The 62,500-nt window shown below is 42.8% G+C and overlaps 1 protein-coding gene across 1 annotated transcript; it reads right to left on the bottom strand.

Moving 5' to 3' along the window:
• Positions 1–17,034: 17,034 nt before the first annotated feature.
• On the bottom strand, positions 17,035–41,695 carry LOC135097408 (GTP-binding protein 10-like). The gene is made up of 13 exons (XM_063999253.1): positions 41,687–41,695; positions 40,416–40,420; positions 39,943–40,117; positions 39,139–39,474; positions 39,014–39,086; positions 38,635–38,726; positions 38,144–38,270; positions 36,143–36,381; positions 34,605–34,728; positions 31,891–32,099; positions 31,050–31,147; positions 20,772–20,926; positions 17,035–17,872 (listed from the first exon to the last, which is right to left on the bottom strand). Exons 1-11 carry the CDS (start codon positions 41,693–41,695, stop codon positions 31,139–31,141), a joined length of 1,398 nt encoding a protein of 465 aa, XP_063855323.1. The 3' UTR covers positions 17,035–17,872; positions 20,772–20,926; positions 31,050–31,138.
• Between the last annotated feature and the right edge of the window lie 20,805 nt (positions 41,696–62,500).

Genomic DNA, 62,500 nt, shown 5'->3' with positions numbered 1-62,500 from the left:
CTTGACAGAGTCTCCCATAACTATCTAGAACTTTTTGGAAAAAAAAAATATTAAATTAGTCTCATAAACAGTTATGTACCTTAGAAAACATATATAACCTTATATTCCCTTATATACCAGTACACCCACGCTAACAACAATTTGCAAAGCTATAAATGCTAACAAAGAACGACTATAACAGTGAAATAATTAAGCCGAAGTCAAGGCCAGAGATGAGAGAGAGGAATAGAGGAGACCAGACTGAAGGCAGATACAGATTTCAACTGACGGCGCATGCGAGTAACGTAGCATCGCCTTTCTCGGGGCATCACAGCCTTTCTCAGCCTCTACTCCCCAGCAGGCACGTCGCTCTAGGTACGTGAGGGGTCTTGCTTTGATGTGTTGAGCTGCACGTGAGTTGTCAGGCCGTGTGTGGGGAAATGTGAGGAGTGGTAGGAGACTCGCCGCCACCACCATCACCGCCTAGCCATAAGGATTGTCTGTGATTGTTTGTTGCCTTGGTTTGCGTGTCATTGCAAAGAGGCTTATTGCCTTGGTCTGCTTCTTACCTTGATATTTGTGTCACTGCAAGGGAGTTTCTTTCCCTGCTTTGTTTTACCGTGATCAGCGTCACAGCAAGGGAACCATTACCACCTTGATTTCATTCTTACCTTGATCTGCGCGTCACTACACTACAACTTATTACCGTGATTTCGGAAAATCTTAAGAACAACGCACCCAAGATTATTTTCAGTAAGGTGTGCTTTCAAGAAGTGTAAGTAGTATAGCTACATGTCTGTAAAGGTTTTACTGATCGCTCCTTGATATTAAGGTTACAATACAATGTTAAAGTTTCTCCAGTATTCCCGAGATCCGTCCTGCTTACCTGTCCGTGCTGAAGTTACACTGCGTGCGTTCGTGCGTTGGTTTAGGTTAGTAACCTTAGGGGGGGGTCCAAGGGGGGCGCAGCTCCCTTGGATAGCAGGGGGGGGTCCAGGAGGGGGCGCAGCCCCCAGGTTATGTTAGGTTATGTTAGGTTAGGTTGAAAAGCATAGGTTAGGTTAGGTTAAAAGCATAGGTTAGGTTAGTGACCTTAGGGGGGGTCCAGGGGGGGCGCAGCTCCCCTGGATAACAGGGGGGGTCCAGGAGGGGGCGCAGCCCCCAGGTTAGGTTAGGTTATGTTAGGTTAGGTTAAAAGCATAGGTTAGGTTAGTAACCTTAGGGGAGGTCCAGGGGGGGTGCAGCCCCCTTAGTTAGGTTAGGTATATAATTATTCTGGCATATTGGTTAAAACTTAAATTTTACCCCAAATTTTTTTATTCTAGGGAAATTTCCCTAGATTTTCAAAGTCCATTTATCGGTCTTTTATGTCCCCCCCAAAACCCCCGATTCCCCACGTGCCCCCAAGCTTGTTGGGGGAGAGGGGAAAAGATTAATAAGATATGTGTGGAGGTGTATTTCTTAAGAATTACCGTGATTTCTTTCAGTTCTTAATCTCTGCGTCATTGCAAGGGAACTCTTCATCCTTGATCCACCTCAGCCCTGATTGCGTCATGGCAATTAAGGGAACTCTGTATCCTTGATTCACCTCTGCCTAGATCTCTTCATCATTGCAAAGGAACTCATCCTTGACTTGTCTTTTATCGAAGATAACTCTTCATAGACATAGATGATTCCTAGGATGAGGCCCTAGTGTTCTTCTTGGTTATTTTATTTCATTTTTTTCAAGTTGTACAATTGTATCTTTCGTAGGCATGTTAAACGTGTTGGTGACTGGGTAGAGTTGTGGGTTGGTGAGCTTGTGTACCAGTAGATACATCCAACCAACCAACTTCCACTCTTTCAAGTAGGGAACAAGAAAAGTTACCCTTTAGACCAAAAAAGTTGTGTGCTCTTGTAATGTTTAGGTAAGGAGCATCTTCCCAGAGGTGTGGCAGTATAATGTAACCGTAACAGCTGTCCTCCCCATCGGCAGGCAGCAGCAGCAGCAGCCATGGTGTCTTTCCTCATAGTGGGACGAGCAGCTCCCCAGGTGAGGGCGGCACCGACCCAGCCCGGCAGCAGGAGGGCCTTGGTGCTTCCCATGGTTCACCCGAGCCAGGTGAGGCTGATCCACCGTGGCCCCTTTTGGCGGAAGCCATTCTCCCAGATGGAGTAGTTCATGAGGGACATGGAGAGGAAGTTCAAGAGAGACATTGAGGATATCCTAGGAACCTTTGCCAAGAATGTGAGTACTAACACTGAGGGGGGAAGTATGTATGGCCATATGTTAAGAATAAATATCTATCTCTGCATCCATTTAGCAGGCCAGCAGTGACACGGGTTGGCACAGACAAAGCACCACACATTCACAAACACACATCATTCACACTCTTTGAGCTGTCTTCCCCTGGTGGAGAGGGACAGTCTCATGGACCCGCCTACTACACCAGGAGCTAAGTCATAGTACAGCTGGCCCCACACATTCACACCAAGACCCAACACTTGTCTTAACATACATCTAATACATCTGTCTATTTTTATCTATATACCAAACCAGCAATTCCACATGAGATGTCCCTGACAAAGCAACGCACATTCATAGACACATCATTCATTCTCTTAGTCCCGTCATCCCCTAGTGGACGTCTGCTTGTCAGAAAGATTGTTTATTTGTGCCAGAGGCCAGAGTCATGCCACCAGGAGTGAGATATGAGAGTGTGCCATGCTTACTTGGCCTCAACATGAACTTTCCCACCACTGGTCTCTGCTTTGCCCTGCTTAGTCATCACACTCAAGGATTGCCTTTATGATGCAGATTATTTTTTCCCTCATTTTTTTCTTTCATGTAAGAGGGGCACTGGCATAGGGCAGCAAAAGTTATAGAAAGGCTCACTCAAGGTGCTAGTCCTTATAGAGTACACTCAAAAAAGGATCATCCAAAATTTGAACCATCTTAAAACTTCCATTTTGAAATAATTCAAGTCAAAAGAGGAAATACAGAAGCAGGTAGGGAGTTCCAGAGTTTACCTGGCTTGATATTCTTGATATCCTTCATGTTGTCCACACTGTTGTCACTAGTTGAAAGTGAACAGTAGCTTGATCTTTTTGGTAATGGTAGGAAGTTATTCCTTCCTTCACTTACTTTTTTAATTGCATTATTACCGTGTAGGCTTTCAAAGTTGATTATGAAGTTGCAAATTTGTGTTGTATCATGAACAAAACTTTTCAGGGTGTACCCAGTAACATAGTGACAGGTGCTATGTTGGGAACACTTCCAATGTATTGACTGTCCCTTGTTAACATTCAGAGCACGAGAAAACTGCTTACTGGATGCACAGAAAGTAGACAAAGAATAGCACGTTATATTGTTTTTAAGCTACACAATTATTCAAGAAATTGTTTAAAAAGTTGTGTAGATGACCAGTGGAAAAGTTGTACAGCAGTGAACATGTCCTCTGCCTCACTTTGGACTCACACTGGCAAGCTTCACTGGTAAATTCTGGAACTCCCTGTTTCTTCTGTATTTACTCCTGTCTGTGACTTTAACTTCTTTGAGAGGGAGTGAAGCTTCAAGACATTTCTCCAGGTAATTTTGGACTGCTTTCACTGTCTCCTTCAGGATCTGACGCCTTTAGTTTCTGTTACCCTTGGCCAGACCCTCAACAACACACACACACACACACACACACACACACACACACACACACACACACACACACACACACACACACACACACACACACACACACACACACCTGGGGCTTGAGGCAAAGAATTGTGTACATTAATGCTGCTTTTAAACAGTGAGGAAGAAATAGGTTCTCAATAGAGTGGTGAACAGATGGAATAGAATCTGTGACCAGGTTGTTAGTGCTGAGTCATTAGGGAGCTATGAAACAAGATTAGACAAATGTATAGATGAGAATGATCAGTGAAAAGTGATAGGAAGAAATTGGTTATTAGATAGAGTAGTGGATGAATCAAATAGCAAGTTTTAAAAGATTAGACAAATTTTTTGATGAGAATGGTGGAAATAGGTAGGTATGTTTCGTACAGGGACTCCCACTTGTAGGCCTGATGGCTTCCTGCCGTTTCCCTTGTGTTCTTTTGTTCTTATGAGTGATGGCTGAGTTGGGTTTGATTGGTGGAAGTGTTATAAGATTAGTGTGTCTAGTTTCCAGGAACTCAGCTGCCCATGTTGAGTGTAATGTTGGGTGTAATCTGTAATGGCAGCTTTGTTATGTGCAGTGTGTGTCCTGTACTGGTGCCTCTGTCCTGCTAATATATTTCTCCTTCTTTCTTTTGTTTGTTTCTTATTTTACTCTTGTATTTTTTCTTTTCATTTCTCTTTATGGTTTGTGTTCCATTTGTTTCTCAGTCTTTCTCATCTCTTTTTTTTCCTCTCTAGTGTATTTCTGTTCCTGCATTCACTTAAAGTTAACTGCATCATAAGCGCATCCTGCAGGAGGGGCAGCCACGGCAGAAGAGTCTCCACCTCCCTCCACCCAGTCACTCCCTCAAGGCTGTTTGAAGGCTTCTGTCCTCACTGGCAACTGTCTCACTCACTCATACATACTTCTTTATGCTTTACTTTCACCTTCCTGTGGCTCTCCTCTGTCTGGATGTTTTATGATTTGAATTTTGTTGTTGAAACCTTGCCTACTGTAGAAAATGGTGAGTCTTGCTTAGTGTAGAAAGTTTTGAAGTGAGTCCTGATGCTGTACCTGGTATGAGTCAGCCTGTGGACTTGATGTATGGAAGCCTTGCTGTGGAGAGCTCTGTCTTGCTGGAGTGTGGGAGGGGAGATAAGGTGAGGATTAGAGCATTCAAGGACAGGAATCAATGGACACTGCCATTCTTGTCCTGTGGGGGAAGTTTTTAGGAGTGGGCATCACACACTTATAGACGGCTGGATTGCTGGACAAACTTTTTATTTCATATCTTTGTGTATGCCATAAGTAAGTTGGCTCACTGGGTGTATCAGACATGTTCATGCAACACTCCTGGGGCACCAAACCACTCTTTTTACCTATCCTCAGGCTGTCCTACAACACTCTGTATCACATCCATTGCTTCTTGTTATACCAGTACTAAGAGACTTGGATGAAAAAAAGCTGTTTGGCAATGATTTCCTGTGATATCTTATGCTTGGTCTTTGCACAGGTTTTATTGCAAGCTTAACTAGTATGTATATTAGTTTTTATTTGATTTATAGCCATGAAATGTACTATGCCTTGGTTGCTTTAGTGTGGAGGGACTGTGTGAGGTGGAAGAGAGTAAGTGCTCACTGTTTTTACTCCCACTCAAGTCTTGCCTACAAAGGTATTCACTCCCCTGTGTAAGGTTCGTGTCTGGCCAGGAGGTTCTGAACCCCTTTGGTGAAACGCTTCACTGATACATCTGATGAAATGCTTCAGTACACCTTACTGATAACATGAGTGAGATGCTTCAATACACAACAGTTGCTAATTTTTGTTTAGTGTCAAAAGCATTTCATCTTATCAACTACTCACCCCTAACTGACTGTCTTCAGCCTCTCTCTCATTGGCACATTATTGCATCTCTTGCTATCCTCTACCACATTTTTCACACTGACTGCTCTTCTGATCTTGCTAACTGTATGCCTCCCCTCCTCCCATGGCCTCGCAGCACTAGACTTTCTTCTTTCTCTCACCCCTATTCTGTCCACCTCTCTAATGTAAGAGTTAACTAGTATTCTAAATAATTAATCACTTTCTCTGGTAAAATCAGGAACTCCCTACTTCTGTATTTACTCTTTCCTATGACTTGAGCTCTTTCAAGAGGGAGGCTTCATGACACATCCTCCAATATTGGATGACATTTTTGACACTTCTTTTGGGACTGACACATCAATAGACTTTCTCCTTTGCTCTTTTTGTTGCCCTTGGCCAGTGCCCCTCTTGTATAGAAAAATAAATAAATAAAATGAAAGTAAAAATAAAAAATCATAATGATGGCATATGGTGCACAGACCTGGTGGTGGTGAGGGAGCGCCTGGCATCCGTCAAGAACAAGGTGCTGGTGCTGTCTGGCAAGGGAGGCTTGGGCAAGTCCACTGTGAGTGCCATGCTGGGCCTTACCTTGGCCCTCGATGACTCCAAGGAGGTGAGCTGCACTGCCACACTCCATGTCACCCTTCCACTCACTGTTGTTTGTGTCACACTGACGGTGTCTCATGTTTAGTGCTGATTAGTTGAGTGATCAGGATGTGAGCTGGTGTTAGTTTTGAAATTTATTTAGTGCAGAGTGGTTGCTATGATTTATTTATTTTATTGAATATAGATGAAAAGTTATTGAAGTAGGATTGAAACAGTAGAAATGAGTTACTGAAGGGATGCCTGTGGTGTGAGCAGAGTGGACAGCGAGAAGAATTAGTGTATCAAAGATTTGCTGTGCTTTGTAAGAGAGGAATTGAAATGTAGGATGGTGAAAGTGATGAAATGCAGTAACCCATGGATATACTGTAGTAACTGTTAATTGTAAACTCAAACTCCTGCTTGCTGCTGCATTCCCTCTTGCCTGTGACTTGAAATCTCTCAAGAGGGAGGCTTAAAGAGATCTCTCCAATTGATTTTGGATATTTTTGTTCCTTTTAGGGACTGGCACCTTTAGTCTCTCTCTCTCTCTCTCTCTCTCTCTCTCTCTCTCTCTCTCTCTCTCTCTCTCTCTCTCTCTCTCTCTCTCTCTCTCTCTCTCTCTCTCTCTCTCTCTCTCTCTCTCTCTCTCTCTCTCTCTCTCTCTCTCTCTCTCTCTCTCTCTCTCTCTCTCTCTCTCTCTCTCTCTCTCTCTCTCTCTCTCTCTCTCTCTCTCTCTCTCTCTCTTCTTCTTCTTCTCCTTTGGTCAGAGCCTCTTGTGGGACGGGACAGGTCTGAACGCAGCCCTCCTTTGCTTAGTGAGCAGTGCAGTGATGCTCTCTGGTGTCAGTGAGGTTAGCTGCCCACTGTACTGAGCATCATGACAGATTGAGAGAGAACTTTTTATTGAGTGTTGCATGGCTGTGCATCAAACACTGAACACATGTTTGTATGTAAATAAGAATACATCTGTATAAAATGTAGTTTAGACATTGTAAGTGACTGACATAAAAAGTAAAACTAGAAAACTACCCAAAAAAATAAATATTCATTGACTGTAAAAATAAAGCATTAAAATTTATTACAAGTGGTAAGTTAGTTAAAAAATAAATAAATAAATAAATAAATAAAAAAATACCAAAAAAAAAACTAAATGAAACAGTTAGTTAGCAGTGAAGTGAGTTGACCTTGACTCATGAACTATATTCTTAAATATTTGTGTGCCCCACTACTTTCCAAGAGCTCTGCTTGGAGCGATACAGGTTTTTAAGTGTGTCTTTATGGTTCAAGTGACAGATTAACAAATCTACTAATAGGAAAACCACTCTTGAGAACCCAGCTTATCATCTTTGTGGCCTTGGAAAGTAGTAGTGGTGAGACCAGGGTTCCTGAATATGGGCCAACACAGGGAGTCCTCAGTTCATGGCAATCTTCACTTCACCCATTTCATAATTACGTGCATTTTGCTTTGCTCATTTTTTAAATTTTATATATATATATATATATATATATATATATATATATATATATATATATATATATATATATATATATATATATATATATATATATATATATATATATATATATATATATATATATATATTTTTTTTTTTTTTTTTTTTTTTTTTTTTTTTTTTTTTTTTTTTCCAGTAGTACACTTACAGTGGGGGTAGCAGCATGCCCTCCAATATGCTCACTTACTTTTTATAGTACACCACACACACATACTGCACCAAACAGTCTTTTTCTAAATGAAATAAAAGTTAAAACCATACAAAGAATTAGTGAACTGGTGAGTGTAGTGAAGGGATGCTTCATCATGTGGCAATAGACTGAGGAAGGAAGTGTGTGTCAGGTTCACTGCTTACTTAGGATGGTTCTGACACGCCAAAATAATGTTTATGATGCAGCCCAGGAACAGAGCTCACCACTGTTGTAATGTCACCCACAAATGTCTTTTAACTGCAGTAACACTGGCAAAACTGCACTGAAGCACAGCCAGTGCTGCTGCTTGTCTCATTGCTTCTCATCTGATGAAACAGAAAACAGATCACCTTAACAAAAGTACAATAGAAAATGCAGCTACTTATGGCTCACTCACTTCCAATATAGCCATACCTTTGCCACATTGCATTATTATTCTTCCCAATGCATTAAATACAATGATCTTACTTGTCAACAGCTTCATACTAACAATACATCCTGCATGTCACTCAACAAGTGGACAAGTGTAACTCAAGGACACCCTGTATAAGGATCGTGTGAGTTGTTCAGTCTTCCCGGTCATCCTTCCTGTGGTAACATTGCCCCTCCATTGTCTCCCTGGCAGGTGGGGTTCCTTGACATTGACATCTGTGGGCCGTCTCAGCCGCGGGTGTTGGGGACAGCAGAGGAGAAGGTCCACTCTTCAGGTGCTGGCTGGTCCCCTGTGGTAGGTGGCAACTTCCAGGTTCCTATGTTAGGTTTTGTACTGTTGAGGAAAATCTGATAACCTGGGATAAGCTTCAATGGTATTAGTGTAAAAGTGTGTGTGTGTGTGTGTTTGTGTGTGTGTGTGTGTGTGTGTGTGTCAGTCAGTCCTTTTTATTTATTTATTTTTTTTATTTATTTATTTTGTTTTATTTTTTTTTACTTGAAGATTTAACACTTCCATCATGTCAAAATAGTTTCCCAGTTTTCCTTTTTCCTTTTTTTCCCTTCTTATAAATTTCTTAAACCAGGTTAGAGTTTTCCCAATAGTACACTGTGGTGTGAACAAATGCTCCTGTTATTTCCCTGTAGTTGTGAACCAGAAATGCTGTTTCCTTTTTTTTTCCCCCCTTTTTATAAATTTCTTAAACCAGGTTAGAGTTTTCCCAATAGTATTCTGTGGTGTGAACAAAATGCTCCCGTTATTTTTCCCTGTAGTTGTGCACCAGAAATGCTGTCTCATGCGTCGTAGACGAGGATCTGGGTACCCGCCACCCAACGTGATACAGTGCCTTAAGTCCCTAAAACTATTTCAAAACCGAGGATCGAGAGGAGGCAAAAGTGTGGTGCGTCCCATCAAGGTAGTGACCTCCAGTGCCAGAGACGACCGCAGGGTGGAGAAGAGGGAATACAAACACTTTGAGGTGCCGAGAACGTGGTATAGTCTTCCCTCACTCCTCTTATTTAATGCAACGTCTCTGGCCAACAAGATGGACGAAGTGATTGTGACGGTGAGATCTACTTGTGCGGACATTGTGGCGGTTACTGAGGCGTGGCAGATTGTTCCTGAGGTGTGCACGATGCAGGACTACCGGCTCTACCATCACCTCAGGTCAGGGCGCAGGGGGGGGGGAGTGGCCGTTTTCTGCCGCTCTGCCCTCAGCCCCTCACACCTCCCTGTCGATATTCCTGCCGGTGTGGAGGCCCTGTGGGTGAGAGTCACGCCCCCCTCCCATCCCAGCAACACGGCCTCCATCATAGTCTGCGTCGTCTACCACCCCCCTCGAGCCGCCACTGCACAGTTGCTCACCGCTCACATCATCAACACTGCTGATGCCCTGAGGGTGAGGTATCCTGCTGCCAAGCTGGTCATCTGTGGGGACTTTAACAGGTTAGATATCAACGATATCCTACACCAGCTCCACCTCACCCAGGTCGTGGACTTCCCCACCCACCAGCAAGCCATCCTCAACCTTATACTCACAGACCTGGGCCAGCAGTACTCGCCACCCAAGCCGCTGCCTCCCATGGGACGGAGCACCCACCTCTCCATACTGTGGTCACCCACACCCACCACCTCGACCCCCCGGTCAGCTGTCACCAGGACCCACCGCCCCATGCCTGACTCAGCCATGAGGGAGTTTGGGCAGTGGGTGACACAACACCCGTGGACCGAGGTGCTGGATGAGGAGGACGTCCACGTAAAATGGCAAAATTACGTCGCCACTACCACAGCAGCCTTCCACCACTACTTCCCAGCCAAGAGCGTCACAACGCACCCGTCTGATGCTCCCTGGATGACACCCCGCATTAAAAGACTCATGCGTCAGCGGACCTGGGCGTTCCACTCCTGCCCGGTCCTTTACAGGAAACTAAGAAACAGAGTAATCAGGGAGATTAAGAATGCAAAGGCAAGCTATTACCGAGACAAGATACACCACCTCAAGCTGACCAACAACAGACAGTGGTACGCTAAGATCAAAGCTTTGTGTGGCTTACAAAAGCACGCTTCATCTCTTCCTTGCACCTCACACCTTCCTGCTAATCTCGCGGCTCAGGAGATGAACAATCACTTTGCTGCTATCTGTCAAACCTTTCCTCCCCTCCACACCACTCCGCTTCCTGCCTATCTGCCCGCTCCCTCCCCTCCACACACTGTCCAGGCGATGGATGTTTTTAAGAGAATACTTAAATTTAAACCAAGATCCACCACACCCACTGACCTTCCTATAAAAATTTACAAGGAATTTGCTGTAGAGCTAGCAACACCGCTATGCTCCATAATAAACGCCTCACTCTCCCAACACTCTTGCCCCACGGACTGGAAGACATCTTACGTCACACCCATCCCCAAAACTTCCAGTCCTCAGTCACTCAATGACCTCAGGCCAGTCTCTATCACCCCCATCCCTAGCCTTATTTGTGAAGATTTTGTATATGACTGGGCATACACCAAAATTTGTAACACCGTGGATATCAGACAATTCGGAAATATTAAAGCCACCTCCACCTCACATTACCTGACCAGCTTCTTTGAATTCATCCACAGCCACCTGGACAAGCGAAACACCTCTCTAGCTGTTGCTTTTGTGGACTTCAAAAAAGCCTTTGATCTTGTTGATCACACTGTTGTCATCAGCAAGGCAGTAAGTCTGGGTCTCCCTCCTAATCTGATAGCGTGGCTAGCCGACTTCCTCACAGGGAGACATCAGGCCGTTCGCTATCAGGGCTCTGTCTCTAATTTCCAACAGCTGACATGTGGAGTCCCCCAGGGGACCAAGATGGGTCCTCTATGCTTCCTCCTCCTCATCAACGACGCCCTCACCGACACCCCCCATCGCTGGAAGTATGTGGACGACTGCACCGTGGGCGTCCCAGTTTCCACCAAGAACCCGGACTACTCACCACTGCAAGCAATTCTGGAGCGACTGCAGACGTGGACAGAGGAGAGCAGGATGACCATCAACCACAGCAAAACTGTGGTGATGCATTTCTGTACCTCCTCTGTACCAGTGCCCCCTCCCCGGCTCACAGTGGGCCCTCACCCCCTCCAGGTGGTCCAATGTGCCAAGCTTCTCGGAGTCACGGTGGACGACCAGCTGACCTGGAAGCAGCATGTCGCCAGCACCGTGAGATCAGCTACCTACAGGCTGTACATGCTGCGCAGACTCAGGTCGCTGGGGACGCCGACAGATGAGTTAAGGGGGGTGTACCTTACCTTCATCCTCCCCAAACTCATGTACGCCTCCCCAGCGTGGTCCTCCTCCCTCACACACACTCAAGAGCTACAGCTAGAGAGTGTGCAGAAAAGGGCGTGCAGGGTCATCCTTGGCCCTGCATACACCACCTATGAAGAAGCCCTGACCACCCTGAGTCTGTCCAGAATATCCACCAGGCACCGAGAGGCTCTGGAGAAGTTTGGGAGGGGACTAATGCATCATCCGCGTCTCAGAAACATGCTGCCGCCCGACGCGCCTCGCCCTGTCCGTGCCACCAGACACCACAACAAAATAACGCCCCTGAAGGCGCCGCGCACGGACCGGTACAGACTCAGTGCGATTCCCACCATGGTGCGAGCCATCAATCGATAGTATTTCCCTCCTAGATTAGACTTACCTTTAGGATTAATGTTAAGTTTTCCCCATCCCCTATGTACATTTTCAGTTTGTCAACTGCCCAAATAATAAACCGTTTATTATTATTATTATTATTATTATTATTATTATTATTTAAGCATTCTTGTACTTCAGCCCACAGAGTTACAGTAGTTAAAATTTTTTTTTTTTTTCTTCTTAATTATCCCTCACATTAAGTATTACCTACCTTGTTACTCTGGGAAGAAACTCTGCTTTCTATTTTAATTTATTTTTTATTTATTTGTATTTATTTTTTATTTGATTCAGATAATTATTTGTATATGATGGATAAATACTTCACATAAATAATTTGTTGGCACACACTCTTCAACTAAATCATTTGTATATAACAGGTACTCTTTAGATAGATCATTTGTATATGACAGACACTTCAGATAAATCCTTTATATATGACAAGACAGTGTACCCTTTCAGTATGTGTCTGACAATCTGGCTGTCATGTCCGTTGGGTTCCTGCTCAACAGTGCAGACGACGCTGTCATCTGGAAGGGACCCAAGAAAGATGGTAAGTAGTAGAAATAGGTCACCTCTAGTGTCTTTGGTTTTGTAAGAAGAGGAGACCAGAAGCCAATTAAAGGAGCCTGGAGAAAGCCACTGAGGGGAAGACAGAGTGAGATGGAGGGATGAGATTGTGGTAGAACAGCAAAGGATAGGAGGCACAGAGGAACATGAAAGGGACAGAAATGGTTAACTGGAGGAGACTTGTACATGACACCAACCCTGCACTCACTCCAGGGAAATGGTCAAAGGAGAAGCGTTGCTGATTTTGTCAGTCCGTTAAGTTTTATGTGGAATCAAGAATTATCATCGTGAGGTTTTTTTCATTTCTTTTATTTCATGTATCTTGTTTACTTTAAGAAATGTAAGTGTATAAAGATGTTGGGTGACAGGAGAGTAATGTAGTTTTTAATGTTGAAGTGATTGACGAGGTAGTGTTTAAGCATGTAGCTGTGGATGTAAGACTGAATATATTGATGTGAGGTTTGAAATGAGTACAGTGGAGAAAGTGTGAGGGAAGAATTAATAGTGTTTGATGTGGGATTGCTTAGAATATAACAACATGAGATGAGGGAAGCTACAAGAAGCCCACACATGGCAGTCCCTGTATGAAATATACCCTTCCATTTCTACCTATCCTCCTCATCCAGAAATTTGTCTTTACTTGTCCTTAATGACTCAGCACTAATAACCTTTTTACTAAGCCTGTTTCTTTCATCTATCACTACTTGATAACCAATTTCTTTGTATCTCTCTTTCAAATCTAACTTTATTGGGTTTGAGCCTGTTGTTTCTTGACCTGTCCTCATTACTGACTTTCAGGATTTTCTTTCACACTTGTGATTTTCCTTATACCACTTAAAGACCTCCATCATTATCATGTGGGAATTTTAAAAGTAAGCATAAATGTTAGTTGACTTTCATAAAAGCATGCAGTGTTCTCTCCACATGCTGGTCATCTGTGTTGGGGCTGAGCTCAAGCTTGACACAATTCCTTCATCTTTGAGCTTGATGCAGTTCCCCTTTCTGTCTACAATGATAGCAGTCCACATACTCAGTTCATATGCACAAAGTAGTGCTTGACTCTGACTCTGGCGTTAATGTCAGTTTCTTTGGTTAGGAAGGCGGAGTTGTACCTTCCCTTCATGTGACTTGTTTCCCTCACCAGGAAGTGGCTCTGCTGGATGTGAGGAAGGAAATCACATTCTGCAGGAAAGTGAACATTCCCATCATTGGCCTGGTGGAGAACATGACCACCTTTGTGTGCCCCAAGTGTAAGGTGAGTGAGATGTGTGGTGCCTCTCACCTGTTCATTTGTGTGTCAGCAGCAAAGAGTGGTGGTGATGTAGCTGGGATCCAGCAGCAATCATAGACTCCTTGCAACCAAGACCACCTCTTGGCTAGGTGGGAATTCATGTGTGTTATGTAAAGGGACAAGATTGATGGCGACAGACCACACCTTTCTTATCAATGGAAGATTTTTGGCAATACAAAAGTCAACCAGTTTAAATGAAATTAACAGAACAAAAAAAAAATTACACAATTTTTCTGCCAGGATGAAACAAAAATTTTTCAATAAGAAATCTTGCAAATCTTGTATTAGGTAAGCCATCTTAAGAGGAGTATGTCAGGCTTGTCTTATCTTGATGCACCATGAATTTCAGACCAAGACGGCCGTCTTCCCTGCCACTACTGGGATGTGACCCCCAGCTGGCAGAGGATACTGAGATGCCACTGCTTGGCCAGCTGCCGCTGGACCCCCGGGTGGCCCAGGCATGTGATGAAGGCACCAACATTCCGACACGAGCCAGATGCTGCTGTCACTCAGGCATACAAAGACATTGCAAACAGTAAGTGTTGTTTTAAATGGAAGATTCTTTATCTGGAATTCAATCTTTGTTCCAGGCCACCACCCCCACAAAGGAGGTAGTAAAGACTGTGTGTGTGTGTGTGTGTGTGTGTGTGTGTGTGTACACACACACACACACACACACACTGCACAAAAACATTGCCTAAGGTTAATTTCAAATTCACCTTGGTGCCTGAGTCTCTAATGGGAAGAGGATGGATCCCTCCTCCTACCCCAACATAAGGGACATTTGCAAAGGCTTACTCAAGTTTGTCAGCACAAGAGCCTGACACCACCGCCTCTTGTTTGCCCCTCACCACACCATGACGGCCCATCCCCTCCCCTGCCCCCTGTGCCTGAGACATTCAGCTGAGCAGATCAGGTGCAGACAAGCCACAGACAGAGTCCTACAGGCTCGTGTCCCATTTTCTATTTACATATGCTCTCCACTCAATCTAATCAGTGTTCCGTGTCAGTGGTCTCTCATTCATGCTGTGCCAATTGTTTGCACAATTGTGGAGAATATTATATGAATTTAGTTCATGCAAACATCTTGACTGGCTAATCTTGTAGCCAGCTTATCCCACATTAAGCATGTAGGGGTTGGCATCATATTAGTATGTGCAGCTAATCACACTAAAGGCAGTGTCACACAGGGCAAATTTCCCCCAGTATGCTGCCCATTTTTGCTGCCAGCTGGGCAAACTGAGCTGTCAGGAAGAATGGCATATGGCTGTGATACCAGACTTGCTGGGAGTATTTGAAATTAAATGACCACTGTACTACAAGCTGTACATGTTAAATAAAAATATATTGTGGTACTTTGAGTAAAACTGTCAACTATAAAACTTATAAAAATGAAGTATATGTGCCAGTGTGTGCTTGTGAAATTACTTACAGTGCTTATTTGACAACTGCAGCTGGGGAGATAAACAATGTGTTGTGAAGGAGACCCGCACTAAGTTTTGCTGGAGTGTGAAAGCTCGACACATTAATTGAGCTATAGTGGATCTAGGCACCATGTTGGCTGTAGGACCTACTTGCGCTGTTGCCACCTCAACCCTGGGGCCCAGAGTGACTGACCATGGCCAGCAGGGTGCAGCCACGGCTTGTAGAGGCAGTGCTGCACAGCCTATATGAGCTGCCAAATAGAGCAAAAGATTTATTACAAGATGTCAACATAACAGCCCAGTCCCTGTGTGATGCCAAACTTGCTGTGTTGCTGGTCTCACCAGCAAAACAGGCAGCATGCTTGCAGAAATTTGCCTTGTGTGATGCTGCCTTAAGTCCTCAGCCAGGCACTGCCTACAGTGGGACTTCCCAACACCCTACTGCTGGCTTGTTCACAGAGGAGATAGCAGGCACTTTTGAGGTGGTATTTATACCAGACAGAGTCCAGACTCCAGACTCAATGAAGTAGAATGGCTGCAGACTTGACCCTGATGGTAGGATTTCATATGATTTCACATGAGGCAGGTAGTCACAAGAATTATACACAATGTCAAGGAAAATGAGATAAAGTGTAAATAGAGGAGCAATGTAAAATAGAAGTGGTTTGAAATGTTGAAGAGATGATACATCTTTCTAAACATGTGGTTTTTTTTCCCTTCATTGTTGCACATCACCATCCTCCATTTTCCCTGCTCATGTAATCATATATTCTTTGTCCTCTTGGTTAATTTCTTGTGTGCTAATCTCTGGTCTCTTCCTGAATAATCAGCACAAGGCCATGTTTTATCACTAAGTCTCGCTGGTCTTCCCTCCCACTCACCTGTATTACTTTTTGTGCAGGTGAAGCAGTGAACTCTTGTTTGAAATCTGAGAGGTTTTGTGATTATGAATGTAGAATAGATATGTACGTTACCCTTTCCTTTTAACACTTTTCACTTTCATTACTTCTCCATTGCCAAGCTGATATTTATTTAGGAACAAGAAATGAACAAAAGATTTGAAGAATTAATAAATGGATACCTGCTCCCTTTACATCTTATTTTTCCCAGTTAGAATGATTTCAGTTGGCCTTAAGGCATTGCTTGTAGGGTTACATAGATGTCTTGGCTGCCTCTCTTGGAGAATGTCAGACTGATGCATAAGTAGATGGAATTTCAGTGGATGCACTAAACACTGTAGTAATGATTCAATGTTTATTTCAGAAATCAAGGAGTAGTGACGCAGTCCCAAGAAGCCACTTGACCTGCAGCGGTAGCAGCAGCAGCAGCAGCAGTCATCACCACACTAACCAACACATTCTATAGAAAAGTCTTGTTATTCATGCAGAGGTTTATTTTACATTTACTTCTTAAATCCATATTATTAACATCAGTCAGTATTTTCTTTACAAATTGTGGCAGCCTTATTCATCATTCATCCTTAATTTATGCCAGAAAGTTTGGGTGAGAATAAAAACTACATATTACAACAGTATCCAACAAAGTAGTTGTTGCCTTGCCATCTTAAGATTTAGTGTAAGTTTAAAGATTTACCTGTGTTAATGTTTGGTCTAATCCTTCACGGTATCTCCTTGCCTTGGTGTGCTGAGGCTGCAAGGGGATGTAACTTGATAATTATGCAGACATACAGTATAAAAATTTCAGACTAAAGTGAGGGTTGCAACTTTTTTAAGGTTCTGGATTACTGGAGGCTTTGGCAACAATTACTTTGTTGGATGCCATTCCTGTGCACGTTATGAACCATCACGTCTTATCTTGGAGATGAAGGTTTAGTATATAATCGTGAATTGGAAAAATACTTTTCTTGGAGGTTTTTAGTATATAATCGTAAATTGGATAAATACTTTACTTTTAAAAAATCTTACAGTAAGTCCACATAAAAGTTAGCATACATTTATATGAAAATGTTACAAACATTTATATGAAAATGAGAGAAAAGATACTCAGTGATGTTATATATAGTGCATGACTTGTAGTGGGGATAACACTTGTATTGTCACTCTGGAAAGTCACTAACACCAAAAGCAATCAAGGAAATGCCAACATATATTCCATTTTTCTTTCTTTTTAGTAGATGGTTGCCTTGTGATGAAGGAACTTGCTCAAAAATATTTCCTAAAAATCTAAATGTTCACAAGTGAATGGTGAGTACGTTGTGAGAGAAAGATATGAACAGACAGGCAGGCAGGCATTTAAATGTAAATTAAATGTCAGTAATCTTTGGTTACTGCTCAAAGAATTAATGGCGTGGAAGCTTGTGTGAAGTCCCTGATGAAAGATAAATATACCAGCCACTGGATTCACAAAACTCAACAGGATGACACCCCCCCCCCCCCACCCATTGTAGTATTTGCTGGACTGGTAATTCCTTCTTCCATACTCATCACTCTCCTCAGACCTGTACTTCCTCTTCTCGCTATCCCTTCTGCTGTCATCATGATCTCTGTGGTCACTGACAAACCTCCCTTGCCTGTGGTCAGAATATTCCCACCTGTGATCCCTGTAATTCCCACGATCCCTATAATTCCCATGACCTCTGTACTCCCCTTGATCCCTGCAGCCTCCTTCCTTCCTGTAGTCTTGATGCCTAAAGTTGCCTCTGCACTGTCTGTTGCGGTCAAATCTGTCAGCAGGGAGTATTGGCGGCTTAGGCAGGCTCTTCTTGCAGTGCTGGAACATATCAAATACTGGTCATTTCATAGACAAGGAGCTGCTATAGAGTAGAGAGGAGGGATTCAGGGGATTCTGAACTTTGTTGGGATCTATGTACAGTAGAAACCTCAGTTCACAAACCAAAACAAGTTTTCCCATTTAAATTAATTAAAATACAATTAATCTATTCCAACCTCAGAAACTGCATTATTATTATTTTTTTTTTTTTTTTTCTTTGACAAGAATGAAGTTACAGTAACCACAGAAAGGTGTAAGTTTCTTGGACATCAGGCTATATCATGTCACTGATATGAAGGTCAGGTGCCTTCCCAGCTGTTTGACCTGGGAGCCCTTACCTTACTCCATCTCTAAATCACATGCCTTCATAAATTAATTAAGTCTGCCACTTCCTATTTCAACTTTCAGAATGGTTGGAAAGAGTTGTTTGAGAGGAAAAGACAAAATCTTGCCTTGCACCAGGCATGGGTTGGCTGGAAGGAAATATTTGAGCATAAAAGTCTATGTAAAATGGGGATTGTTGCACTACTCATGACAGCACATGCTTTCCAAATTCCACCTTGTGTCTGTGATCCAGGAATTCTTGACAACCTCACGTCTTATAAACCTGTCTAACAGATGCACTCTTTCTTTGGGTATCCAGACAATGGGACATGAGGTGAAATGTAATTGGACAACAGAGCACATACTGTTATGCAGAAAAATCCCTCCTTTACAGTCTTGCTCCAATATTTCCTTCCAGCCAGTGCATGTTTGGTGCAAGGCGAGATGGTGTCTTTTCTCTCTAATTATTATCATCTTTATAACCATCCTGAAAGTAAAGTAAAAAGAGGCAGGCTAAATAAGAAGGCATGCAATTTACTAGAGGTGGAATGGGGTAAAGGAGATCCAGGTCTAGCTCCTCTCCAACAGCTGGGAAGGCACCTGACTTGGGTGACTTGCCAGTGTGTGATAATCACAATGTTCACGGCAGGCATGCCAAAACACAACAGTGTGTGTGTGCTTGCCAGCTGAGGGGGTCTGCAGGGTGTTTGTGCATTCACACACAGAAACACTGTTCAAGAACCATGGCAAAAATTCTTAAAAAATATTCATGAAGTGATTTGTTCATAAATAGTAATGTTCACGAACCGAGGTTCCACTGTGTGTAGTTTAAGGTGTAGTTGTGTGGTGCACTTCAAAGAAATTAAATTGGAGGAAGAATGTTAGGGCTATGCTTTCAGTGACAGTTAGTGACTGGAAATATTTATATTTAAGAAGGATAATGATGAGCATACTTGAGTGATGCAAGCAGATGAAGAATTGTCACCACCAGTGTCAGGGAAGCAGTAAAAATATTGCCTGTGAATGATGAGAGGAAAAGGTAGAGTGATGTCTGACCAACACCTAATGGAGGGAGGGAATTTTTGCGAGTAGATTTAAGATGAATGAGAGCAGGAAAAGCTGACAGAAGTGCTGAACAAGTAAGGTGAAAGGTGATAGAGTAATAGGAGAAGAGAATCACAGGGAGGTGGAAGGATAGAGTAAAAGAAGTCCAGCCAGCACATCTTGACATGATTGGTGAGTTGCATGTGGCCAACTAGCATGTTAGTTATTTTTACCACTGTATTCACCACAGAGAAGCTGCATGCCAAAAATACCTACTAAATGGCAATACTCAAGTTCTTCCCACTTGCTTTGATTGACAATATGGGTCGGTTTTAATTACTTTTCTTGAGAAATATATGCCTTTTTATGAAGTATCACTTACCTCATCCCATCTGCAGCATTTTGTGATGCATGCATATACAAGTGCACAAATTTCTCGTGATGTCAAAGACTTACACAGTGAGTGACTGTATGGTACAAATCAGGACTGCATACAAGAAAATGTGCCACCAAACTGGAGTAAACTGAGTTACAGTACATCACCTGGCTTCTAGGTTTGAGGCTTCTGGAGAGCATGATATGCTCCGCCACTCACACTGACATCCAGAAGAATCATGGGGTTCTGTTCCTTCAGCTGTCTTGCTCCAATAATGATGGGATTTTCCTCTAACTGCCACTATGTGTCAGCCAAAGTCCCACCACTTAACCTTAGGACGACATACTCCACACAGTGTTTGTGGCAGGAAATATCACACTTTCCACAACCCTCAAACTTCTGTTCTAATGTGATCTCTGGGGGAGTGGGGGTGCTTACAGATGGAATGAATCAACAAAGTGTGTGTGTGTGTATACACATGCTTTATCTTGGCTATTTTTCTTTGTTGAGACTGCCTGTGAACTGTGCAAATTTTCTCTGCCTGGAGGAAAGATAAAATAAGCTACACATCAAACAGTGTGAACTGATTTGCATGGGTAATATACAATAGCAGCAAACACCCATATTGATCTGGTGGTGGATTACAACCAGTTTTCTTTTTAAAAACTCTTACAGTTCACTTGCTGCTGCTCCCACTGGCCACTGATTGTGTCTAGGTTAGGCAGTCATGCCTGCTGACTCACCAGTGGAGACGTGATGCAAGTCAGTGACATGATATGAAACACAGGCATATGAATGAGTTGTGTAAATAACTGGTCTATTTCTTTAAACTATTTTTTTTTCTAAAAGTTAATACTTTGATATCATACATTATGTTTTCATACCAATATTTTCAAAAGATAGGGGAAGGAGGTGGAGAGCATGCAGAGAGCACAACTTGCAGATCAGCTTGGCTTCAGCAACTATACTCCTTTGTGACTGAATATCCATCCCAGTGATGTGAAGTAATTTTCATTACTCTAGGCTGATATCTTAACAAAAGAGGCAGATGAAACAAAGCATCCACACTTGAGCATGCACACACATCAAGCTGATGTCTCAATAAAAAAAGGAAAGCTGAAACAAAGCACCACACATGTGTAACAACAGACATACCTCTGTAAACTGGTTATCCTCCTCAGTATAGTGAGAGGTTGCTTCCTCCTCCAGCTCAGCCAGAAGCTCGAGGTCGAGAGGCACCATGTCCTACCCGTCTTGTGCCATTGTGCTAAAACTGCTGGTGCTTGGGAAGGCCAATGAGGAGTCTGAAACTGAGTGTTTTCATTTAATACAGATAGAGGGGAGTCTGGTGAAAGTTGGTAGTACAGTGGAATGTGAACCAACTGGTATTAAAAAAAAGAATACTGCACTGGTGGCTGACAGAGAAGCAAGACATACAGCTGTTACAAGTTAGGTGTTTTGAATATTATACTGCTTCAGAAGATAAGCAGAAGTAGAATGAAACTGCATGAAAGAAGTATGAAGAGAAAAGGGAGAAATATAGAATGCTTTTAATGAATGCAGAGCTGGTTATACAAGGAAGTCTACTGCCTCCTCACAGGAGGAGGCAGTAGACACCTGCCGAAACGATAATTACTCCCAGTGACGTCTAAAGCACTGTTCAGGGGGTGCTGTGAACTTATTAAACCCAGCTGTGACCTCACAACATTTCCCTTTGTGTCTCACAACACAAGGGGGCAGTCACAGCCTGCCCTCTAAAGACAACTCTCTTCCTCCACACAAATCTACAAGCACCTAATAACACACACACCCTTCACTCAAAATTTTTTAAATCATGGCGACTCCTACACCAGCCTCGGAGTCCCCATCTGGGGAGGGGACCATAAATGTCCCCAGGTTGGACTGTCTTTTTGTCGACGACCCTAAGTGTCTTGACAGCCCCCTCAACTTTTTCTTCATTAACTTCTGCAACATTCGCAGTCTAAGATCTAATTTTCAATCTGTAGAACACCACCTCTCCTCTTCTAAACTTCATCTTTTTTTCCTCACCGAAACTCAGGTGTCTGAGGCAACTGACAGTAGCCCCTTTTCTGTTCCCTCCTACTTTCTCTATCCTCATTTTCGATCCAAAGCTGGATGCTGCGTTTATGTGCGCAATGACTTAACCTGCTCTCGTGCCCACGCTCTTGAATCTTCCGAGTTTTCCACCATCTGGCTACGACTACAGAGTCACTCTCATACTAAATTTATCTGTGCTGTATACCTCTCACCTAACTCCTCTGACTATAAGAAATTCTTTGACTACTTAACTTCCAAAGTGGAGCACATTCTGACCCTCTTCCCTTTTGCAGAGATCTCCATTCTTGGAGACTTCAATGTTCACCACTAGCTTTGGCTTTCCTCTCCCTTCACTGACCATCCTGGTGAACTAGCCTACAACTTTGCTATCCTCCACGACCTAAAGCAATTGGTGCAACACCCTACTCGTATTCCTGACCGTCTTGGAGATACGCCCAACATTCTTGACCTTTTCCTGACCTCTAATCCTTCTGCTTATGCTGTCACCCTTTCTTCTCCGTTGGGCTCCTCCGATCACAATCTCATATCTTTATCTTGTCCTATCACTCCAATCCCTCCTCAGGATCCCCCTAAGCGAAGGTGCCTCTGGTGTTTTGCCTCTGCTAGTTGGGGGGACCTGAGGAGGTATTTTGCTGATTTTCCTTGGAATGACTACTGCTTCCGTGTCAGAGACCCGTCTTTGTGTGCTGAGCGTATAACAGAGGTGATAGTGTCTGGCATGGAGGTGTACATTCCTCACTCTTTTTCTCGTCCTAAACCTTCTAAACCTTGGTTTAACACAGCTTGTTCTCGTGCTATACATGATAGAGAGGTGGCCCACAAAAGGTACTTAAGCCTTCCATCACCAGAATCTCATGCACTTTATATTTCTGCCCGGAACCATGTCAAGTCTGTTCTCTAACTAGCCAAAAACTCCTTCATTAACAGAAAATGTCAAACCTTTCAAGATCTAACTCCCCTCGTGATTTCTGGCATCTAGCCAGAAATCTCCAATAACTTTGCTTCTTCTTCTCTCCCTCTTCTATTTCAACCAGATGGCACCACTGCTATCACATCTATTCCTAAAGCTGAACTCTTTGCTCAAACCTTTGCTAAAAACACTACCTTGGACGATTCTGGGCTTGTTCCTCCCTCTCCTCCACCCTCTGACTACTTCATGCCACCTATTAAAATTCTTCGCAATGATGTTTTCCATGCCCTCGCTGGCCTAAACCCTCAGACGGCTTATGGACCTGATGGGGTCCCTCCTATTGTTCTCCGAAACTGTGCCTCCGTGCTTGCACCTTGCCTAGTCAAACTCTTTCAGCTCTGTCTGTCACCATCTACCTTTCCTTCTTGCTGGAAGTTTGCCTACATTCAACCTGTTCCTAAAAAGGGTGACCGTTCTAATCCCTCAAACTACTGTCCTATTGCTTTAATTTCCGGCCTATCTAAAGTTTTTGAATCTATCCTCAACAGGAAGATTCTTAAACATCTATCACTTCACAACCTTCTATCTGATCGCCAGTATGGGTTCTGTCAAGGCCGCTCTACTGGTAATCTTCTGGCTTTCCTTACTGAGTCTTGGTCATCCTCTTTTAGAGATTTTGGTGAAACTTTTGCTGTTGCCTTGGACATATCAAAAGCTTTTGATAGAGTCTGGCACAAAGCTTTGATTTCCAAACTATCCTCCTACGGTTTCTATCCTTCTCTCTGTAACTTCATCTCAAGTTTCCTTTCTGACCGTTCTATTGCTGCTGTGGTAGACGGTCACTGTTCTTCTCCTAAATCTATTAACAGTGGTGTTCCTCAGGGTTCTGTCCTGTCACCCACTCTCTTCTTATTATTCATTAATGATCTAAACCAAACTTCTTGTCCTATCCACTCCTACGCTGGTGATACCACCCTGCACTTTTCCACGTCTTTTCATAGACGTCCAACCCTTCAGGAGGTAAACATTTCACGCAGGGAAGCCACAGAACGCCTGACTTCTGATCTTTCTAAAATTTCTGATTGGGGCAGAGCAAACTTGGTATTGTTCAATGCCTCAAAAACTCAATTCCTCCATCTATCAACTCGACACATCCTTCCAAGACAACTATCCCCTCTTCTTCAATGACACTCAATTGTCCCCCTCTTCTACACTGAACATCCTCAGTCTGTCCTTTACTTATAATCTGAACTGGAAACTTCACATCTCATCTCTAGCTAAAACAGCTTCTATGAAGTTAGGTGTTCTGAGACGTCTCCGCCAGTTTTTCTCACCCCCCCAGCTGCTAACTCTGTACAAGGGCCTTATCCGTCCATGTATGGAGTATGCTTCACATGTCTGGCGGGGTTCCACTGAAACTGCTCTTCTAGACAGGGTGGAATCAAAAGCTTTTCATCTCATCAACTCCTCTCCTCTAACTGACTGTCTTCAGCCTCTCTCTCATCGCCGCAATGTTGCATATCTAGCTGTCTTCTACCGCTATTTTCATGCTAACTGCTCTTCTGATCTTGCTAACTGCATGCCTCCCCTCCTTCCGCAGCCTCGCTGCACAAGACTTTCTTCTTTCTCTCACCCCTATTCTGTCCACCTCTCTAACGCAAGAGTTAACCAGTATTCTCAATCATTCATCCCTTTCTCTGGTAAACTCTGGAACTCCCTGCCTGCTTCTGTATTTCCATCTTCCTATGACTTGAATTCCTTCAAGAGGGAGGTTTCAAGACACTTATCCATCAATTTTTGACCACTGCTTTGACCCTTTTATGGGACTGGCATTTCAGTGGGCATTTTTTTATTAGATTTTTGTTGCCCTTGGCCAGTGCCCTTCCTACATAAAAAAAAAAAAAAAAAAAAACAGCACTGTGTGGGGCTGCAGCATGTAATGTGAGAGCAGGTGAGAGAAGGAAATGAACTGTAATAGAGGTGGTGTCTGCAAAACACATGTGGAAATAATACATCTGACCTGGATCAAGTGAGGAATGGGAAGGCAACAATGAAAAGCTGGAAGAGGCAACCAATGCTACAAATTTTACTTCGGCAAATCACTTGTCTGCTAGATGGTGCCGTTCACATGAGATACACTACACTTTGCCACACAGTCAGTTACTACGCAGACATCACACAAGACGGACGTCGGTCCTGCCTCCTGTTCTGTTGTTACGACTTCTGTTATCGAGGAGTGATAGGAATATTAGTTTTCTTGTTTGGATTGTGTATTATGGTTTCCATTACCTGTTATAAGGATGGAATATTGTCTTGAGTTATCCGTTACCTGATTATAGGGCGGAGTATTGCCTATGGATATCCGTTACCTGATAAGGGCGGAGTGTTGCCTACTTGAATCCGTTACCTGATTTAAGGGCGGATTATGGACTATAAATATCTGTTACCTTGTATAAGGGCGGATTATTGGTTATATGATATCCGTTACTTGGTATAAGGCGGATTATTGGCAAATATTTTATGCTATATATATATATATATATAACAATATTTGGGCACTCGTGAGCCGACATAGGTGCGAGATGGTTCCATCTTGTTACCCATTATTGACTTCCCAGATTATTATAAGGAAGGAGTTTTTGATTTAAAGTTACCCTGTGTGTGAGGTTAAGGCACCCGTGGGGTTATAAAAGGAACTGCTGTTAAAAGGGGTGGCATATTGTTAACATTAGCCGCCATGTCTAGGACGCCTTCTGATGCTTGCCCCAGTCCTGAGAGATTCAGAACTACCAGCTTGCCACGCACCTCAGCTAAGGTAAAGGGACTACACAAGGGGAGTAAACATGAAGAAAGATCCAGATCTAAGAGCCGTTCTACTCGTCATGAGAGGTTAAGTTACTCTCGGTCACCTTCCCCTTCTCCAAAATACGCTGGTGAAGACAGCAATGCGCCTTCTTTGGGCATGATTATGGATGCTTTAATTTAGTTGAGGAAAGACATGGACAAGCTTAAGAAGGAAAATGGGGCTGTGAAGTCAAAAGCAGTTCATAACAATGCTCCCCTGTAGGTGTCAAATAATACTTTGATGCCCGATTCTCAGGAATCACAGGCAGGATTTTCTGGATTTAGAACTCCACTGAGGGAGGACAGTGATGAGGAAGAGGAAATCCAGAGGGATGTTCCTCATGATAGTATATTGTTACAAGGTGCTAAGAATTATGAACCCATGGAAACTGTCTCAAAAGAACTTGACAAGGAAATTGCTGCAATGGTGAACCACCTGTTTATTAATGGCATGAGGCAGGAAGATTACAAAGCCATTGTAGAGGATGAGGTGACATTTAGACCAAATAACTGCCATGCATTAACTCAAATGGATTGCAACCCACAGGTCCTGGACGCACTGCCTGCAGAGGCAAAGAAGGCAGACTTCCGCTTAAGGGAAGTGGGAAAAAAGATATTACCAAGGCAGCTACTATTGTTGTAAAATCGCTTACTGTGCTAGACAAGGTGGCACATGATGAAGAGCACCAAATTATTGCAAATGAGGTGGCCATGCTCAATGGTGCATTAGCATTATTGGGTAATGCCCACTACAGAAATAACTTGAACAGGCGACATATCATAAAGAGGGACATTAATCCCAAATATTCTCATTTGTGTGCTGACAAGGCTCCCCATGACGGGTCTATTGTTTGGGGATGACCTGTCACAAGCCAACAGAAATATTGAGGAGGCAGAAAGGCTGAAAACTAAATTCACTTTTAAGAAGCCTACATCTTGGACTGCAAGCAGTGGCAGATTTGGTGGAGGTAAACAATGTAACTTTTTTGCCAAGGCCTCCTCCTGTGGATTCCCATCCAGATATCAGCCATATGGTTTTCGCAGGATGCCCTCCAGTGGTGAACACAGGCGCTCCTACCCTGCTCAAGCTTGGACAACAAAAAACGTGAGAGGCTGGGGTCAACATATCCCCCGGCATTAACCCAGGTGAAAGAACAATTTGAGGCTGGGCAACTTCACAAGTTTATCAATAAATGGCGTGTGATTACAAGTGACCTGTTCATTTTGGATATGGTGGAACATTGTCATCTGAATATAGATGAAGCTAATATCGGATATTTATTTAGAGAGGATATACAGTATGTCTTTAGTGAGGAAGATAAACTGATTATGCATTAGGAGGTTAAAAAATTGTTAGAGATAAAGGCCATCATAGAGACACATGGACAGGATCAACAAATACTTTCACCAGTTTTTCTGAGGAAGAATAAGACGGGGGATTATAGGATGGTGTTAAATCTTGAAAACTGAACAGGCATGTAGAATATAATCATTTTAAAATAGAAAATTTTGAACAAGTATTACAGTTGCTTAGTCAAGGAGATTATATGGCTTCTATAGACCTTAAGAAAGCCTATTATTCAGTAAAAATTGCAGAGGAACAACAAAAATATCTGTGTTTTAGATGGTTGGATAAGATTTACCAGTTCACGTCTACCTAACGGGTTTTCGGATGGTCCTCGTCTATTTACAAAACTTCTGAAGCCAGTTTTCTCTACACTTAGGCATAAAAGCCACAACATCACTAGTTATATTGATGATACGCTTCTGTATAGTAGCTCTTTGCCGAGATGTTTTGATTGCATGAATGACAACATTCAGTTGTTGCAGAGTGTAGGTTTCTGCATAAATGTGGAGAAATCTGTTTTAAGTCCCACTACGCGTATTGAGTATTTAGGTAATGTGATAGATTTGGTGGCCATGACAGTTACCTTGCCGGCGGGTAGGAGGGATGAGATTATACAGCATTACTCTCTTTTAGTCAATAGACAAAGAAAAAATTAGAATTGTGGCAAGAGTGATTGGCCTGCTGGTGGCAGCAATCCCAGCTGTAGAGATGGGGAAGATGCACTATAGGAGGATGGAAAGAGCAAAGATCAAGGCTTTGGAAGAGGCATGTGGAGACTTTAATAGATGGATGAACATTACAGAGGAGATTAGAACAGATTTAAACTGGTGGATTAAGGAATTGGAGAGTCAAAACAGGAAAATATTCAGAAATGCACCAGATACTGAGTTGTTCACAGATGCTTAAAATCTAGGATGGGCAGGTTGCCAAAATAGCATCACTACCAATGGCAGATGGTCCCCTGAAGAGGTGCGTTCGCACATTAATGCGTGAATTATTGGCTATGTTATTCTCATTGAGATCTTTTACACATCTCCTTAGAGGTTTACACATTATGTGATAACACCACAGCGATTAATTACGTGAATGAGATGGGAGGTGTTAAGTCAATAGTTTGTGATGACATTTTTTTATAGGAACATCTGGGAATGGTGTCTTAGTAATGGGGTATGGCTGACAGCTTCCCACATACCAGGCAAATGTAATGTCATGGCCGACGAGGCATCACGTTACTTTAATGACGGACATGAGTGGCAGCTGAATGAGATGATATTTAAGGAATTGTGTTCTATATTTGGGAATCCTTGTATAGACCTATTTGCTTCATGTTTGAACAAACAAATGACTCCATTCTGTGCATGGACACCAGATCCAGAGGCTGCATATATTGATGCAGTTACAATTCCGTGGGCTAAATTTAAATTGGTTTACCTCTTTCCTCCCTTCTCTCTGATCTCTAGATGTCTGCAGAAGTTAAGGGAGGAAAGGACCAGAGGATGGATCATAGTGCCACTTTGGCCATCACAACCGTGGATGGGGATGCTCCTTCGGATGCTAGTAGACGACCCTCGGGTCATACAGAGAAGGAAAAATGTGCTAATGCATCCGTCAACTGCTGAGGAACACCCAATAATGAAACACACAAATTTGATGGCTTGTCAGTTGTCCGGAAACAACTTGGAGAACGTGGCATATCTAAAGAAGGTACGGAAATCATTATGGCCTCTTGGAAACCAGCAACAGGTAGACAATACAACACTCACATCAAGAGGTGGACACTCTTTTGTAGTAGAGGGAACATTAATGCCATTGCACCATCTATAGCAGATATATTAAACTTTCTGTCTCGTAACTTTCAAAGGAATGTGGGTTATGAAAGCATTAACATGGCGAGAGGGACTCTATCTGCAATAGGAATTATGGTGGAAGGCTGCAGAGCGGGGCAATCACCCACTTGTCAACAGATTTCTGCGGGGAGTCTTCAACTTACGCCCTTCTACACCCAGGTATGCAACGACCTGGGATGTGAAACTTGTATTACAAAAGATAAGACTCGTGGAACCACTACACAGCCTAACACTGAAAGACTTATCGCTAAAAATGGTGATGCTGATGGCAATGACACAAGCAGCCAGGATCCAAACTTTGCACTTATTGTTGGTGAATATGGCATTTGGAGAAGAATCTGTTTCAGTTTTGTTAGGAGGTAACATCAAGCAATGCAGGCCAAAATTTAATGTTCGTACTATTGTATTTAAAGCTTATCCTCAGGATTACAGATTGTGTGTAGTTAAGGCTATGAAAGAATATATAGAAAGAACTGAGAGGCTAAGGAAAGAATCTGGAAATGCAGATGGGAGACTACTCATAAGTTATATAAAACTCCATAGGGGTGTTTCTAAGGACATGGTGGCAAGGTGGCTTAAGACCATGTTATGTAAGTGTGGGATTGATACCAAGAGGTACACAGCAGGTAGTATTAGACCTGTGTCAGTGTCTAAGGCCAAGGCACTGGATGTGCCTATTGCCACCATCATGGCAAAAGCTGGTTGGACGCAGGAAGCCACATTTGCTAAATATTATAATAAGGATATACAAGGGGAAATAGACCCTTTTTCAAGAAGCAGTGCCAGGCTCAGTATAATGTAAGGTTTGAAATGTTATCAGCAGTAAAAATCATGTTCTATTTTCATAAATGACAATGGGGTTTTTGTAATAGGAACTTTTATTTACACCTTTTTACAAAATGTGAAATTTGACAGAACCCTTTACATACAACACCCACATGACTTTAAAATCTCATGTGAACGGCACCATCTAGCAGACAAGTGATTTGCCGAAGTAAAATTACAGAAGTACATGAGGCTTACCGTAGGTTAGTTGAAATGTGCTTCTGATTTTGCGAGGCACATCACGTCTGCTAGATGGTAGAGTTCACATGCCCTCCACTCCCTCCCTTTGTTAATTGATGATTCTTGGTTTACACAACAAAAATTCAAGGACTGGAAGGGTTGGGAGATAATATTTCATGTGGGTAGTTGTATCTTTAAAGACTGACTGTGTGGCAAAGTGTAGTGTATCTCATGTGAACTCTACCATCTAGCAGACGTGATGTGCCTCGCAAAATCCGAAGCACATTTCAACTAACCTACGGTAAGTCTCATGTACTTCTGTAATTATATGTAAAGCTGCACACTGTAAAAGTAGACTGAATCTTGTTGCCTCTAGTGTTTAGCTTCAGCCTGCTTCAATAGGGAGACTGCCTGCCTCTGTGTTTAGGACACTGCACTGTTCAAAAAGACATAAGCACAAAACTGTTATTTGTTAATGATGATTTATCAATATAAATAAAAGATATATACATTTTAATATTTCCAGTCTATTACTTTACTTAATTTTACTTAGAGAGAGAGAGAGAGAGAGAGAGAGAGAGAGAGAGAGAGAGAGAGAGAGAGAGAGAGAGAGAGAGAGAGAGAGAGAGAGAGAGAGAGAGAGAGAGAGAGAGAGAGAGAGAGAGAGAGAGAGAGAGAGAGAGAGAGAGAGAGAGAGAGAGAGTCTTCGAATTATAAAGTTGGCAGCAAAAACAATGACAAAATTTTCAAGTGTCAATCAACATCCGCATGCCATCCAATCACTGTATCACTTAGCCTTGCTCTCAGGTGATTAAAAAATGATCACGAGGAAAACAATAATAATAATTTAGTATTACTCCTTAAGAAAACTGTAGAAACAAACCTATCACTCATGTAAACTCACTAATGTGGTTCTTCCATGGACCACATGCCCCTCCTTTTTTTATTTTTTTTTTGTTTATTTGTTTTCATGATTTATCTAAAGGATAATAGCTAGATATTATTAGTTTCTTTATTCATATATATATATATATATATATATATATATATATATATATATATATATATATATATATATATATATATATATATATATATATATATTTTAAATTAGCTTAGGGCAAAGCTGACCAAAAAGGTGATTACAAATATTTTTAGTGCAAAATTTTAGGTGATGGCAAGATTTAAGGGTGCACCATTAAAAGAAGGAAGGAGGCAGCAGGCACAGCTTCTACATCAGCTATGCATACACCAACTGCAGTTACTTGGACACACTGCAAACTGAATGCAAACTGAACACAACTCCAACAAGATAGAAGCAAACATTCTGACCACTACAACATCATACTTCAAAGGTAAATATTAGCTAATAAATTCTGTTCCAACTTTTGCATACTTACATTTCTCAGTGACCAGTTTCTCTAGAATGAGTCCATAGAAACCCTCCAAGGAAGCTTTGAAGTGGGTTGTGCTGGCTTTGCTTTCTGGTTCAAATATCCTGGAAAAGAAAAAAAAAGCAGTCAGGTGGATCTGGTCTCTGGTTCAAGGAAAATCAGTTCATATCAACTAACTTTGGTTTCTGGTTCAAATATCATCTAATGGAAAATAAGCTATCAGCTAACTTTGGTATCTGACTCAAATATCATGTAAAGGAAAAAAGTATCAGTCTTGCACCACTGAGAAACACTGACTGATAGAAGAAGTGTTCAGAAAACTTTACACCCACAATGACAACTGGAGCAAGGTTCTTCAAAGTAAGGGAGCCTCCCTGCACTATGCACAATAACTGAGCATGTATAACACCAATATAAGTATGGTTGGGTGGCCATTTTTGCTGTGATATCAAAGCACAGAGCACACCACCTCCTCGGTTTGGGTAACCCAAATCACCCGAGTCACCCAAGTCATGCAAAGAGAGCGTCCAGTTGAGAACTGGGTGACCCGGGTAACCCAAGTCACTTAACTTAACGCACCCCTGGTCTCTGACATGGAAGCTGTGGCCATTCCAGGGAAAATCAGCAAAATACCTCATCAGGTCCCCCAACTAGCAGAGACAAAATGCCAGAGGCACCTCTGCTTAGGAGGATCCTGAGGAGGGATTGGAGCAATAGAACAAGATGCAGATATGAGACTGTGATTGGAGGAGCCCAATGGAGAAGAGAGGATGACAACATAAGCAGAAGGATTAGAGGTCAGGAAGAAACACATAACTAACAAAACACATGTTTGAGTGCAGCTCACCTCTCCCACTCCTGAGCAGCCTGACCTCCTGACAGTCACCAAGTCAAAAGCAAGGTCAGCAGGGTTCCTGAGGGTCTGGACCATGAGGTGGGGGTGTCCCAGGATGGTCACCAGCTGGGATGCCTCAGACAGTGGAATGGAGATGTTTACAAAGTTATCCCATGAGTTCTCTGTGAGTTTGGCACCACAGGAGCAACACAACACATAGTCTGTGAGGAACACCAGTTGTTAACACCACCCAGGAACACCACCACTCACCAGTCAAAAATCATGGTCAGTACTCATTATCCTAAGAGACATTCTATTTTACCAGTCAAATACATAAAGTCACCCATGATGCACCTTCAATCACCAGTCACCAGTCACACTCCTCAGGCACCACTCATCAATCAAGATCCTCATCATTACTCACTATCCTAAATGACATCCTAAGTCACCAGTCTACTCTGAAATTCTTAGTCACCAGTCTCCAGTCAATAGTTAATAGTCTGACATTCTTAGTCACCATTTTGACATTCCCAGACGTCAGTCATCAGTCCAGTGATTATTACTATGACTGTCACTTGAGACCCTCTTATGAACAGAATGCATGCATCAAAATGTCTTCATGTGAAACGTCACTTAGTGCAGAAAGGCATTAAAAACATTTTCAATTTACAGGAAAGATTCACATGTAAGAGCAGGAATCAAAGATGAACATGAACACGCTTTACAAAATACTGGAATGGTAGCAATGTTCCCTTCCACAGTAGGTTGACCAGGTAATGAATGTGTTACACAGGCTGTGATATCATTCCATACATACAGGAAATTCTTTACAAAAGAGAGGACTTTACTTTGGAGAATGCTTCACTAAATATAATGAGCTCATTACTCTCACTTCAAAAGCCAGTGAGGCTTATTTCGTGAAAAGACAAAGGCAAAAATTCTTTCATCTATTTAATTTACTTAAACTAAGATAGAAAATATATTCTGTCCTTTTTCAGTAACAATAAGAAACGGTAGTCTTTAGTAATTCCTAGTGAAGGAGAGTCACTGCACTACTACTGGGACGACTCAACCACAAGAGGCGTCATGATTCCAGTTTTCATTTTCAATATTATGTTTCATTTTCAATGTTATCTTTGACTTGAATTATTGCTGACACATTTTTGTTTCCAGAAGGTTTAATACTCCGTTTTCCTGTTGATATGAAAAAAAAAAAAACTGTTTGGGGAAAGTTTAATTAATATGGTGATAGAAAATATCTTAAATATATTTGAGGAAGTGTCAAGAACATTATGAGAGCACCAGTCAGCAGCCACATTAGAAGGGAAAGAGGCTCAGGGTGTGACTTCCAGATCACCTCGGCCTGCACTGACTGTAAATATAGCAGGATTTAAATCCCTACAAGACATTTAACCCTGTAAGACAACTATACTCTATTCAAGAAATTTATAAATACATTCCCTCCTACTAGGTGGTGGCATGTCAGGCTCTGGACTCATCTCTACTGGCTGATGACTTCCTGGACCATGGTGGAAGGTTTACCCTGAATTTGGTGACTTTCAGGCACTGTCTTCCACAGCCTCCCACAGCCCAAACACCTCAATAATTCCCTTATTAATTCTTACACCTCCATAATTTCTTCTTGATATCTTTTCCCTAGTCTCTATAGAGTCATTGTTCTTGCCAGCTCTCCTCCAAGCATAGTCATATATATTTTCCTTTGACAATTGTTTCTGTCTCAAGTCCTTCCTTACACAGTCTATCCATATAAGGTTTAGTTTTCCTCTTGCTCTCCTGCCTTGCACCTCTATCTCCATCACACTTCTCCTGACATATGACTCTTTCCTTCTCTTCACATGGCTAAAACACTGCAGCCTTTTTTTCCTGTGTCCTTTGAAATATCTCCACTAGTTTTACATTTTCTTCATATCCAAGCTCCAAATTAATGACCCATGTATCTATCTGTCCATCTGTCCATATACCAGGTTGGCAATCCCACACAGGGTGGCCCAGACAAAGCACCATCCGCTCATACACACATCATTCACACTCTTAGTCTTATCAGCCCCTAATGGAGAGGCTATTCACCTAATATAGTATAAAATAACTATAACAATCTCAGTGCCACATAATCAGTTGGCTTGGTGCTTCAAACACAGAATATTAAACCAACAGGAATGAAGGAGTAAATGAGATGAAAAGATAATGATAAAAGATGTCTCTACTCTCTTCCTCCCTCAGGTCTTTACTTAGGGAATATAACAAGGATGACATGAGCAAAATCCTTAGGTTCAGTGATCAGGATAGGACAAGAAATAGTGGGTTCAAGCTTGATAAAGCTAGCTTTAAATGAGATACAAAGGAAAAAGTTTTCAAATATAGTGGTTGATGAATAGAACAGACTCAGTAATCTGGTTGTTAGTGCTGAGTCGTTAGGAAGCTTTAAAAGAAAACTAAACAAACTTGTGGAAGGGGATGATGGGTGGAAATAGGCAGGCATGTTTCATACAGGCATTGTCATGTTAAGGACTGATAGCTGCCTGCAGCTTCCCCTATTTTCTTATGGCTGTTAATGTCCTGTCAATATGGAGCTTTTAAAAGAAAACCAGATAAATTCAGGTATGGGGATGATAGTAGAAATCAGAAGGCATTTCTAACAGGAAATGCCAACTGTGGGTTGATAGATCCTTGCAGCTTCCCTTGTATTCTTGTTCCCATGTACTCACCCTCCATCCTCTTAATGTTGTGAAGGAGTTCCTGCAGGCGAGACTCAGCATTGGGAGAGTCCATCTTATTCACCATAAGGAGTGCTGGCTTACTCAGCAGGTCAGGTGAATACAGCTCCAACTCCTGTGTGTACAGGTGTGGAGGAGTAAGTACAAAGGAATATAAATGAAGGAAAAAGAGCAGCAGATTTCTTGGCCCTTATGAGACTTTGTGGTAAGATGCAAAGGAACAGGAAAAAAAGAGCAGTGGATTTCATGGGCCTCATGACGATGCCTGCGATAAGGTACAAATTAACTCAAGAGGTAAAAGAGTAGATCTGTTGGCCTTTTTTTTCTTTTGCGGGAGAGGGATGTTTGTCATAAACTACACTAATTAAAGTAAAGATGAAGACTGTGTGTGTGTGTGTGTGTGTGTGTGTGTGTGTGTGTGTGTGTGTGTGTGTGTGTGTGTGTGTGTGTGTGTGTGTGTGTGTGTGTGAAGTGTGTGAGTGAGTGAAGGGTAAGTGCATGACAGGCTGTCCCTGTGATGTCATGCCTTGGGGCAGTGGTTTCCAACCTTTTTGAATTCTTGCCCCCCCTTCATTAAATGACAAGTTCCCTGCACCCCCTCCACTCTGGTTTAAATCCTGCTATTTACTGTCATAGTCGGCACAAGTCAGAGATAAAAAATTATACAATACATAATTATGTATGTATACCAATTATGTATTCCATCAGAATCAATAATGTTGACATATAATCATCTACTAAGTAATTTTTCTACTTTATGAAGTGCTTACGCCCCCCCCTGGCAGCCCTTCGTGCCCCCTTAGGGGGCCGCGCCCCACAAGTTGGAAACCACTGCCTTGGGGCATCATGCAAACTCTGAGACACTGGTCTGGAGACAGGATGAGGCAGGATGAATCAACCAGGAGAGGGTTTCACAGGAGATCACGTCTTTGTCAGGACTCACAGAAACATGAGTCTGACATGTTACCACTCAGGCCAAGGTGGTCATCATGACCCGAGTGGATTTTGGTTGACCGACTGTCCTGTCACTGCCACAAAGACTCGGCTTCCAACATGACTCAAACTTGGGATCACAAATTCACATCCATGTGTTTACCAGCAGGGTGTGTCTGACATCCCCAAGGAAGCCACAAGCCAGACACTCATTGTAGGCTAGATGTCAACACTGTACAGAGTTTCCCCAAGTCATGATAGAGTTCTGTTCCAACATCATGTCATAAATTGATAAAAACAGAATCAAAACTAAAACGTTTTGTCCACATACAACCATAAATGCACAGAATCAGTATTAAGAGCACTAGCAAATAACTCTCCTATTAGTTAAAATGAGACAGGGACTGCCACGTGTAAGCCTGGTCGCTTCTTGCAGCTTCCCTTATTTCTTATGTTCTTATGTTCTTATGAGAGTAAAGCTGCCAATCAACACAACACAACAGCAAGTCAAAACTGTAAACACACAGACATCACATTCACCCAAAGTTCCTCAGCCCCACACACCCCTGCAGGGCACTGGGCACCCACACACTCACCCTGTTGACCAGCATGACATTCTCGGTGGGTGAGCGGTATGGCTGTTTGGGTGACAGCCGGAAGCCGTTGATGTCCACCACAAAGAGGAGGAAGTGTGTCCGCTCCACGTGGCGCAGGAAGCGGTGCCCCATCCCCACGTTGGCCCAGGCACCCTCAATGAGTCCTGGCAGGTCAGCGATGGTCAGCCGCCGCATGTCACTGTACTCCACCACACCCAGGGTCGGCTGCAGCGTCGTGACTGGTGGAGGGAACAAAGTATAACGTTAGAAATTTAAATGATGAGTTATTTCAAGAGAGCAGCATAAAATTAGGCTTATAATGTGCTGTTTTGTTTCTCTTCAGTTGATTTTGCATTTTGTGTTTGTCTGATATGTTGTATCTGTACTATTTTAATAATAATAATAATAATAATAATAATAATAATAATAATAATAATAATAATAATAATAACAATAATAATAATCTATTTATCTATCTATCTATTGTTACAAGTTCCTAGTTAACCAAAGTTGGAGTCAGGTCATGAGCTTGGGATGAATTGTGGCTGGCCAATGGAAATGTACATGCCAGGCCCAGGTGGACTTAACCTAAGCCCAGGTCGGGGGTAAAGCTGACAGATATTCTTGGTCGGCTGTAGTGAGCTGTGTTATGCCTCTGCTTGGGACTGGTGGGTTTGCTTGTAGCTGCTACACTCTATGCAATGGATAAGTACATGTACCTTCAGTTTTCATGATACTTGTCTTGGTTTATTCAGTGAGAGCAGTTATGTTATTTAATGCTGTTTTGTGGTGGTGGTTTTGGTGAAGTGCTTTGTGGTTTGTCAGTGATTATCAACCATTGTGCGTTTATGGAGTATGTTATTATTTCCTGTTGGATGGAGGAGTGTATTGGTGACAAGTGGAATAACAAGTGACTGTTGCTAGTCTAGTAGTGAATCATGAGAGTACTTAATCTGTTTGTCAAACTGCTGTGATGTAACATCTGCTGGCCTGTCTATCCCTTCATTTTTCAATAGGCAGCTTTGTTTGCTATAAATTGTTCAATATATTAAGATAAAGTTTACAAGCACTTGATTTCCTTTTACCCCTGACCTGAGTTATGCAATGGATGATGTTCTTGTCTTAAAGTGAACATAACAACCTTGAGTCAGGTTATCCAAACTTGCTTATTCACTTGGCCAACTGCCTCCATCTCATAATATTATCTATGCTGATAAGGAGAAATAATGTGTAATAATAATAATAATAATAATAATAATGATAACAACAATAATAATCTATCTAAATAAAATAAAATTCATAAAATAAAATAAAATGTACTACTACTACTACTACTACTACTACTAATAATAATAATAATAATAATGATAATAATAATAATAACAATAATAATACAGATTTCATTGAATTATTTTTTATATGCTTCTCCTCTAATTAATTCCTGTATTCAGTTTTATTACATGCATGTCATGTTTATGAAGCAATCACTTGTACCTAAAAAAGTACTTTCTACATAACTTTCATGAGCCCAAGACAGATTAGCAAAGTAGAGGCATGAAAAATATTCATAGTTGTCTAGTCTTGGGAATGGTTCTCTGTTTCCTTGGGCAGGCTGTGGCTCAGAGGCAGGAGATGAAAATGATGAATTGTATGAACTATGGGAATACTTCTAGCCTGAAGTGTGGTGACTGACAGACAAACATATTTATGGACAAAGAGAGAGAGAGAGAGAGAGAGAGAGAGAGAGAGAGAGAGAGAGAGAGAGAGAGAGAGAGAGAGAGAGAGAGAGAGAGAGAGAGAGAGAGAGAGAGAGAGAGAGAGAGAGAGAGAGAGAGAGAGAGAGAGAGAGAGAGAGAGAGAGAGAGAGAGTACATATAGTGAGAAGACATGAAACAGTATAAAGCAAAGGCAATGAGCAGTACAGTCAAAAAATCAAGCAAACATGAGGCAGAGTGAAGTGGAGATCATGTGAACAAGGAGAGAGAGGTGCAGAACACTCACAGGGGTAGCTGGCCACCTTGGGTCTGGCCCTGGAGATGGCCCACAGCAGTGTGGACTTGCCAGCATTAGGGAAGCCCACCAGACCCACATCGGCCAACAGCTTCAGTTCCAGCTTCACAATGTGTCCCTGTGGATGCGGGAACATAGGAACATGAGAACATATCATCAAAAGGGATAGTGCAAGAAGCCAGCAGGTTTGTACATAGTTTTTCTCACCCCAACAGCTGCTAACTTTGCACAGATGCCTTATCTGTCCATGCACAGAGTACATTTTGCATGTATGAGAGGTTTCCATTTCAAGACACTTGTTCTCCAATTATTGATGATCCTTTTTGACCTCTCTTTAGGGACTGGCATTCTAGTGAGCCTTTTTTTTCCTTTTTAACCTTTTGTTGCTGTTGGCCAGTGACCCACTTACATAAAAACAAATAAATCAATAAATAAATAAACCAAGGAACTGCCAGTGTTCCTGATGCCCTACCAGTACCCACCTGTCCCTTCTGCCCATTGTACTGGTTGCTGGGGTTGCTGCTCTGCCCACCTCGAGCCACCAACACCTTGTCCCCTGCACATTTTATCTCACCTGAAAAAAAAATAAATAAATAAAGGAAGAAAAGATAAAAATCACATCTTAACTTAGGGAAATATTTCTACTGATTGCAGCTTAACTATCCTACACACACACACATACACACTAACAACTGATTACTGAGTCCATTCCATTCATCCACCAGTCTATTTCAGAACCAATTCCTTCCTATCAATAAAAAAAAGTTTTCCTAACTAGAGATCAAAGAGAAAATAAAGACAGGGTGAAAAAGGAAAAGGGTGAGAGTGCCATCAGGAAAAAGGTGAGAGTGGCATCCTCACCCAGCAATTTCTGGTGCTGCTCGAGCCAGACGATGGTGCCTGTAGGGACAGGAATGGTCAGCTCAGCGCCAGCCTCCCCTCAGATGCGATACTTGCGACTGTCCATGCCAGCTGCCCCAACCCACCGCTGGTCTGGCCGAGCCTTGCGCAGCTTCAGCAGACTGTGGCCTGTGGGGGAAAGAGACAGACAGAGAGAGCAGGGTAAGAGGGATGTGGTCTGTGAGAAGGAGAGCAGGGTGAGAAGTGGTCTGTGAGAGGGAGAGCAGGGTGAGAAGTGGTCTGTGAGGGAAAGCAGGGTGAGAAGTGGTCTGTGAGAGGGTGACCAGAATGAGAAGTGGTCTATGAGAGGGAGAGCAGGGTGAGAAGTGGTCTGTGAGAGGGAGAGCAGGGTGAGAAGTGGTCTGTGAGGGAAAGCAGGGTGAGAAGTGGTCTATGAGAGGATGAGCAGAATGAGAAGTGATCTATGAGAGGGAGAGCAGGGTGAGAAGTGGTCTGAGAGGGAGAGCAGGGTGAGAAGTGGTCTGTGAGAGGGAGAGCAGGGTGAGAAGTGGTCTGTGAGAGGGAGAGCAGGGTGAGAAGTGGTCTGTGAGAGGGAGAGCAGGGTGAGAAGTGGTTTGTGAGAGACAGCAGGGTGAGAAGTGGTCTGTGAGAGGGAGAGCAGGGTGAGAAGTGGTCTGTGAGAGGGAGAGCAAGGTGAGAAGTGGTCTGTGGGAGGGAGAGCAGGGTGAGAAGTGGTCTGTGAGAGGGAGAGCAGGGTGAGAAGTGGTCTGTGAGAGAGAGCAGGGTGAGAAGTGGTCTGTGAGAGGGAGAGCAGGGTGAGAAGGAAGTTTGCAAGCCTCATTCCCTGTCATAACAGTGTTTAAATGCCATGCCTCACTTCCTGTCATAACAAATATAGTCTCTCTATGTCACTTCCCATCACAACAGACACAGTGTCTCCGTGCCTCACCTTCCTTCCCCTCCACATACACGTCACCCCCTGTGCCACCCACTCCCCTGAGGCACAGCAGACCCATGCCCCCCGCTCCACCCCGCACGTGCAGCCGCAAAACATCCACAAACTTGCTGCGTACACTCTTCATCTTATCCCAGTGCTCATACCACCTGGATGGGAAAACTGCTTTAGGAAATTGCTATAGGTACATTCCTATATTTTCTGGAGCAGAGTAAGTAAAATATATTGTTATGGGTATCTTTCTACCTTCTCTGGAGTAAAAAAAAAAGAAAAAAAAAGTAAAATCTATCTATTTATCTATATACAGCAGCAGCAGCAGCAGCAATAATAATCTATCTATCTTTCTGTATACCAGACTGGTAATCACATATGTAGTGGCCCATACAAAGCAACACACACACACACACACACACACACACACACACACACACACACACACACACACACATGGACTGCAAGAGAAGAAAACCCAGTTAAATCTGAGAGATGGAAAGGAAGGAATTGGTAAGGAAAATTATTACAATGGTCCAAGATGAGGAACAGGGACTGGAACGAGAAGTGGAAGAGGCACATAGAATTGGAAAATATAGTGAGGGAGGTAAAAGACCATTAAAAGTGAGAATGAGATCCCAAGTTGCAATACAGCAGATCCTAGTGAGAACTGGGAAGCTGGCTGAAAGTTCGGAATACAGGAATATTTGGGTAAAAAGAGATATGAACTTGGAAGAAAGGGAAAAAGAGCAAATGAAGCTGAGGAAAAAATGACAGAAGGACAGATACCGAGAAGAGGAAATTTTATTGGAAGATACTAGATATGACACTGAGGAAATGGTATACTTGGGAAAGGGAACAAGTACTGAAAGAACCACAGCAGCAGACGGAGAAATTACAAGTGGTGGGGGAAGCAGTACATTAAGAGTAATTTATACAAACATAGATGGGTTACTCTCAGGTGTACTGGAAGTGAGAGATTACCTAAAGGAAAGTAGACCAGATGTGTTGTGCCTAACAAAGACAAAGTTAAAAGAGGAAGTCCACTTAAGCTTTAAGGAAGAGAGATATAATTATTGGAGGAGAGATAGAAAGGGAAAAGGAGGAGGAGGAGTACTGATAATACTTCGAGATGATATATATGTGGAAGAAGTGCAACGTGGAGATGGTATGGTGGAGGTGATAGGTATAACAATCAGGACTAGTGGAAGAGAGAGGAGGAGGATCATATTAACGTACATGCCACAACACAAGGAAATGCAAAAGGAAGTGTTGAAGTGCCTAGACAACATGATAAGGAAGGACAGTAAAATACTACTAGTGGGAGACTTTAACCGCAAAAATGTAAGCTGGGAGGAGATGGAAGTTAATGGAAATGCTGGACAGTGGAGTGAAGAAACACTACAGTTAGCTATGTTGAATACAATGGACCGATGGGTGGAGGAATTTACAAGATACAGAGAGGAAGAGGAACCATCGATGCTAGACCTGGTGTTCACAAAAAAAAAAAAAAAAAAAAAAAAAAAAAAAAAAAAAAAAAAAAAAAAAAGAGCCCTGTCCAAACATTAAATGCTTAACCCCAATGGGAAAAAGTGACCATGTGGTGTTAGAAGTGGTATTGCAAGACTGGGAGGTTCTAGCGTGTAAGGAGGATTATAAAAATGGGAGATTAAATCACGCAAAGACAAATTTTGCAGAGTTAAGAAAATTCTTTGGAAGAGACTTACGGAAGGCATGAGAGTGCAAGAGAAATATGAAACATTCCTGAAGAAGTACAATGAGGGTGTGCAGAAGTATGTACCTATATAAAAAGTAAGGAGGAACAAACATATTTGGTATAATGCCAGATGTGCACAAGCTAAGAAGAGAAAGGATATAGCTTGGAAAAACTGAAGAAGCAAAAAAATTAAAAGAATAGAAAGCAGTATAAGGAGGCAAGGAATAAATATTTTAGAATAAGAAGAGAGGAGGAGAAACAACTTGAAAAGGATGTGGTAAAGAAATGTAAAGAAGACCCCAAGCTTTTTTTTACAGGTATATTAATGGAAAGATGATAAACAGAGAGACCATTGACAAGATAGTAAAGGGAGAAAGGATATATCAAACAGTGGAAGAGATGAGTGAAATTATGAATGAGAGTTTTAGGTCTGTGTTCAATGTGGAAGCAAATTTTATAGAACCAAATGAGGAAGTGTGGTGGGAAGGGTTACGGGAAGTCTTGGTGCAAAAACATGAAATTGGCAAATTGTTATGAGAGTTGGATGTCAGGAAAGCATTGGGGCTTGATGAAGTATCAGGCTGGACACTAAAGGAATGTAGAGAACAAGTGGTGGAGCCAATTTGGGATGTGATTAACAGCTCGCTGATAGAGGGAAAAGTACCAAAAGAGTGGAAGAGAGCAAATATAGTGCCAATACACAAAGGAGGAAAAAGGACTGAGCCACTAAATTATAGACTGGTGTTGGTAGCTAGTGTTATAGGCAAGATCTGTGAAATAGTGATCAAAGAGAAGTGAGTGAAATATTTGGAAAAGAACAAAGTTATAACAAATAGACAATTTGGTTTCAGAAGAGGAAGGTTATGTGTGACAAATTTACTAAGTTTCTATACAAGAGTAATAGATGAAGTACAAAACAGAGATGGGTGGGTAGATGTAGTGTACTTGGACATCAAAAAACTTTTGATAAAGTTCTGCATAAAAGATTATTGTGGAAGAAGAAACATATAGGAGGACTGAGAGGGAAGAAGAGTCAGTGTTTGAGGGGCATCAAGAAGAACAGTCTTCCACATAGAACTGTGAATATCTGGAATTGCCTAAATGAAGAGGTTGTTAGAGCACCAAACATGCAGAAATTTAAGGAAATGCTGGATAAATATAGCTATGGAGACAGGACACTATGAGCCCTGCTCAAACCCTATATTACACACACACACACACACAAACACACACACAGTGGGTGACACAACACCCGTGGACCGAGGTGCTGGATGTGGAGGACGTCCACTTAAAATGGCAAAATTACGTCGCCACCACCACAGAAGCCTTCCACCGCTACTTCCCAGCCAAGAGCGTCACAACGCACCCGTCTGATGCTCCCTGGATGACACCCCGCATTAAAAGACTCATGCGTCAGCGGACCTGGGCGTTCCACTCCTGCCCGGTCCTTTACAGGAAACTAAGAAACAGAGTGATCAGGGAGATTAAGGCTGCAAAGCCAAACTATTACCCAGACAAGATACACCACCTCAAGCTGACCAACAAGACAGTGGTATGCTGAGATCAAAGCTTTGTGTGGCCTACAAAAGCACACTTCGTCTCTTCCTTGCACCTCACACCTTCCTGCTACTCTCGCGGCTCAGGAGATGAACAATCACTTTGCTGCTATCTGTCAAACCTTTCCTCCCCTCCACACCACTCTGCTTCCTGCCTATCTTCCGGCCCCCTCTCATCCCCCCAGTGTCCAGGCGGTGGATGTTTTTAAGAGAATACTCAAATTCAAACCAAGATCCACCACACCCACTGACCTTCCTATAAAAATTTACAAGGAATTTGCGATAGAGCTAGCAACACCGCTATGCTCAATAATAAACGCTTCACTCTCCCAACACTCTTGCCCTGAGGACTGGAAGACATCTTACGTCACCCCCATCCCCAAAACCTCCAGTCCACAGTCACTCAATGACCTCAGGCCAGTCTCTATCACTCCAATCCCTAGCCTTATTTGTGAAGATTTTGTATATGACTGGGCCTACACCAAAATCTGTAATACCGTGGATATCAGACAGTTTGGAAATATTAAAGCCACCTCCACCTCCCATTACCTGACCAGCTTCCTTGAATTCATCCACAGCCACCTGGACAAGCGAAACACCTCTCTAGCTGTTGCTTTTGTGGACTTCAAAAAAGCCTTTGATCTTGTTGATCACACTGTTGTCATCAGCAAGGCAGTGAGTCTGGGTCTCCCTCCTAACCTGATAGCGTGGTTAGCCGACTTCCTCACAGGGAGGCGTCAGGCCGTTCGCTATCAGGGCTCTGTCTCTACTTTCCAACAGCTGACTTGTGGGATCCCCCAGGGGACCAAGATGGGTCCTCTATGCTTCCTCCTCCTCATTAACGACACCCTCACTGACACCCCCCATCGCTGGAGGTGTGTGGACAACTGCACCGTAGGCGTCCCAGTTTCCACAAAGAACCCGGACTACTCGCCACTGCAAGCGATTCTGGAGCGGCTGCAGACGTGGACGGAGGAGAGCAGGATGATCATCAACCACAAAAAAACTGTGGTGATGCATTTCTGTACCTCCTCTGTACCAGTGCCCCCTCCCCAGCTCTCAGTGGCCCCTCACCCCCTCCAGGTGGTCTGATGTGCCAAGCTCCTCGGAGTCACGGTGGACAACCAGCTGACCTGGAAGCAGCATGTCGCCAGCACCATAAGATCAGCTACCTACAGGCTGTACATGCTGCGCAGACTCAGGTCGCTGGGGACGCCGACAGATGAGTTAAGGGGGGTGTATCTTACTTTCATCCTCCCCAAACTCATGTACGCCTCCCCAGCGTGGTCCTCCTTCCTCACACAAACTCAACAGCTACAGTTGGAGAGTGTGCAGAAAAGGGCGTGCAGGGTCATCCTTGGCCCTGCATACACCACCTATGAAAAAGCCCTGAACACCCTGAGGCTGTCCAGACTATCCACCAGGTACCGTGAGGCTCTGGAGAAGTTTGGAAGGGGACTTCTGAATCATCCACGTCTCAGAAACCTGCTGCCGCCTGACGCCCCTCGCCCGGCCCGTGCCACCAGACACCACAACAAGATAACGCCCCTAAAGGCGCCGCGTATGGACCGGTACAGACTCAGTGCGATTCCCACCATGGTGCGAGCCATCAATCAATAGTCCCTTCTAGGTCTGACTTACCTTTAGGATTAATGTCAAGTATTTTCCCACCCCCAATGTACATTTTCAGTTTGTTGACTGCCTAAAGAATAAACCGTTTATTATTATTATTATTATTATTACACACACATCACTCACACTCTTAGCCCAGTCAGCCCGTGGTGGAAAGGGACAGTTTCATGGACCATCCTACTACACCCCAGGAGCTTAGGTATAGCACAGCTGGCCATATATCTTTTTACTTGTCCTAAGAACAAGCAAAAGGTTTATACAGTTCAGTTCCCTTACCATCTAATAATGCAGTAAGTAATGCTTTTTGGCTGATTACTATCTCAGAAATAATACCAAATTCCATAACTAGTTGGGTCTATAGTTGTGAAAAGGACAAACTAATACCCTGAGTTCTCTTAACTGACATGATGTTCTAGGGACTTGTGGTGAGGCCAGACACGTGAAGGTGTCTTGGCCTCCAGTCTGAGCAGCCACTCTCTCTTCCTTCACAGAAGACCTGCTTTTGACACCAGCGTACAAACACCACTCCACTCCAACACTCGGACAGCCTCACCTATGGTCTGACCCTTTTATCCTCAACATTTGGGTATTGTCCTTTCTGGGGATTTCCCGTCCTGTGGTGCTGCTAAACTTTACCAACACATACCTTATGTCAGATACTTACTACTACAACATTAAATGGAGTTGTAGCATATATACACTGTAATGATATAAAAAGGTAAGTTAATGTAATATATGTCTATTTTTTAGTGAGAACTGCATTGTGTTTTGCAAACACCACAATACTTGGCAACGTTTCCTCCAGGTGTTGTCACGTTTCTTTGAGTGACTCAGAAAGTCTGTCAGAGTGACCTGTCAATCCACTGGTCACTTCCTCTCACACAGCATGTGAAAAAAGAGAGAGAGAGAGAGAGAGAGAGAGAGAGAGAGAGAGAGAGAGAGAGAGAGAGAGAGAGAGAGAGAGAGAGAGAGAGAGAGAGAGAGAGAGAGAGAGAGAGAGAGAGAAAGTTGGGAGCAAGGTTATCCCTGACACTTAGGGTCTAATCTGGTAATTTGCCCATTAAAAAGTCTGGCAGTGCCACAGGCTGGGAAATTCCCAGAAAGGACAACACATAAACACTCAGGATGAAATGGTCCGACCCTAATTAAGCCACAATGTACTCACTGAGGCCTGTAGGGCAGTTAAACCACTCAGTGGTATCTTAGTCTTAGTGTGTATCATCCAGAGTAAATGTATTGTTTCTATAACCAAGGACTCTACCCCATAGCAGGAGTTTTCCCACATGGTACACAAAGCTACACCAATATCACCCTCTTGCTCACCTCATATCTTTAAGAGGATGAGGTGCAGACAAGAGCCGTGTCTGCTAACACTGCCACATGCTGCATCGTGGGAGCAGACCAGCTCAGGCTTGATGCACAGACAGCAGACTGGACTAAGCTTTTCTCCTCACTCCCTTGCTCTTGAATGCCTGTAATAATAATGTATGCTTTAATTAACTCTTTCAATAATAATTCAAAGCTTTAAGTACAATACATAATGGGAGCAAACAAGCTGAGGCTTAATGTGCAGACAGCAGACTGGACTCAGCTTTCTTGCTTATTCCCTGGCTCTTGAATACCTGTAATAATAACATGTGCATTAATCAACTCCTTCAACATCAATTCCAAACACTAAACACACTGCATTATCACATTACAAAACATCTGGATTAGTACAGTACATACTACTGGACTAAGCTTTCTTCCTCACTCCTTTGCTCCTGAGTGTCTGTAATACTGTAATAATGTAATAATATGTACAGTAAAATCCCTCTCATCCGGCAGCTTTAAGTATCCGGCACATTTTTCCCCGAGCCTTAAAATCAATAAAAATCAATGTGTACTCATAAAATCAATTAAAATTCCCGCGCAAGGCATACTTTGTCCCCTTGCCACCAGAGAGCACTGCTTCACGCCACCCGCGGCCCACTACACTGTGTTTACTCAGTGACTCAGACCCGCGTGTGCACTGTTTATCGCCTGACGCCTTCATCATGCCTAAAGTTGTAGAAAAGAGGAAATGTGTTGTGCTTACACTTAAGCAGCTGATCAGATCAGCTGCTGATTAAGATCAGCTGATCTTTGTTATGGTAGGATGCGTGAGTGTAGGGTGGTGATTGTGTACATAATTTCACTTCTATTCAAGTATCCAGTAATATTCAAGTATCCGGCATGTCGGCGGTCCCGTTGATGCCGGATAAGAGGGATTTTACTGTACCTTAATTAGCTCTCAGCAACAACTCCAACCACTTAGGGCACTGTGCACAATCTCTGCAAGCATCAACAAGGAAAGAAAAGAATAGATTTCAAAGTTATATCCAGTATGATGTTTAGAAGTGGCTGTCACAAACAAGACAAAAAGAACTTGAAAATACATTTATAATATTTAGATGTGACTGTCACAAGGTAGAGAAAAAACAGAATGGATTTTCACATTTCTAACCAGTATAATGTTTAGATGAGGCTCTCACAGGATAAACAAAAGAATGAAAACAATAGATTTGTAGTTTTTTGGCCAGTATAATATTTAGTAGTGGCTGTCAGAAGAAAGAGAAAGGAATTAAAATAATGTATTTTCACATTTCTATTAGGTATAATGTTTAGATGTGGCTGTCAAAAGGAAGACAAAAAGACTAAAAAATAGATATTTAAATTTGTATCCAGCACATTATAACATTCAGCTGTGGCTCTCACAAGGAAGGGAAAAAAAATAATGAATAGATTTTCACATTTCTGGCCAGTATAATGTTTGGAAGTAGGTGTCAAACAAAATAGAATGCCTCAGGGAGGAAAAATGTGTTGAATACCAGTGAAGGGTGAATGGAGTGAAGGAATACAGGAATGGGCATGGGGAGGATCAAACACAGCATGCAATTTGTCATGGAGAAAGACTGGCAGGAAACAAGATGACTACACCCCACATTAATCAACTCTTTCAACAGTAATTCATATGCACTGTATGTAGTCATTGCATGCATCCACAATGTAGAGAAAACAATTTTTCAAGTGAATACATCCTCAAATTCCTAGCCAGTATAATGCTTAGATAAAGCTGTCACAAGACAGAGAAAAGAATTAAATAGATTATGAAATTCCAAGCCAATACAATGTTTAAAGCTGTCACAAGAGAGAGAAAAGAATTAAATACATTATCAAATTCCTAGCAAGTATAATATTTAGATAAAGATGTCAGGAGAGAGAAAAGAGTTTCACATTTGTAGCCAGTGTAATGTTTAGATGTGGCTGTCACAAGAAAGAGAAAAGAATTACAGGAATAGATCTTCACATTTGTAGCCAGTATAGTGTTTAGATGTGGCTCTCATAAGGAACAGAAAAAAATGAAAAGATGCTAAATAACAGAAAAGAGTTAATGGTACAAAGAAATATAGGAGTGGTCAAGAGCAGAATCAAAGACAGCCTTCTAGTTCATCACACTGAAAGAATGGCAGGAAGTAGGATGACCATTAAGCACACTGTTAAAAGCACTCTTCTCTCATCAGGATTATTTTCAAAGATCACAGACTTAATTAGCTGGGTTCAATATTTTTTTTCTCTTTGTTTATCTATCATTAGGATCATGACATAAGCAAAATCATAAAAATCATTAATCAGGATGGGTTCAAGCCCCAGGAATAGTAAGAGAGAGGAGTGAACCTCTTAACATAGCAACTGTTTACCAGCAGCAAGTATTGTAGATACAGGATGAGAGATGAGGGTTGTGGTCTGACTGTAACAGTGTGTGGCACATGAGCCTCAGTCCTACCCAGAGATCAGTCACCATGAACCATGAGCTCTTAACGTAAGGGAACTATCCACTGCATCTGACCCGCACAAGTGGTGGTCCACGCTGAAGTCAGTTGTCTTTGGTTTGCGACCATCTCTCCCTGCTCTGCTTTCTGATACTGGACAGCTGATCACAAGTCCAAAAGGCAAAGCTGATCTGCTGATGAAACACTTTGACTCCAAGCTCTGTCGAGCTCCAGCCCCCACCAGCGAGTTGCCTCCCGCCATGCCAGTCTTGACAAAACTGGCTTTTAGGTCTAAGGAAGTCATGAGACTACTTTTAGCACTCGACTCCCATGGCGGCACGGATCCGCTTGGGATGTTTCCTATGTTTCTGAAGGAAACAGCTGCAGTTCTTGCTCCCAAACTGAGTGCAGTCTTCAGACGCCTAATCCTGACCGGTAGTTTCCCCATGTGCTGGAGAAATGCGAACATCACAGCGATCCCTAAAGGCTCTCCATCATCTGATGCCAGCAACTATAGACCAATCTCTATCACGCCGTTACTTTCTAAGATCTTTGAACATGTTATTTCTGGTCGTCTCTCTCGTTACCTTGAACACTCTCATTTGATACCAGCTAATCAGTTTGCTTATCGGAAGAACCTAGGGACTACGGATGCGCTACTCACTATCTCTCATAAGATTCAGCAAGCTCTTGACTGTGGGCATGAAGCCAGGGTAGTCCAACTTGATTTCTCTGCAGCTTTTGACCGAGTCAACCATGCCGGTCTTCTCAGGAAGCTGCAATCTTTTGGTGTCGGTGGCCCGGTACTGTCCATCTTGACTCAATTTTTGACCCACCACACCCACCGTGTGTGAGTTGATAGTTGCTACAGTGATTGGTACAGCGTCCACTCAGGTGTTCCCTAGGGTAGCGTACTGGGACCTCTGCTGTTCAATGTCTACACTTCCGATCTACTACAAATCACTAGCAATCCTATTTACGGATATGCAGATGATGTGACACTTGTTGCTACTGTTGAGTCACCGAATTCACGTCTTGATGTTAGTACATCCCTGAATGAGGATCTCAGACGTATATCTGACTGGTGTCGCACCTGGAACATGAAACTGAATGCATCAAAATCAAAATGCTTGTGTATTTCACGCTCTCGCACGCTAAATCCCCTTCACGGCCCTCTGCTTGTTGATGGCGTGCCTCTGACAGTATGTGATGAGCTTGATATTTTGGGTGTCAGATTCAACTCAAAACTGTCTTTCGAACGGCACGTCGGGCGTCTTGTCAGTTCTGCCTCGCAAAAGCTTGGCGTTGTGAGGAAGGCTTACCGGATTTTTGGTGACCAGTCTATCTCTGCCAGCTGCTTCCGGTGTTTTATTCTTCCACTGCTGGAGTATTGTGCTCCTGTGTGGTCTTCCGCAGCTGTGTCCCACCTCCGTCTTGTTGACAGAGTTGTCTCCTCCGCTAGGTTCCTCTGTGGTGGCGAAGCAGCTTTTGATCTTGGTCACCGACGCAATGTCAGCAGTGTCTGCATGCTATATAAGATCCATGCCAACCAGCTTCACCCGCTGAATGCCTCCATCCCAAATGCATTTGTGCCCACCAGAAACACTCGACTTGCGTCAAATTCACATGCGCGCTGCTTACAGCTGGTTAGGTGTCACACCAGTCAGTTTCAGCGAAGCTTTGTTCCTTGTGCTGTAAGACTTTGGAATTTGCTTGACGAGGGCACATGCACTGCGAGTGATGTGCAAAAATTCAAGTCTGCTTCGAACAAAATCTTGAAGAGTCTAGTCAATTAAACTCTGGTTGCTTTTGCAGCTATACCTGTGATAAATTATGTAACTATACCTGTGATTTTATACCATCAAGTTTTAAGTAGTTATACTACATTTACTCGTGTTGTCTGACATATATTAAATAAGTCAGAATTGTTGATTTTTTTTGTTGAATTTTTTTTTGAGTTTTAATAATTCTCAGTTCGCTGAGGCGTTCTTTATAATTGTTTAACCTATTTTCTCCTCCTGCTCTGATTTCATCCTACTATTGTGCTAATTGCTTTTCCTTTCTTCTTTCTACGGTCAAGGTGGGTGGGGGTTGTCATCTGGCAACTTATAGCGCTTGCGCTCGTCCCACTCTGCCTTCTCCGTTATGTTTAATAATAATAATAAAGAATGGCTGGCTGGACAGCAAGACAACTCCTCATAACTTCCAGCAGCACCAGCACACGACCCTGGGCAAATAACAGTGACAGACAGGGAAATGTGAGTGATTATTAGACAAGTGATCTCCTTGGAAGGAAGTTGTCACCCACAGGGATCAGTTTTGCCCCTAATTATGTTTGCAACATATATGAATGACATGAATGAGGGAATCAGTAAAAGTTTCTTTGCCTACAATGCTAAACTCATGAGACAAGTGAGTGTACAGGACAATTGTGAAATAATGCAACACCTTAATACAAGTTGGAAATGGAGCTGCACATGGGAAATGTAATTCAGTGTCAAGAAATTCAGTGTAACGGAGTTTGGAAAGAGCAAGCAAAGGATTTCAAGGGAATATAAACTTGGAGGAGAGATTATACAGAAATCAAAGTCAGAGAGATCTCTAGGAGTATTCATGTCAGACAACACGTCACCTGAGAAACACATTAATAAAATTGTTGGAGAGACTTACAAGCTAATGAGGAGAGAAAAAAAAAAAAAAAACATGAGTGGCATTTGTCCACATGGATGAAGAAAGGGTAAAGAAAGTGACCATCACTCTGATAAGGCCAAGGCTGGAATATGCAGCAACAGTGTGCTCACAAAGCACAACAAATTACATCAGACCTTTGAAACCTGAAAGGATTCAAAGAGCAGCAACAACATTTGTTCCATACTTGTTGGACATGTTATATGAGGAGAGACTAGCAAAACTGGAATTGACAATGCTGGAACAAAGAAGGCAAGAAGGAGACTGATGGCAATTTATATAATCATGAAGAATATGGACATGGAGGACAGAGAAGACCTAATACAGTGGGACATGAGACACAAGAGGACATGGAAGGAAGAAAAAAAAAAAAAAAAAAAAAAAAAAGAATATGAAAATGAACAGCTTTCCCATCCAGTCCATACAATGGGATGGGAAAGAACAGAGAATACATCAATTTTTTTAAGGGCCATGTTAAACACCATGAGATACAAAGACAGGACACCACAAGTATAGGTCCCCTCCCATACATTACAACTACATAAATATACACACACACACACACACACACACACACACACACACACACACACACACACACACACACAAGGTTTCAAGACACTTGTCCTTCAATTTTTGACTACCACTTTGGACCCTTTTATGGGACTGGCATTTCAGTGGCCATTTTTTTTTTATTGAATTTTTGTTGCCCTTGGCCAGTGTCCCTACTACATAAAACACACACGCACAGACACACACACACGCACACACAAAAGGGGATCTATTTATGGCAAACACTGGAATTCCCTGTCTGCTTCTGTATTTCCTCCTTCCTATGAATTGAACACTCTTTCAAGACATTTCTCTCATTCTAACCTTTCTTTTGAGACTTGCACCTTAATGGTCTTTTTTTTTCACTATTTATTCCCCTTGGCCAGTGTCTCTGTTACATAAAATAAATAAATAAATAAACAAAATAAAATATATTGATGCAAGGAATGGAAATACTGGACTGGGCAGATACTATGCATTGTGATAGTGTACACTGTGACTGGCTCATGACAGCTGCTGGCCTGCCTGTTTTACATGGCCAGGGGAGTGAAGCAAGGCAGCTGGTGAGACTGTTCAGGGATGCGGGGAGACAAAACTTCATGGTTAGGTTTGGAAGTTGAAATATACGGTCTAAACCTTGGTTTAACACAGCTTGTTCTCGTGCTATACATGATAGAGAGGTGGCACACAAAAGGTACTTAAGCCTTCCATCACCAGAATCTCATGCACTTTATATTTCTGCCCGGAACCATGCCAAGTCTGTTCTCCAACTAGCCAAAAACTCCTTCATTAACAGAAAATGTCAAAACCTTTCAAGATCTAACTCCCCTCGTGATTTCTGGCATCTAGCCAAAAATATCTCCAATAACTTTGCTTCTTCTTCTTTCCCTCCTCTACTTCAACCAGATGGCACCACTGCTATCACGTCTATTTCTAAAGCTGAACTCTTTGCTCAAACCTTTGCTAAAAACTCTACCTTGGACGATTCTGGGCTTGTTCCTCCCTCTCCTCCACCCTCTGACTACTTCATGCCACATATTAAAATTCTTCGTAATGATGTTTTCCATGCCCTCGCTGGTCTAAACCCTCGGAAGGCTTATGGACCTGATGGGGTCCCTCCTATTGTTCTTCGAAACTGTGCCTCCGTGCTTGCACCTTGCCTAGTCAAACTCTTTCAGCTCTGTCTGTCAACATCTACCTTTCCTTCTTGCTGGAAGTTTGCCTACATTCAACCTGTTCCTAAAAAGGGTGACCGCTCTAATCCCTCAAACTACCGTCCTATTGCTTTAATTTCCTGCTTATCTAAAGTTTTTGAATCTATCCTCAACAGGAAGATTCTTAAACATCTATCACTTCACAACCTTCTATCTGATCGCCAGTATGGGTTCCGTCAAGGCCGCTCTACTGGTGATCTTCTGGCTTTCCTTACTGAGTCTTGGTCATCCTCTTTTAGAGACTTTGGTGAAACTTTTGCTGTTGCCTTGGACATATCAAAAGCCTTTGATAGAGTCTGGCACAAAGCTTTGATTTCCAAACTACCCTCCTACGGTTTCTATCCTTCTCTCTGTAACTTCATCTCAAGTTTCCTTTCTGACCGTTCTATTGCTGCTGTGGTAGACGGTCACTGTTCTTCTCCTAAATCTATTAACAGTGGTGTTCCTCAGGGTTCTGTCCTGTCACCCACTCTCTTCTTATTATTCATTAATGATCTTCTAAACCAAACTTCTTGTCCTATCCACTCCTATGCTGATGATACCACCCTGCACTTTTCCACGTCTTTTCATAGACGTCCAACCCTTCAGGAGGTAAACATATCACGCAGGGAAGCCACAGAACGCCTGATTTCTGATCTTTCTAAAATTTCTGATTGGGGCAGAGCAAACTTGGTATTGTTCAATGCCTCAAAAACTCAATTCCTCCATCTATCAACTCGACACAATCTTCCAGACAACTATCCCCTCTTCTTCAATGACACTCAACTGTCCCCCTCTTCTACACTGAACATCCTCGGTCTGTCCTTTACTTATAATCTGAACTGGAAACTTCACATCTCATCTCTAGCTAAAACAGCTTCTATGAAGTTAGGTGTTCTGAGACGTCTCCGCCAGTTTTTCTCACCCCCCCAGCTGCTAACTCTGTACAAGGGCCTTATCCGTCCATGTATGGAGTATGCTTCACATGTCTGGGGGGGTTCCACTCATACTGGTCTTCTAGACAGGGTGGAATCAAAAGCTTTTCGTCTCATCAACTCCTCTCCTCTAACTGACTGTCTTCAGCCCCTCTCTCACCGCCGCAATGTTGCATTTCTAGCTGTCTTCTACCGCTATTTTCATGCCAACTGCTCTTCTGATCTTGCTAACTGCATGCCTCCCCTCCTTTCGCGGCCTCGCTGCACAAGACTTTCTTCTTTCTCTCACCCCTATTCTGTCCACCTCTCTAACGCAAGAGTTAACCAGTATTCTCAATCATTCATCCCTTTCTCTGGTAAACTCTGGAACTCCCTGCCTTCTTCTGTATTTCCACCTTCCTATGACTTGAATTCCTTCAAGAGGGAGGTTTCAAGACACTTATCCACCAATTTTTGACCACTGCTTTGACCCTTTTATGGGACTGGCATTTCAGTGGGCATTTTTTTTTTATTAGATTTTTGTTGCCCTTGGCCAGTATCCTTCCTACATAAAAAAAAAAAAAAAAAAAAAAAAAAAAAAAAAAAAAAGACTTCATTTAAAATTAAAATTTACTCATGAAAATGGCATCAAACTATCATACTGTGTTCTGCAACTGGCCAGGCTCAGTTTTACAAGAGCAAGGATTGATGCCACATACCTTGCTGTCACCAGTCAATAACACTTCATACACAGTCATGCTGTTCCGAGGGGAATGATAGAGGGGAGTAGAAGAAAAAGACCAGGGGAGATATACATGGAAAGTTTGGTGAAGCTGACAAGTGCAAGGATGACAGCAGTGCAGATGATACAAGCTACACAATGCAGACAAGAGTAGAGGTCTATAGTTGCTAATGTACTGGAGGATAAGACACTGCAGTAAGGTAAGGTAAGGTAAGGCAGGCCATTGATGTATGGCAGTTAGAGTGACTTGTTATGGAGCGTCCACAGGGGTGAACCTTCCAAGTTAACCCAAGTGGTTATAGTGTGGTGTTCAACTGTACTATTTTTGTGTCATGAGATAGGCATCATGTGTGGCTGTGATATTTAAGGAGTCAGACACCTACCATTGACTGACAAGTAAAAGAATGGTGACAGCAGCCATTCCAGTTTATCAGAACCTTTTTCTCCATTGAAATTCATCCCAATAGCTTTCAAAGAAAACATTACTAATTCCTTGGATCCCACACATTACTTTTAACTTATGTTTAGCCTTTCTCTAGTAAAATACAGATAAACTGATTTTTTAAAGAATCCAGCATTTATTTTTCCTGTGCACATACATTAGCTGCCCATCATAACATTCCACTGTGCTATATATGCCAGGCTGCCTCACTCACCTGGCATGGCAGCACTGTAGCAGAGACACATCACTGGCAACTCATACCACCATGATGCAGGACCCAGCCAGGAGGGACACACATTCTCCATGACTGCCAAAAATTTCTTCTTCCCCTTCCCAGCAACACAAAATTTCATCTTCCCCTTCCCAGCAACACAAGATCTCTTCTTCCCCTTCCAAGCAACACAAAATCTCTTCCTCTTGCCAGCAACACAAAATCTCTTCCTCCTCCTGTACAGCAATACAAAACCTCCTCCTCCTCCTCCTCCTGTAATACCACCTTAGTTAATAAGTTCCTAATTTTAAGCTTATATTTATTACATATTATTTTTTGTATCCAGTACAATATAAATTTTGTCCTTACTGAATTATTAATAAACCATTTATGATTATTATTTGTCAATGCATCAGTGTAGCATCAAAACATTACTACACCCTGCCTGCTCATGTTTGTTTGTTATCAACAAGGAACACAAGTCAGTCCTTTGCTCTGCCAAACATTACTTCCATGGACTGCCATACCTGCACATTTGACAGAGAGAGAGAGAGAGAGAGAGAGAGAGAGAGAGAGAGAGAGAGAGAGAGAGAGAGAGAGAGAGAGAGAGAGAGAGAGAGAGAGAGAGAGAGAGAGAGAATTAGGTTAGTTTAGAAAGCCAAATTCCAGTGATTTTTGCTTCTCCATACGAAAATTTACTTTTCTTTTTCGTGGCTGTTAGACGGTTCATGTTTCTAATAATACTGTTGTGCCCACCCCTCACTCCGGGCGGGCGTGTTATCCACACGGGCACAGATCAAGAAACTTGAGCAGCGGGGCCTCAAATAAGTAGCACTCTGAACGCCGGGACAAAACACACACACACACACACACGAGGCCGGGGCACAAGGGAAAACACGGGCACTATTTCCTAGGTTTATCGACAAATCCTCCGCAAGTACACTACTTTACAAGTTTACAGGGGCACCACAAGTCTCCCAGGGCACGACAGGCACTCAACAGGCAGGGAAACACTTACAAAACAGGCAGGCACACGCTGGCCTCCTCTCTGGCCACGCGTCTCCCCTCTCTGCCTGTTCCCGCTTCTCCCAGTGCTGCCAACTCCACAGTGCTGCCACCCGCACCCATACCCCTGGTGTAACAATACCGAAAAAAAGAGATTGAGACATGTGTCTCAATTCTGTTTTCATCTGACAGATACACTGGGTTCAGTTAAGTTGGGCTAGGCTAGATTAGGCTAGATTAGGCTTACAAAAATTTAGTTCTTTAATTTAATTGGTCATTCATTTTATATATATCATTATTTTATTTATTTATTTTATGTAAGAGAGTCATTGATCAATGGCAACGAGAGGCAGAGTGTTAACTCTTGCAATTGAGAGGAGGACAGAATAGTGGTGATTGATTGAGAATACTGGTTAACTCTTGCATTAGAAAGGTGGACAGAATAGGGGTGAGAGAAAGAAGAAAGTCTTGTGCATGTGCTTGTGATAGCGAGAGAGAGGCTGAAGACAGTCAGAGAGAGAGAGAGAGAGAGAGAGAGAGAGAGAGAGAGAGAGAGAGAGAGAGAGAGAGAGAGAGAGAGAGAGAGAGAGAAAGGGGGGAGGGTAGGAAGAGGAGGAGGAGGAGGAGGAAAATAAGAAGAAAACATGCCCCGGGTCTATCATTTTTGTGAGTGACCTTTACCAGACAATGGTATGAAAAATTAGTTATCAATTTTTCCAACTAGTAGTACATTATTGATTCACCTCTCACCTACCTAATAATAATAGTAATAACAATAGTAACAATAATGATAATGATAATAATAATAATAATAATAATAATAATAATAATAATAATAATAATAATAATAATGACAATAATAATAATGATAATAATGATAATAATAATGATAATAATAATAATAATATAATGATAATAATAATAATAATAATAATAATAATAATAATAATAATAATAATAATAATAATAATAGTAATATTTTTTTGTATTTTCACTATAAAAATATTAATGTATTATGGTATGTATACAATGGAAACACACACACACACACACACACACACACACACACACACAACAACAACAACAACAACAACAACAACAACAACAACAACAACAAAATGCAATGAAAATATGCTACTACTACTAGTACTACTACTACTACTACTACTACTACTATTACTACAAAATAATGAAATAATATATAATTATATATACACATATATATATATATATATATATATATATATATATATATATATATATATATATATATATATATATATATATATTTTTTTTTTTTTTTTTTTTTTTTTTTTTTTTTTTTTATGTAGGAAGGATACTGGCCAAGGGCAACAAAAATCTAATAAAAAAAATGCCCACTGAAATGCCAGTCCCATAAAAGGGTCAAAGCAGTGGTCAAAAATTGGTGGATAAGTGTCTTGAAACCTCCCTCTTGAAGGAATTCAAGTCATAGGAAGGTCATATATATATATATATATATATATATATATATATATATATATATATATATATATATATATATATATATATATATATATATATATAATATTTTTTTCTCTCAAACAAAATAAATAAACAAACAAATAAGTAAATAAAAAGAATAATAATAAATTTTCTTTCTTTGTTTGTTTACTGTGGTTGAAGTGACGTGGGATTTCAAGGGTGTTTTTAAGGTTCTAGTGTTAGATTAACAACATTTCTACTTTCCAAAGGCCCTAGTTGAAGTTACAAGGGCTTTTTATGGGTGTTTTTAAGATTCTAGAGACAGATTAACAATATTTCTGCATTATTAACAGGAGAAACACTCTTGAGAACCCTGCTAACTGTATTTAAAAGGCTGTATTTCTGTGGTTTTCAAGGGTGTTTTTAAGGTTCTAGTGACAGATTAACAACATTTCTGCATTACTGACATGAGAAACATCCTTAAGAACCCTGCTACCTGTATTTAAAAGGTTGTAGTTGAAGTTACTGTGGTTTTCAAGGGTGTTTTTAAGGTTGTAGTGACAGATTAACAACATTTCAACATTCCTAAAGGGAGAAGCACTCTTTAAAAGGCTCTATTTGAAGTTATTGGAATTTAAAGCACAAAAAAATAAATATATAATAAAAATAATCATAAAAACACTCCCAAACACACCCAAACAACATTTCTACATTCCAAACACCCTAGATGATATTCCAAAGGTTTTTTTAAGGGTGTTTTTAAGATTGTTGTGACAGATTAACAATATTTCAGCATTGGAGACTTCAATGTTTTTCAGTACGGCGTCGCAACTGCTCGTGATCGGTCTTGTCTCTTTCGTTTGGAGTTATTTCTGGTTTTTGGTATGCGCGTTTTTTTAGCTGAGAGACAATTCTTCATTTCTGAGTTTTGGTTTAATTGTTTTGCCCTAAAAACACGAAAAAATTATATTGAAAATGTACGAAAATCACTTTTTTTTTCTCTCTTCCATTTTCTCTTTTCTTTTTCCGCTCAAGCGACACGTTCCAGAGGCAGCTCAACACAAAGTGACAGGGAGAGAGAGAAAGGGAGAGAGAGAGAGAGAGGGAGAGAGGGAGTGGGCGAGGCGGTGTATTGCAAGTCTTAATAAAAAGAGAAAGTTTTGTGTGTGTGTGTGTGTGTGTGTGTGTGTGTGTGTGTGTGTGTGTGTGTGTGTGACCATGCTCGTGCTACACAAGGGAGAGTGAAGGAGTGGGGGGATGAGGGAGTGTGGTGGGGGGCGTGGTGGGGGGCTGGGTGAAGAGAGTGGTGAGGGTAACACAATAATGCGTGCTGCACTGTACAGAGGGGTCGCCGCCCCCGGCCAGTCCCCCCTCCGCCACACACACACCGCTCCGCCCCGCCGCCCTCGCGGGACCGCGCCAGCTGCAGGCGCGTCTTGATGGTGCGCAGCATCTGTGGCCGTGCGGGCGTGCTGAGGCCGCCCGCCAGGCCGCGCAGGGCGTGCTCTGAGCAAGATGCGGACAAGGTCTTGTATCCTGTCTTGGGGCTGTGCAGGCTGCGGGGCGCCGGGGAGCGGGACTGACGGCTCCGCGGCTCCTCCCTGCTGCCCTCCAGGCGCGCCTCCTCCAGCTTGGCGCCCGTGAACAGCGCCGCCAGCATGCTCATGTTGGCCTCGTGTGCCGCTCGCACCCTGCCCAGGTCGCCGCCGCCCGTCTCCTGCCCGTAGAGAGTGAGGGGGCGCAGCGCGTCGTCCAGCGCGGCATGGCGCCCCCCGTTGAGCAGGGCGTGGTGCGGGAGTGGGGCAGGGCCGCGCAGGAGCGGGCTGGGGCGGGGCTGGACTGGTCCTCCTCGTGGCGGGGGTCCTCGTGGAGCGGCGCGCTGCTCTGCTCGGAGCCCGAGCTCTCCTCGCAGCCCGGGCTGGCCTCCTTGCCTGACGTGGTGCCCGAAATGGCCCCGGAGTCCTGGGAGTCTGAGGAGCGCTCCCCATTGGCCAGGGTGGCCCTAGCAGCCGCCCCACCGCCGCGCCCCCCTGCCGCCGCCGCCGACGCCGCCTCCGTCGTAGCCATCCAGCAGCACGTTGGCGCCGCCGTTGTGCAGCAGCGTCAGGAAGGAGGCCTGCGGCGCGTCACTGCCCCACACCACGGGGCTGGGCAGCAGGACGCTCCTGGTGCGGGACGGCCCCCCGCCATTCTTCTTGCCGCCCTGGAGCTCCTAGGGGGCCGCCGCCACCCCTCGAACATGTCGCGCACCGTCACTGTGTCCGCCGCCCGCGAGACTCACGGTGCGCGGGACGTCACCATTCCAGGAAGGGCGCCGCGCTCCACGCCAACCCCGCACCCTCACTCTGCCTGCACCACACTCATAACACAACACCGCCACCACGGTGCCTGCCGTCACACCACCACACCACAACACAACTATATGGCCCCCCATCACCACCCTAACACACCACGAGACCCGCCCCTTCACCAGTCCCAGCCCGCACCCTCAACCGAGGCAGCCACACAAAGGGCGCCTCGGTACAACTCATGTCCTCTTCTTCCTTCCTTCCTTCCCTTCTCTCCCTCTTGTTAGACCTCCTCCTCTTTCTTCCCTTCCTTCTTCCTATTGATTATTCTTTCCTCTTCCTTTTTCACATGTGTGTGTGTGTGTGTGTGTGTGTGTGTGTGTGTGTGTGTGTGTGTGTGTGTGTGTGTGTGTGTGTGTTTCTATGTACGAGAGAGAGAGAGAGAGAGAGAGAGAGAGAGAGAGAGAGAGAGAGAGAGAGAGAGAGAGAGAGAGAGAGAGAGAGAGAGAGAGAGAGAGAGAGAGAGAGAGAGAGAGAGAGAGAGAGAGAGAGAGAATGGTACATATTGTTCTCTCCTCTCTCCTCCTCCTCCTCCTTCCAACACTTGAATACCGCATTGCTAATTTACATAAATTTCCTGCTAATTAGGCCAGGTGTGATAATAGTAGCAATAGTAGTAGTAGTAGTAGTAGTAGTAGTAGTAGTGAAAAAAAATTTTGATATAAAAAAGTACCGTTTTCTTTTTCTTCCATTTCATATAATCACACTCACACACACGTATCGTACGTTAATGGGCAGCCTCTCTCTCTCTCTCTCTCTCTCTCTCTCTCTCTCTCTCTCTCTCTCTCTCTCTCTCTCTCTCTCTGTGTGTGTGTGTGTGTGTGTGTGTGTGTGTGTGTGTGTGTGTGTGTGTGTGTGTGTGTGTGTGTGTGTGTGTGTGTGTGTGTGTACTGATTCAACTTGTCCAGTCAAAAATACGAGAGAGAGAGAGAGAGAGAGAGAGAGAGAGAGAGAGAGAGAGAGAGAGAGAGAGAGAGAGAGAGAGAGAGAGAGAGAGAGAGAGAGAGAGAGAGAGATTTAAACTGACGAAATTCAATACAGATTTATCTCCTCTTCCTCCTCCTCCTCCTCCCTTTATAACAAGAAGTATACATATCTCGGCTCATTACCCTCCTCCTCCTCCTCCTCCTCCTCCTCCTCCTTCTCCTCCTCCTCCTCCTCCTCCTCCTCGCCAGGTAATAAGAGGAGATTACTCTCTAATTAGACAGGTGAGTGTGTGTTCGTTACCTGGGGATCTCATTTGCTGGTGGTGGTGAAATTAACTGCTAAATTACTATTACTACTACTACTACTACTACTACTACTACTACGAATAATAATAATAATAATAATAATAATAATAATAATAATAATAATAATAATAATAATAATATGAAGAAAAATAAAAAAGACAAAATATTTCATTTATTATTTTCTCCTCTTCCTCCTCCTCCTCCTCCTCCTCCTCATCTTCCTTAGCAAACTTTAAGTAACCTCCAAATAAGGAGTACAGGGTTTACAATATCACCTCCTCTCCTCCTCCTCCTCCTCCTCTTTTCTTCTTATTTATCACACTTCCTCCTTATCAATCTTCCTCTTCCCCTCCTTCTCACTTTATTTCCTCCTTCCTCTCTTCCTCCTCATTCGTCTCCAAGAGGAGGAGGAGGAGGAGGAGGAGGAGGAGGAGGAGGAGGAGGAGGAGGAGGAGGAGGAGGAGGAGGAGGAGGAGGAGGAGGAGGAAACAGGAAGGAAAAAGATGCCAGAGAGAGAGAGAGAGAGAGAGAGAGAGAGAGAGAGAGAGAGAGAGAGAGAGAGAGAGAGAGAGAGAGAGAGCGCTCAATAATTTTATCATATTACGAGGAGGAAAAAAATAATAAACACACACTGGCGTATTTTCCATAATTCCTTTCTCTCTCTCTCTCTCTCTCTCTCTCTCTCTCTCTCTCTCTCTCTCTCTCTCTCTCTCTCTCTCTCTCTCTCTCCTAGGACATGACGCCAGGTGGCCGCCTTGTTGCCACGAGGGGTGAGGTCAAACCCTCCACACCCTTTGTCTCCTCCAGACGCCACCCCTGGCCGTGACCTGACCCGCCCACTAACCACACACACACACACACACACACACACACACACACACACACACACACACACACATCAGTCACACATCATGTTTATGTCTGTCTGTCTGTCTGTCACCCTGTCTGTCTATCTATTTGCCTGTCTGTCTGTCTGTCTGTCTGTGTGTGTGGGTATGTATGTATGTATGTATGTATGTATGTGTATATTCTCATTTACAAAACTAAAACATTA

The sequence above is a fragment of the Scylla paramamosain genome, unplaced genomic scaffold, assembly GCF_035594125.1.
Source record: "Scylla paramamosain isolate STU-SP2022 unplaced genomic scaffold, ASM3559412v1 Contig19, whole genome shotgun sequence".
Classification (NCBI taxonomy): Eukaryota; Metazoa; Arthropoda; class Malacostraca; order Decapoda; family Portunidae; genus Scylla; species Scylla paramamosain.
This window is presented reverse-complemented; position numbering and strand designations above follow the sequence as displayed.

Coding starts and splice junctions, on each gene's coding strand:
- LOC135097408 (XM_063999253.1), bottom strand. Junction 38,271..38,634: donor ACAATGGGCAGAAGGGACAG/GTGGGTACTGGT, acceptor CCGCATCCACAG/GGACACATTGTGAAGCTGGA. Junction 32,100..34,604: donor CAACATTAAGAGGATGGAGG/GTGAGTACATGG, acceptor TGTTCCTCACAG/ACTATGTGTTGTGTTGCTCC.